We start from the raw sequence: 72,089 nt of genomic DNA, 5'->3' as shown, positions 1-72,089 counted from the left end.
TAACCCTTGCCATGAAGTTAATTGGCAGCTCTGCAATAAGCGAGATCTCCGATGAAGCACTGTCCCATTCAGGTGTCATTCTTATCTGCTCTGCCTTGTGTGTGGAGTCTGTATGTTCACCCATTGTCCTGGTGCCCTCCCACAGCCAGCTTCATACCCAGCTCAGGATCTAGTCTGAGTAAGTGAGTGTGAGTGGGTCCTGGGGTCAGAAAATAGATGGCTTTATCTCCTTTTTGACAAACAAGTGCAGATTTATTAGCACAGCCTTATGTGCACACACACACTAAATATACATTGACACAGTCGCTCATAAGTACACACAATATCATGAGCTCCTGCACATACTATACATTGTTAGGCTCACAACAAGTACAAGCCCAGTTTTCATCTGTAAGATGAGACTGTGTCTCTCCACACAACCAGAATATTGTAAAGGGAACTGCAAGTATCATCAGGGAAGAAGGTAACAGAACTCCAGTATGCTGTCCTAGCAGGCCTTACCTCCGTTTAACAGGGGGTGGCTCTTTCATTTACCCCATAGGAGCACCATTCTCACCTCTCCACCTCCCACCAATGAGATTTAGCCTCAAACTCTCCCACTGACTACAGACTTAGTGGAACCTCTGTCAGCGGAGAGTGATAAAGCCTCACCTGTGGTCACTTCTAAGGTTAGGTTAGTGCTTCTGGGGCTATAATAATACCAAGGGAGAGCACCACCGAGGAGTCTCCCATGTCCCTGTAATCTTGAAACCTTGGTTGTCCTTAAAGGGTCCAGTCAACAGACAGCTACTCCCAGTTAGGGTCTGCATGCTACTTCCTGACAGGCTGGAGAATAATAACTGGCATCTACCTTAAAAATATGCCATATGCTGACCCTACTGAGTAGGAGATGTTCAATTCTGTTGCCATTTCTCAATTCATTCTTTCCATGATGCCCATAGATTAATGGGTTCTGGGGCATTTCCTACGGTTTCAGTACTTTATTGATTGATTGATTCATTCATTTATTCAGTAATTTATTTTCCAAACCCTTAGGTTGGGAGCATGCACTGATACAGTGCCTAGGTCTTGCCCTTTTTCCCAAACTGGCATACAGAATTTCACCTCTGATCTTCTCCAATGCACCTTTCCTGTCTCAATTAGGGACACATGTGGGTGCTATTTTTGATCTTTGCAGCCCCTTACTAGTGAGATATCCCTTCATAATGTATCCTCTATATAATCACATGTACTTGGTCATGAGAGCGGTGTAGTGTGCCAAGGATGCTGTAGCTAACACTGATTTGGAAAGCTACCACATTGACCCACTATAATAAAATTCAGTGTCAGTCAGTTGAATGCAATCAAGTGGAATGGGCCTCTGTTTCTATACCGAGGAATGAAGAAAGACAAAAATTCTAAAATACGATGATCATCCTCATAAATAATTTTCATAACAAAAAAGGGGGCAGGTGGGCTGTAGGAATGGCACCATCATATATACAGTTCCTCTTGACTAAACTCATTTGAGGACCACAGGCCCCTCCGTACCTAGGGAGCTCATCTGCTCTTATGGTGTCCTGATATTAACTTATTGAGCCATTATTGTGACACACTGGTCCACAGGGGTGTTTCCACCGACTCTCTAGCTGCCTCATTAGTATTTTGCCATGAAAGCAAGCAGGTGAGCTCAGAGTATAAAGGCAAGCTGGCAGCAACACTGGGAGAAGCAGCCATGTTAAAAGCATAACATCAATATTTAGGACCCACTGGGTGTAAAGTAAATTGGAATCTTGATGGAACTATTACATTTTTCAACGTGAAAAATCCATTTACTAGTGAAAACAGTAAATATGATTTTCTCAGCATTATTTCACAAAGTTAAAGTAAGAAATGTGCCTCTATAGAAAAAAGGAATAAAATGATCCTTCTATTACTAATCCAGGTCATCCAACTCAGGCTTAGCAGGCAGCGCCCACTGCAGGCCTTAGTCAAAGCCCCACTCAACACAGAGATCTTAAGGAGTATCAAGTGAAAAACCAGCAAACAACACAGGAAGAACATGCAGACTCCACACAGAGAATGACTAGGCAGGGATGTGAACCCTGGACTCTAGAGTTATGAGCCATGAGAGATGACTGTTGTGCCACATTGTTTTGCATACTGTAAGTGCTCTTTACATCTTTTACATATCTCTGTATTGTATAAAAAAATCTTTGGACGAGACAAGACAGAAGAGATAATTTCACGTCCCGTGAGACGAGACTTTGTGCCAAGAGATGAATTGAAAACCTAACAGGTCCAAGCGGGAACGGAAATAAAAGACAAACAGTACCTGTAGAAGAAGAAAAGACCAAAGAGTAGAAGACAAAGTAGAACATCATTAAGAGGTTCAAAAGTGTTGGCGTGATACACATGCAGAGCAGGTTAGAGATTATGAAAGTACAAAAATTCAAAAGTCTCAAAAAACTGATAGTAAAGATCGCATTAGCACAAACAAATGGAAATTATTACTCGGTGAAATAACGGAACAGCGAAAAGAGATCGAATATATAGGCATAGGTGATATGACAGAGCTACTACAAGTTTAATTTCAAAGAAACCACAATTCGGTCAGGTATATATTAATGATCACGGAAAAGCAATGCAACATAGAATTGAAAGAGTTAAACGATCAGACATATTAGAAATTCTACAGCCAATAATGGATACAAATCCATACGTCCAAAAGTATCGCACTTTACACAAAATGTATCTGAAAAACACGGACAGAGAAGTATTCTTGGATTTCTATAGGAATCCGAAAGATCAAGCTCAAATATATAATAAACCAACATGTGACGAATTGTCAGTGATAATAGTTTTAAAAGACGTAGATATCAGAGACAGAGTTGATATTCATGTTTATCCAAAAGCACAGCACGATTTGTTGCAAGCGGCAGATCAGGGAAATGGCTAGTGTGTAAGGTTGGCGAGCGAAGTGAGCAGGGGGCAGAGCCCCCTAGTAAATATTAATCTTATACAGGTGGATGCTTTTTGCATGCTGTTCTTTCAGCACTGATGGTGCCTAATAAAGGAGTGTAGTCAGCAGGATAATGCCTGTCAGAGTGTAAGACACTTAAATTCCAAACTTGAATGAAACATTAATATTACTTCAAAGGTGGCCTCATGCTTTGCACTCTTTGGCTGTACTGACCCAGAAAGAGACAGGGAGAATATTTGAATGAATCAGATCAGGAGATGAGGCGTATTCAAAAATTCAACCTGATGTCATCACCTAAACTAACTAACTAAACTGTTGCCAGTTTCAAAACATTAAGCAAAAATGAAAGACCTAAATACCCAAAGGAAATTTGTTTTTGTCACAAGAATAACACAATTACAGTATCTCACAAAAGTGAGTACACCCCTCATATTTTTGTAAATATTTTATTATATCTTTTCATGGGACAACACTGAAGATATGACACTTTGATACAATGTAAAGCAGTCAGTGTACAGCTTGTATAACAGTGTAAATTTGCTGTCCCCTCAAAATAACTCAACGCACAGCCATTAATGTCTAAACCGCTGGCAACAAAAGTGAGTACACCCCTAAGTGAAAAATGTCCAAATTCTGCCCAAAGTGTCGATATTTTGTGTGGCCTCCATTATTTTCCAGCACTGCCTTAAATCTCTTGGGCATGGAGTTCACTAGAGCTTCACAGGTTGCCAGTGGAATCCTCTTCCACTCCTCCATGACAACATCATGGAGCTGGTGGAGGTTAGAGACCTTGCGCTCCTCCACCTTACGTTTGAGGATGTCCCACAGACGCTCAATAGGGTTTAGGTCTCGAGACATGCTTGGCCAGTCCAGCACCTTCACCCTCCACTTCTTTAGCAAGGCAGTGGTCGTCTTGGAGGTGTGTTGGGGGTCGTTATCATGTTGGAATACTGCCCTGCGGCCCAGTTTCCGAAGGGAGGTGATCATGCTCTGCTTCAGTATTGTAACAATTCGTCTCGAGCGCTAACCTGAGACGATTGCTACCACTAATCTGTCCTAGGTGACGGCAGATGATAAAAGGATAGGCCAATATCACACCCCGATAAATTTCCTGTATACCCTTTATTCTACTCAAAACAGTTCCTTAATACCAATACATTTATAGCCCACAAAAACTATAGTCAATATCTATACTTACATTACATCAAATAAACAACAAAAAGAAATATAATCCCTTACACATGCATCCCGCCACCCTGAAATAACCCTTATATTGCAGCACCACACACATATACATATATATACACAACAACAATATTCATTCCCTCAGTTCCCCTTCCGGAGATGATAAATAGCTCCACAGATTGTCCACAGTTCTGCCCCGCAACTGCCGGCAGGCAGACGAGGAGTCCTGAAAATTGCGGACTATAAGCATACTCCCCTCTTCGTCATGAAAGACATACAGTCAATCTTGCGTCATGATAAAATATAGTAAGTCCTTTTGAAATAGCTCACCAGAGTCCATAGGAAATAGCAGAACGTTCGATTCCCCAATCCAAAGAAGACCTTCCACCTTCTGACAGGAGGGTAGGAGCTCCTAGGCTTTTTACATGGCCAGTGCAGTAGATGATCTGTATTTTAATTATCCGATGCTCTTCTTTCACCCTTTTCCTCCTCCTTCCTTCACAATTTAAAACGGCGCGCTTTATGCAAATGACTCCCCGAAAAAACAGTAAAACCGGAAGTTCCACCTCTGGGGCACCGCTGTCAGTCTCTAGCTGTAAGAATGTTCCCCACAACACCCGATTGACAGCAGAAAACATTATCTTTATGTGGCAGCGCTACAGTATGTCACAGTACATGTTGGCATTCATTGTTCCCTCAATGAACTGAAGCTCCCCAGTGCTGGCAGCACTCATGCAGCCCCAAACCTTGACACTCCCACCACCATGCTTGACTGTAGGCAAGACACACTTGTCTTTGTACTCCTCACCTGGTTGCCACCACACACGCTTGACACCATCTGAACCAAATTAGTTTATCTTGGTCTCATTGGACCACAGGACATGGTTCCAGTAATCCATGTCCTTAGTCTGCTTGTCTTCAGCAAACTGTTTGCAGGTTTTCTTGTGCATCATCTTTAGAAGACGCTTCCTTCTGGGACGACAGCCATGCAGACCAATTTGATGCAGTGTGTGGCGTATGGTCTGAGCACTGACAGGCTGACCCCCCACCCCTTCAACCTCTGCAGCAATGCTGGCAGCACTCGTACGTTGATTTTCAAAAGACAACGTCTGGATATGACGCTGAGCACGTGCACTCAACTTCTTTGGTCGACCATGGCGAGACCTGTTCTGAGTGGAACCTGTCCTGTTAAACCGCTGTATGGTCTTGGCCACCGTGCTGCAGCTCAGTTTCAGGGTGTTGGTAATCTTCTTACAGGCTAGGCCGTCTTTATGTAGAGCAACAATTCTTTTTTTCAGATCCTCAGAGAGTTCTTTGCCATGAGGTGCCATGTTGAACTTCCAGTGACCAGTATCAGAGAGTGTGAGAGCGATAACACCAAATTTAACACACCAGCTCCCTATTCACACCTGAGACCTTGTAACACTAATGAGTCACATGACACCGGGGAGGGAAAATGGCTAATTGGGCACAATTTGTACATTTTTCACTTAGGGGTGTACTCACTTTTGTTGCCAGCGGTTTAGACATTAATGGCTGTGTGTTGAGTTATTTTGAGGGGACAGCAAATTTACACTGTTATGCAAGCTGTACACTGACTGCTTTACACTGTGTCAAAGTGTCACATCTTCAGTGTTGTCCCATGAAGAGATATAATAAAATATTTACAAAAAATTGAGGGGTGTACTCACTTTTGTGAGATACTGTATTATCCCACAGAAATGTATGCAACAACCTTAATACCATTCCTCTGATGATGTCACACATAGCACATTCCTGGAGCATTCTGGGAAGATTGCTATACAAACCAATAATGCTAATATCCTAAAATGGCAGCACTTGTAGTTCAACAAAGTGACATTGCGGCATTATTGTACAATTACTCAACTTTTTCAGGAACCCTTCAAGATGAAAACTAATGCCAGGCGTGGATTCTTCATGTAATACAACCCCAAAATAGACACATAATTTGTTAAAAATCTCATTACAATTTAATGAAAAACACCAATCACAACGCTGACTCACTGGGACCCTGCGGTCTCCTACTGCAAAACGTTAATCCAGCGGTGGGAAGTTAAATGCCACACACAAACGTGATGTCAGAGGCCTCACTGGCATGCATACTTGAAGCCTGGTTTGTTAAAGCCTTCCACAGACTTTATCTTTACTATCTGACTCGAATAAGGTTCTAATAAAACATGAAATTTGCCAAAAAACAAAAGTATCGTGACACCTTAATGCCACTTCAATGAACATTTCTTTCTTACAAACCATTGAACAACCTAGCCACGTTCTCCCTATTTGTTTTCCTATTACTGATTCTTTTCTTGTCCTGCGAGGGTTGCCAGAGTGGGAGAGACCAGCCCAGGTCTGGATGCCATGCCACCACAGAACACAATCAGGCGAGCTCCTCCTGGAGGCACACATATCCCTGAGCATCAACGGAACCAGAGGATCAAACCAGGGTGCAACCTTGTGTGCTCATCATGCGGGTTCCTCCGTCTGATATTCTAACACCACAAGGCTAAAAATAGGACTAGCAGGAAGGTGTGCTTGTCAGGCTCTCAGGAGTGTTTACAGCACTCAGCCCTCTGTGAGCCGTCTTGTTCTTATCTCTTAGACACACACACTCTTGCCCACACCAGTCATTACTGCTGGCTCACTCCTGTGCAGCTCACCGAGTTTACTCTCATGGAGTTTATACTCCACGTGACACGTGTGTTTGTGTGAGTGTGCAGGGGTAGACAGTGCCCTGCCCATCTCTGTCTTCTACCCACAAACCCACACCAACCCCAATGGGGGGCAGAGTAAGAAAGGCTTTGGGGGCCAGGGTATTCTTGCAGGCTCTGCTGCTTTATGCGGATGCCACCCTTTGCAGTGCAGAGGTGGGCTTTGTTTATAGGAGGAGCAGGGAGCTCTTTTTGGCCTGGATGCTTCTTCTCCTGCCAAGTCATTCTTTGCTCATCTTGACTATCTAGAGGGCTGTGGCCACTCTCTACACGATGTTTGTTTTACTGTTCCTCTGTCAGTGATCCTGCCGCTCCTGTTGCTTGTTCAGATGTGAATGTTAATTCTTGGTCTGGTCCAGTCAACCCCTCAGAGATTGGGATTGCCGCTACCCCCCAGTGATGCTTTACTTCAAAATGCTGAGGTGCTGTGAGGCTGTGGGTGCCTGAATCGATGGGACTCAAGATTTCATTGCCTTGAAAAATCAGTTCATTACTGTCGATGTGCCTAAGTAATGGAGAGCTGTGTTTTGAAATTTGCCTTTAGAAAATGCTAAACTTGTCATGGCACATACCCAGCAAGTTACCAAAGTATATGATGGCCCATGTTGATCCCTGTGTGTCACGATAGTAGCTGCTGTGAGAATCTCTACTCCAGACCACTCATTCTGCCACAGATATAACAAATGAAACTGTGGTCTGATGGCAAGGGAGGCCTGCATGAAGCTAAATATGCTACCACCTTCCAAGAACCATTCTGGAATATTCCTACTCTTGTAACATAGTGAATTAAACTGCCTTTGACTAAACTGGTGCCAGGGTGCCAACTGACTGGTGGCAATCTTCTGATGTCCTGTAACATTCTTATGGTACGCTACTTCTATTGGGTGATCCCCGTATGTATTATTAAAATAACAGCTTGGCTTTTCTAGTTTACACACTGGTCCATCCTGCTTTGTAGTTTAGCTTTTAATTTTTGTACAAGCAAAAAATGTTCTTATACTACAGTATATATACATACTCACTGAGCAAATTCATGGGACCTCCACTTTGCTCTCAAATTAGGGTTAGGGTTAGGGTTAGCCCTATTTTGTTCATGGCATGGATTCCAAAAGATGTTGGAAATATTCAGTCCATGTTGACATAATTGCATCACAATGTTTGCAAGTTTGTCAGCTGCACATTCATGCTGCTTATCTCCCGTTCTCGCACAACCCAAAGGTGATCTACTGGATTCAGATCTGGTGACTGGGAAGGCCATTGAAGAACACTGAACTCATTGTCATGTTCATGAAACCAGTTTGAGAGGACTTTTGCTTTGTGACATGCTGGAATTAGCCAATTTAAAAAAAGATAGATAAATTGTAGCAATAAAGGGATGCACATGATCAGCAAATATAATTAAACCAGTAATGGCACACTGCATGAATACACTTGACCTGAGCGTCATAGTTTTCATCCTCTTTCTCTGTACATTTAGTATTCATTTGCTCAGAGGTTGATGCGCTTGCTTCTCCTTTTCTCCACCCACGGCCCGCTTCTTCTCTTCTTTCATCAGCATCTTTTCACGTTAAAACTGATTAAGTCAGTGAATGTTTTGCAATTACTTAGTACGTTTTCTTTAATTTTGCACTTAAGTCTTCAATCTGCCCTAAGAATGATTTAAGATATGAAGAGGTAGGGGACGTGAGGTGGTAAGTATGAGAATGGCGCCACACAGCCACCCTTCTGACCGCTGCCAAGAGTTGATTCTACAATAACATAAAATAAAAAAATAAAGAGGAATAACCCTGGAGGTCAATCATCACCCCGAAAGCAGACATTAGACGTCACGTAGTATATGTGTACCAAATTTCAGGTCAATAGGTTAAACGGTTTGTGAGCTACATTTGCTAGACAGACAAACGGACAGCCACGGTAGCATATTATATATAAAGATAGGCCATGGTATTAAAGCAATGACTGATTGGTATTAACAGGCCCAAAGTGTGTCAAACAGCCTGGACTGTTGGTACAAGGCAGGTTGGGTGCATGGATTCATTCCATTGGTGCCAAATTCTGAACCTACCATCTGTGTGCCTCAGCAGAAGCTGAACTTCATCAGACCAGGCTACATTTTTCCAGAGTTCATCTGTCCAGTTTTGATGAGCCTGTGTCCACTGCAGCCTCAGCTTTCTATTCTTTGCTGCAGAGGGGGCTGGGTGGTCTCGTGGCCTCAGAACCCCTGCAGATTTTCTTTTTTTTTCTCCGGCCGTCTGGAGTTTTTTTTTTTTGTTTGTTTTTTTCTGTCCTCCTTGGCCATCGGACCTTACTCTTATTCTATGTTAATTAGTGTTGTCTTATTTTAATTCTTACTTTGTCTTTTTTTCTCTTTTCTTCATCATGTAAAGCACTTTGAGCTACATTATTAGTATGAAAATGTGCCATATAAATAAATGTTGTTGTTGTTGTTGCTGACTGTAGAGGTTCAGACATGGTCTTCTGCTGTTGTAGCCTATCCACCTCAAGGTCTGACATATTCAACATTTGAGCTGCTTTTCTGCTCACCATAGTTATGCAGAGTGGTTATCTGAGTTACTGTAGCCTTTCTGTCAGCTTGAACCAGTCCAGCCTTTCTCCTCTGACCTCTCTCATCAACAAGGTGTTTTCATTCACAGAACTGGTCCTTTCTGGACGCTTTTTGTTTTTCACATCATTCTGTGTGAACTCTAGGGACAGCAGTTTGTGTTAAACCCCAGGAGATAAGCAGTTACAGTACCAATGATCATGCCATGGTGGAAATCATTACAATGACATTTTTCTCCATTCTGGTGTTTGATGTGAATGTTAACTGACCCTCCTGACTTGTATCTGCATGAATTTATAAATTGTGCTGATGACACATGATTGGATGATTAGATAATTGCATGGATAAGCAGGTGTAAGCAAGTGTTTCTAATAATTAACTCAGTGAGTATATATATATATATATATATATATATATATATATATATATATATATATATATATATATATATATATATTTTGCAGTTGGAGATCCACAAAGGGAGAAAAAACGAATCATGTATCATAAAATAGTTTTATTCCTGAGCTTTCAACCCCTGTCAGGGGTCTTCATCAGAGGATAATGCTTAGACTTACAAGAATCAAAGGCAATACATAGCAACACATTCAGTGGGGGGGGGGGGGGGGGGAGGTGACTAAGTCAGTATGATCAAGGGGGGGGGGTTGTATAGTTTAATTAATGTGTATATGTCCTTCTTAAGTTAAGGACATATACACATTAATTAAACTATACAACCCCCCCCCCTCCCCCCTTGATCTTACTGACCTAGTCATATATATCGTGGCAGATGGCGGGGGCCCTTGCCCAGCCGGGATGCCTCCACATTGGAAGACGAGGGAGGGAGTGGAGCAGGGCTTCATGGGAAATGGAGTTGGATACAGCCTTGTTGGGATCCTTGGGTGCTGCCAGGGGGTGCTGCAGCAGCTGCTGAGCCCTTCTGGGGAGCTCTTCTGCCACACCCGGAAGTGCTGCTGGAAATGTGTCAATGAGCACCTGGAGCCCTTCCGAGTGCCTTATAAAAGGAGCCAGCAGCCACTACTCTGGGAGCCAGAGTTGGGAGGAGGTAGATGAAGCTTGTCCAGTGGAGTGGAGGAGGAGAAAATGAAAGAGAAGAAGAAGAAATGTGTGTAGTGCTGTACTTGGGGACTGTGCTAGACTTGTGGGAAACAGGGGAAGGCGTTTCTCACGAGGGAAAAGAAAAATAAAAATAACTTGTGTACCTTGAATTTGTGTCCCATGCCTGTCTGTGTCAGGTTTGGGTGGCGGTGCACCCCCGGTGGTCCACAATATATATTGTAAAACAAAAGACAGAAAGCAGAGAATGAGTTGGGGATCCACCCTGTATATTGTGTACAGCAGCACAAGAAAATGAAATAGCTCCAGAGTAGTGTCTGGGTCAAAGTCCAAAATGGGACAGGGTGGTAAGGCAAGGTGCTTGGCTTTTAGGGGAGGAAGAGGCAGGTCCACGAGGGTTCAAGCTGGAAATGAGGTCGTGGTTAGGAAGGGAATGCAGGAACTGGTCAAGGATTAAGAGGGCTTCTGTTCTGGTGATCTGTAGAAGAGGGAGAGGAGAGGATAGTATAGTTTGTCAATCCTTGCCTTCGTGTTTTGCTCTCAGTTAAGCCCTTATCCTGCCTCCCAAGTGCACATGTGTGACAATATATATATATATATTTTAATATGTACTGCCCATAATTAAAACACTAATTAATTATAGATCTACAGTATGTCTGCTTAACAACATTTGGAAAGTAAGATTGGTTTTAAAATTTCCTGATCATCTGAAGTGAGTGGGAGTCTTGCAAGTAGTAGTAGTAGTGACGCTGCTGGATTTACTAGCTATGCAGGTATGTCACGTTCAAGAGAAATGTGAATGTAGGCCAGATAATAAGTGAAAATGTCTTGGCAAACAACACTTGGACATTTTATGAAAAAAAAGGAATTGAAAAGAAAGTTTCAGAGTCTAATGTTAGCACTAAAAATGTCAAGGATTCCCCAATGGCAAGTCCATCACTGACTGTACGAGTGAGGCTATCACTGAATGTGCTGAAAAATCCACTTGCATTCTGTAGCCAGACATCAAAGGATCAGACAAGATCACGGATTTGTCCGATACTAAAGAGCCACCAACTCAAGTGAAGAAAGCTTTCAAAATCTGTGATAAGCTGGCAAGACGCACAGCTTTGTGGCCCGCTGGTTCAACAGATAAGTGGCATGGCTGCAATACTCTACATTAAAAGACACGGATTCTTGCAAAATATGCAGACGTTTTGGGGATAAGTTAGTCAAGGAGAGATTCACACACAGACTGAACGCACACATGAAGGTCATTGAAAAGCAGGCAGTTTATTTTCATGAAGCCACTATTTTTAAATGGATTTAAATGACAGTGAACAAGATCTAAGTAACAAGAACAAGAAAACTTTCACTCCCTCATTTACGTTGATAAGACTAGATTGTTTTAAATTTCATGTAAAAGAATTGTATAGTTAATATTAACAACAATAACACCAGGACTGCTCACGACTCATCCTGATCTGATATCCTGACCCACCATTGTTGACTTCCAGCAGAATGGACCCACAGAGGGGCTTTGGCATATTCTTGGATTTGCCAGTCCAGCCATATGCTCCTAGTGGTCACTGACAGGAGTGGAACTCAATTGGGTCATTGACTGCCATATTCCTTCCTTGACAAGATATGCCACTTTGACTACCACTAACCTACTCCTATGGACTGAGTGATGTCTATCAGCTACACTGCAGAAATTGGGTCAGCCTGTATCGTCCTCTGATTCCATGTTGGATGGATGTTTTTATGTGGTGGTCAGGCCTTAATGCAGCCTTGCCTTTTCCCATCTCAACTGAATACACGTCATTTGTTAGCTTCTGCCCAGTTGTTTTAATTCATATGACACTGCCACCGACGATGAGAGAAAGACAAGGGTAACAGGTAAGTGACTGCAGTGACCACTCAGTATATAGGCAAGCTGCATGCTCTAGTTTAGCATCCACATCATGAATTCCTCGAACTTCTCCAGCTATCCAGATAACACAATCACAAAGTCCACTCTCTCACACACAGCATCCATATTCACTGTCACACATTGTTCCTCTATTTTTGTCTGTCTGAATGCACTAGTCACCCTGCATCCTGCCTTAATGGCCCTTCCTGTTGACTTTCAACTGTGTTGTCTCTCCGTTTTGGTCAGTGGCTACCTACAGCTACCCTGGTTTTGCCTCCAGGCTGCATTAACCCCACTGCTAGCACCATTTTAGCCCATTACATTTTCAAGACTGCAGATGGCTGAAAGAAAAGTCAGGTGTCGCTATTTTTATGCAGTAACTTTGAGCTCACAAAGATTGAGCCACATTGATCTACTCAAATGTTACACCAACTACCTACAGTATCTAACATCCACATATCACACTTGTATCACTTTAGGTATTGCACACACTCCTTTTACCCAGAGAAATGAACTATTCATACTAAGGCCGTCTAGTACAGTGAGGCAGTACACCTTGATTGTGAAATGCCTTAAAAATATAAGAAACTAAGGGGCTCTGCCCCCTGCTCGCTTCGCTCACCAACCCCCTACGCACTAGTCATTTCCCGGATCTGCCGCATGCGATGAATCGTGCTGTGCTTTTTGGATAAACACGAATATCAACTTTACCTTTGATATTCCGTCTTTCGAAACTGTTATCGCTGACAGTTCGCCACATGTTGGTTTATTATATATGTGAGCGTAATCTTTCAGATTCATTTAGAATTCCAAGAAAACTTCTTTGTCTGTGTTTTTCAGATAAATTTCGTGTAAAGTGCGATACTTTTGGACGTATGGATTTGTATCCATTATTGGATGTAGAATTTCTAATACGTCCGATCGTTTAATTCTTTCGATTCTATTTTGCATCGCTTCTCCGTGATAGTAAATATACACCTGACCGAATTGTGGTTTCTTTGAAATTAAACTTGTAGTAGCTTTAATTGTTGTGGGACCACAGATTCTGATAGTGTATGGTCCTGTATCGTGTAAATCTACGTTTTGAGCATTGAATGATGCGAACACGAACAGATTATTGTAGATTCGAATATTTTGCCTGTAGTGTTTGTGGATTTCACTTTCACCAAATACCAAATGTTTTATTTCTCGCGGATACGCCTCTTCATTGGGAAGAAACACTACTTTTCCCTGATGGCAACACAAATTAGACGATCTACAAGTCTCTGACTTAAATTTTAAGGCCGAACAATATCTTCATACTTCTGTCATATTACCTATGTCCACATATTCAATCTTTTTTCACTGTTCCGTTATTTCATTGAGTAATAATTTCTGTTTGTTAGCACTAATGTGACCTTTACTATTAGTTTTTTCAGACTTTTGAATTTTACTACTTTCATAATCTCTAACCTGCTCTGCATGTGTACCGCACCAATGTTTTTGAACCTCTTTACGACATTCTACTTTGTCTTCTACTCTTTGTCTTGTATTATTTTGGACCTGCTAGGATTTCAGTTCCACTTGGTCCAGGCTGATTATTACTTTCCTTATTTTCTAAATTTGTACTTAGATTATTATTGCTCTTTTTTGAATTCTTTTCTCTCCAACACTTTTGGGCCTTTTTTCGACACGTGCCCTTTCTTCTTCACTTAGTTGTTGATGTTTCATCTACAACTTATAAAATTATTGTCCAGAAAAGGACTACATCGAAGGAAACAAATAGATTGTATTCTTGTATTAAAATGAGGAAAACGTCAACATTTATAAGAGCTGAGAGCAAAGGAACTGTGTCTGACAATAACATTCACACGAATGAGAGGTGAGTGGACCGTAGGAGAGTTTAAATCTCTTCGTACAAAGTCTCGTCTTGCAGGACTTGAAATTATTTCTCTGAAAAAGTCTTGTCTCGTCCCAGGATTTTTTTTTTTATAATAGAGAGATAAAGTTTGATTTCATTAGTATCCCTTTGACCCTGCCCTGAATAAGCAGGCTTAAAGATGTATGTATGACTGGATGGATAGTACATGCAGCAGAACAGAATACAAACAAGATACTAGACATTAACATTCTCTAATCCACATAACCCAGTTCAGGATGAATTGCGGCTCATCCCAGGGCACACTTTTTATTTTATAAACAAAGTTGTGGCTTTTCCTGTGTTAAAAATAAAATGTGTTTATCTACTGACAAAACCAGTAGAGTGTTGCTTGCCTGACTAGTAAAAACGAAGCAGGATTAGCCTCTTGTTTACCTGTCACAGATTGACAGAAAAGCAGGAGCAGACACACACACTCAAAAAGCCAGACTCATCCTTATAACAGGTCTTAATGCACTGGATTGGCCTCACTCAAGGCGGCCTTACCCCAAACTCAAATTGCAGGAGGAGAAGGAGGAGGAAGTTTGGTGCATGTGCTAATAGTGTGTTGCTGCACCCACCACATGACAAACCACCTGAATTGGGTCCCCGAGTGCAGTGGGTGACACCTCAGCACCACACTGGAACAGTGTGAGGTTTTCACTGTGGCTGGAGTGCCAATCCTGCCACCGACCCTGAAGTTTTCCCTATAAGTTGGAGGAGCTGCTTGCAGCGCTCTATCAGATTAACCTCATATCCAGGACAAAGCAATTGCAGGCTAAGGCCCTTGCTCAACGGAGTAGAGTCACTTCTGGCATCTACAGACCGATCCAAAAATGGGGCTAAAGCTTTTAAATATTGAAAAGCCCATAATAAGAGAGGAAAAACAGTCAAATCCTCTGGCCTTTGAAAACAAAACAAAGTTCCTTAAGTATTTCAGAATATACTTTATTGGCCAGGCACACTATTGGAAAATTGTTTTGGTACTGTTGATGCAACATGCATGGACAACACAAAATGCAAAATGATAACATGTGATGTAGCATACAAGGGCAACACAAAATATAAAGTGATAAATTGAATAAAATATGATAAAATATAAAAAAGTGTGAGGTGTGCAGGTATACATAGATACTGAGTAGAAACTTAAACCTGGTTAGTCAAAACTACACACAGAAAAAAAAAAACTGTTTAGGTGACATGTCATTATAGTTTGGCGCATAAAAGCGTTTGCCGGAGGGAAGTCTTTGGAATAGGAGGTGTCCTGGGTGAGTTTGGTCAGCAATGATCTTTATGGCCTGCTTCCGTATGCTGGATCCATCCATCCATCCATTATCCAACCTGCTATATCCTAACTACAGGGTCACGGGGGTCTGCTGGAGCCAATCCCAGCCAACACAGGGCACAAGGCAGGAACCAATCCCGGGCAGGGTGCCAACCCGCCGCAGGACACACACAAACACACCAAGCACACACTAGGGCCAATTTAGAATCGCCATACCAACTAACCTGCATGTCTTTGGACTGTGGGAGGAAACCGGAGCGCCCGGAGGAAACCCACGCAGACACTGGGAGAACATGCAAACTCCACGCAGGGAGGACCCGGGAAGCGAACCCGGGTCTCCTAACTGCGAGGCAGCAGCGCTACCACTGCACCACTGTGTCGTACGCTGGATTCATGTGGGATTTGAATGGGTGGTAAGTTAAGCTTACGATGTTGTCACAGGTTCTGATGAGACGCTGCAGATTGACCTTAGCCTGAGCAGAGGCAACACCAAACCAGACAGCTACAGATGAGGACGAATGGACTCGATGATGATTATTGTTTGGGGGGGATTGAATTTGTTATTGAAGTATTTATTGAATGATTTAAAAAATATCAGAGAATCAAGGCAGGTAAAAAAAAAAGCAAATAGAAAGCAAACGAATAAGAAAACAATCACCAAATCAAGAACATCACCTAAAATGAATGCAGGGATCAGAAGCTCGGAAATCCAAAAAAAGGAAAAAAATCACAAAACAGATATCCAAAAACCGAACACAATGCTGAAGCTCCACTGTATCCAGCCCTCCTGCCATCCTTTCACTTCTTCCCTTACTCTTTGCATTTTTACATTGTCTCTGGCAGAACACTTAGTATCTAAGTATTAAGATAAAATCCAAAAACCTTCACACTCTGCGAGTGTGACATTTACTAAGTGACAAAACTTAGGGATTTTGTTTCTTGTTTGTCCCTTTTATAATTTGATGGTCAGCCTGCTCCTGATTAACTTTTTTTATTGTTTCCCTGTATTTTTTTACATTTTCCAGTCTGCAATTCATTAAGTAGCATTTTTAAGCAGGCTTTCGCCTCCTGTGCTCACAGTGCTTGAAGCCATTGGTGCGACTCCATAAGGCCTTGCCACATTATACAACTTTTCTTGGCGATTGTCAGTTGTAGTTTTCATCTTCATAATCTTAGAAAGTCTGCGGCAGTCGTCTAGTCTGACATAACCAGCGGCGCAGCTATTCAGATAACATCAAACAGAATTGATTTTGCCTTTACTGGTAGGGACAGACTATGTCTGCATGTGAACTGACAACCAGTGAATGCTCACCCGTAAGCACAATTCATAGAACGCAGGAAGAGGAATAAAGAACGTGAGTGTTTTGGACTGCAGAAACAAAGGAGAAGCTTGACTGTCTGTCTGATGTGTCATGCTTTATGTACCCCGACAAAATGGAAAAAAGTAAAAAAAGAAAAGAAATTGTGCCTGAACTTTCCGTACCTGTCAACCCTTCATACAGTGCCAGCTGCATCAGGTGGCAGGCTATTGGCAGTCACAAACAGTAGTAGGCACAACTGCACTAGACAGTTGGCACTCATGAGTAAGTGTGACATGGTTTTCAGTCATTTAAATTGACGTGGCATTAAGCAGTTACTCAGTAGAAGCCACCGCCATTTTGGGGTATCTACGAATGTAGTAGAGGACACCCCTCATGTCCACTGAAGATGGCAGCCTTTGCACATGTGACAGAGCTAGTGGCATTCCCGCATTAAGGACAGGTGTGCAAAAATTAAAGAAGAATTACTTAAACATTAAATGCCTCACATATCATTAACATCTTTCTAGTAATCCCAACTTAGTCATTATCATCACATTTCTCCAGTTTTCATGATAATTCTCAATGCAATTTTGTTATCTAGAAAAAGCATTTTTGGAGTAGATGAAATTTCCTTGGGCAGCACGGTGGCGCAGTGGGTGGCGCTGCTGCCTTGCAGTAAGGAGACCTGGGTTCGCTTCCCGGGTCCTCCCTGCATGGAGTTTGCATGTTCTCCCCGTGTCTGCGTGGGTTTCCTCCCACAGTCCAAAGACATGCAGGTTAGGTGCATTGGTGATCCTAAATTGTCCTTAGTGTGTGTGCTTGGTGTGTGTGTGTGTGCCCTGTGGTGGGCTGGCACCCTGCCCGGGGTTTGTTCCTACCTTGTGCCCTGTGTTGACTGGCATTGGCTCCAGCAGACCCTCGTGACACCTGTGTTAGGATATAGCAGGTTGGACAATGACTGAAATTTCCTTTGTGCCAGGTCCATCTGGCCTGATTCCGGGTGGCTTAGGCAGGCCCACTTGACCCTACTTTCTCTTCAAAGAACTTTTTCATGTGGACATGCGGCCTGAACTTTTGAGCTCCACTTTTGGACCTGAAGGATTGTAGGTGACCTGTTAGCTGATTTTTTGTGTCACAGTGCCACATCTTGCTATTTTGGAGTAGTCGACAACGTTATCATGAATCAGCTTATCAAACTTATGTACAGTATGCATGTACAATATGATAAAACACTTTACCCATTGAAGCAAAATTGGAAATTCATGAATAGTCATTTCAGTGTTGAGTACTTAAATTTTGAGATACGGTATCTTTAAATTCTGTCATTTGGCGGCTGTACTGTATGACAACATATATGTTCATAGATCTTCCTTTTGTGTTTTTCATAGCATTATTCATCTGACATTTTAACATCACATCCAAATACATTGTGAAACACGGTGTCTATCCCTCACTCCATCACATGAGGTTTCCTGGAGGCTGTCTCCTTCCTCGGTCACCACTCAATGCCACTGCTCTCATCCTCCATGGCTCCCTCCAAGTGGCTTTTTGTTCTTCCACATTTCATGTCATCAGCTCTGTCTCACATAACTCACTTGTGTTCAGAGGCTAAACGTTATCTGCCCCGACTCCATCAGCCTATCCAAGCCAGGATCCTTCACAAGATTGCTGATGACCATGTACTGAGGTCTTGTAATTGCTGCCCTTTAGCTGCTTGATCATCTCTCTTTCACACACACACGTCTGCAGAGCTCTAACTGTCCCTTTCATTATGAAATTCTGAAAGGTGGGCTCTCCTCCTTCACCTTGTCTTAGGTCACCGCAGTGAACGATTGCTGATGGAGGTGTGCTTATCATGCGGCTTTTCCAACAGCATCAGGAGCCTGATTAATCCTGCTTCCCATTTTATTTCATTATTCCAGAAGCCACTTGTGAATGTTCAAGTCTGCATGTGGAAATTGAGCCAACCTGGGAACAGCCTGTGAGATTTTTTTGAGACCATAACAACCCCCCCAACAGCACTAAGCGGCAAAACTCTGTCAACGCATACTGGGACTGGTCTTTCACTGGTGGTGCAACTGCAAATTCTCAGGTTCACCACGTAACACGTCTGTCGCTTGATGGGAACCTTTAAAACCGTCCACTGACCTGGCCTTGTGCTCACTTTCTGTCTCCTCGCTTGTGCATGAAGGCTTTCTGTTCTTTCGATTGGAGAAGAGAGCAAATGCTGGACGACGTTATCGTCACTGCTTGCATGCTGCGTTGTGTTCGAGTGACGGCTCCCATTTGAGTAAAAGCTTTTAAGGAGGTTCCTGTCTTCACAACAATAAAGCTGTGGGTTTTTGGGAGGCCTGGACTCACATCCTCTCGTGTGCCATTCTGTGACCCACACATCATAACCAAAATGAGGATTAGGGTTAGGGTTAGGGTTAGTGCTGTTAATGTCACAGACTGCTAACAGGTCTGTGCCATCATTCAGAGGACTGGACTTGGCCCTACACTTAATAATAATAATAATAATAATTCATTACATTTATATAGCGCTTTTCTCAGTACTCAACTTGACGATGGGACAGGCTAGCTGGGCTGAAGTTGGAACGTGAGCATTTGTGGAAGGGTCTGAAAAAAAGAAGCCTGCATTTTAAACTCAACTGCGTCCATTGTAATGTGAAAAAAAAAAAACACAAGTAAATATAAAGCCTCCTTCAGAGGACTTGCTTGTAATGGAAACCCCCTGGAGGCCTCATTCTGGTTCCTGCTGCAAGCCCACCTGTTTTGAATATAAAACCGCAAGGGGACCCCAGCTGTGCTGCAAAGCACTGGATGAGGAGGTCCCAGTCGACTTGTCTCTTTTAACACCCCACTATTTTCATTGTAAAACGAGCAGTTAGCCAAATGAGAAGCATTTCTCATTTATAAAAGCCATCCGAGGTGAATCAAGGACTTGAAGATAATTAATATCGCATAACCATAAAGAAATGGGCGGCTTTACTGAGTCAAGTTTCAATAGATGGAAGTCAGAAATGCTTTGGCAAGAGAGGCCATGCATACAAGAGGGTCGTGCGTGACGTTCAAGGATGAAAAAAGTCAAATGAGATAGAGGCTGACGCCCAGGCGGCCGTGACGAGAGGCAGGAGTGCGCTGGGAAGATAAGAGGGCTGCCAACTCTCTCGGATTCGTTTTTTAAATAGCCTTCCTTGGGTTTAAGAGACTCCATAATAATAACTGGCACCTCAAAGCTTCAAGGACTTGGAAGTTCAATCCCCAGCCCAGATTCCATGTCTGCATGTGCTTGTTCCCTCCATGTCTATCTGCCTGGGCTCCAGGCTCCTTAACGGTGGATTAGGTCTTGAATGCAAATTTTGAAGATTCTTCCCAGTTTGTGCCCAATGCCATATCTAATTTTTGAAAGTGCCTCACAGAGGTCCGCACTTGGATCCAGCAGAGTTGGGTCCAAGGCAGGAAACAAGCTTGCATGGGGCGTCTGAACGCACAAACTCTTCCTCAACGTGTAGATCTTTGGCATGCGGGAGGAAAAAGAGACACAATGAGGAGATGTAAACTACACACAGGTCAGGATTCAAACCCTAGACTTTGGACCGGTGAGGCAGCAGTGAAGGAGCGAGCGGCAGGAGTTCTTTATTGTCTCTTCTCTAATATGGCATTAGCACTTTCCTAAATAAGCTCAACTCAAGTGAGTCGGAGTGCAGTGTGTGAAGAATACGACAGGATTACACGCCTCCCCCGACAGAATTTGAAAGCCCCCTGGGTGCCACTTTATTAGGCATGACTCACCCGCGCTCTCACAAAGACTTTAATTTTTATTTCAAATTAAGAGACACACAGCCTCTCATCTGATGGCTCAGCCTGACTGCACCTCACAAGTTCTTCAGATAGTCCGACTCACACCATACTTACTGTAAATGTCTGCTGAGGAAGGTCACAGTGCTGGCGTCCAAATGTCCAAGAGGTAAAACACCCTCCATTAAATCCTAACTCACTCGCTCCAGTTTGGGATTACAGGGGAATGGAGCGTATATTAGCAGCACCAGGTTCAAGGCAGGAACCAACTGTTGATGGCTTACCAGTCCACCACAAAACACATTCATAGGGCCCATTTCCATCCATCCATCCATCCATTTACCAACCCGCTGAATCCAAACACAGGGTCACGGGAGTCTGCTGGAGCCAATCCCAGCCAACACAGGGCACAAGGCAGGAACCAATCCCGGGCAGGGTGCCAACCCACCGCAGAGGGCCCATTTCCTGTCTCAAAATGACCTTTTTGAATGGGAGGAAAATTGGAAGGCCAGGAGATAAAAGCACAAATGGCCGAAGGTACGATGAGATGCTTCTTATAACTGCACCTCACCTTGCGCTTGCTCTTCCTTGTTCTTCTCGTTTAATCAGTGGCACCTTTCAGCTCCAGCCCTTAAAACATTCCCTGGTCTGAAGTTGTCATTTACCCGTACCCTTTAGTGCCATCATTTCAGGTTGTTTCTCCCTCAAAAGAGAAGCTTCCGCTCTGCTTGTAACCTGGGAGTGACTTACAACACTTAAGCAGCATCTTTTATCGGACCAGGATACTCAATGGCCACCCGAACAGGTAATGATGAGGCTTTTTCCAGGAAATGACGGTTTTCGTTGCTTCGTTCCCACCTGCCAGGGCCAGAATACGACACTTTTCTAAAGCCCTTACCAAAGGCAGGATATTATTTCACTCAGTCAACCAATGATGTTACATAATGTCATCACAAGGAGCTTCGCAAAGGGAACTGGAATACAATGGAAGGGGAACACAACGCGGTGGGGCTGAGCACGAAATGACTCAGATGTGACAGGGACAGGAGCCTGCAGGCAGGAAACCATAAGCTCAGTCAGTAAAAGAAGAGCTTAATATTAATATGGCACGGCGGTTACAGCGCCTGCTTCACAGGGTTCAAATCTGTCCGTGTGGACTTTACATGTTCTCTTTCCCCCCGTTTCCCTGGCTATCCCCCCAAAGGCATGCACGTTAATTTGACTGAATATTTTATATTTCTCCCGGATGGCTGAATGGGTCCTTTTAATCTGGGGTTGTTAGATCCTGCTAGTGGCATGTGTGGCATGCTGTCCAGACAGTGGCCTCCCCTCCTGGATTGGTCACTGCTTTTCAGTAAATGCTTTAAATGGCAGTTGCACTCCTTCCAGTGTTGGCCCAGACTCCCAACATGTACCACTTAATGCCCTTCTAATGCTGGTTCCTCTCTTGCAGCATGTGCAATATGATGAGTTGGCATTTCTATCAGATTACAGCATGTGCCATTCCATGTATTGGCTTCCCTTCCTGGGAATGTGTATGCTGAATTATTGAGTTGCATCCCAGCCTGTATTGATTCAGCCTTGCAGCATGTGCCATGTGAAGGGTTGGCATCCCTCCTAAGTTTGGTTCCCGCCTTGCAAGATGTGCAATATGATGTATTGGCCTCCCATCCAAGTTTAGTTCCTACTTTTAAGCGCACACCATATAATAGACTGCCATTATCCAGTATCACTTGCTCTAGTCTTGCCATGTGTGCCATACCATGAGCTGGCACCTATTCCACACTTGGTGCCTGGCTTCTAGAATATGCTATATAATGGAATGGCCTCCCATCCAAGTCTTGTTCTGCTTTTCAACATGTGTTGTATTATGAAGTTGCATCCCATCCAGTGATGGTCTAGCCTGCAGCATTTGTCACCTGATGGGTTGGCATCCCATTAGTGTTGGTTGTTGGCTTGAAGCATGTGCCATTTAATGGACTGGCATCCCTTCCAAGTTTGGTTTCTGCTTTCCAGCAGGTGCTATATAATGGACTGGCATTATCTAGGATCATATCCAGCAATGCCCTATCCATGCAGTGTGCGCTATATGATGAGTTGGCATCCTTTCTATGGTTAGTTTCAGGCTTGAAGTAAGCATGCCTCATACAAAGTTCTAGCATCTCTTTCAAATTTGGTTCCTACCATTCAGCATATGCTTTATTATGGAGTTGCATCCCATCCAGTGTTGGTGTAGCTTTTCAGCCTGTGCCATATGATGTGTTGGCATCCCACCTGTGTTCATTCCTAGTTTGGTGCCCGTGCCGTATAATGGACTGGCATCCCTTCCAAGTATGGTTCTTGCTTTTCAGCATACACTATATAATGGCCTGGCATCTTATTTAGGGGTCGTCTGCAATGTGTGCTGGATAAAGAACTGGTTTAGTTCCGGACCTGAAGCCAATGTTTAAGAACCGAAAATGGATGGGTGGCTAAATGCAGGGATCAGCATTAATAAGGCAACAGTGAAAAGGTGAACTTTGAAGGCTGTGACTGATGGAGATAGAATAGGTGACATAAGAGACAAATGAGCGTTCGCAAAGGTTTACAATTTACAAAGAGCAGCTTGAAGACAGCAGGTGGGCCTGCATCAGATGATCTCTGGTGTCTGATGGGCTAAGTAACTTAGAAGCATGGGGTTGATGAAAGAGACGCTGAACGGGCCGAGTTACCGGACTGAGGCAAGCGGCGTGAAGATATTTATCAGGTACACAGTAAGAGAAAGTGGAAATGACTGCTCTTTGCTTTTCACATTGACACACAAGCCCAGCTCTGACTGGCAATGCCTCATTGGGAAGGGGTCCGCTGTTTTAAGACATGACATAAAGGCAGGTGTGGTTGAATTGTAACAGAAAAGAATGCCATACTGTAACATTCACCCATCTACTTACTGAACCGCCTCAGTCCACGACAGTCCAAACGCTGGATATGGCCGCTCCCACCACGCCAGTTTAAAGCAGATATACAGCAACAGCACTGGGCCCCCCCATACTTTGAAATGTGAAGCACACTGCCATCTGTGTGACCAGGTTTGGTGCCCCCTTCACCCATCTTATTAATGTGTGGGATGCCTTCCCCAGCCTCACAACACATTTCTTTGCAATGCCAGTAGTCTCACGCGCCAAGCTGTAATTTGTGAAGCCCCACCAACTGGGTGTGCGACACTGAGGGGGTCGACTTTTTGCCCAGGCCCTGTGTGGGTCAAGCCTGGACCTTCTCCCTGTGGCTCGTCAGCTGTGCGGATTCCCCGCTGCTATGAAAGGTGAGCAATGCAGACCTGTTCAACCGACTTGAGCGTATGGGTACAGGACCCCTAATGCCGTCATACATCACATCATGTACCTTAATTGTGTTCTATACTTTAGGTTTCCAATTCCCTTACTACTGCTGCTGTACTGGGTTGAATTTCCTGCCTGGTCAACCCTGGTTTTTCTTTGGGTATTCTGCCTAATCATCCCACAATCCAGCAGTGTGGAGGTCAGAACAATTAAACTACTACAGGTGTGATGGACCAGTTCACATCTGGATTTGTGCTTTCCTTAAAATGCTAACAGGACAGATTTCAGCTCTCAAAGAACATTTGTTGAACAAAGACTATAAAGAAAATGGATGAATGGGCGGTGTACTTCCAGGATGCACTTCGCTTGGCAGATACCCGACTAGGACAACAAGTCAGACATCAAACATCAACAAAACAGAAAACCCCAACAGCATCTCACCATCAACCACTCTAAATAAAATGCCAAGTCTTGTAAAGCAGCTCCTGCGTGTGTGTCAGGCACTGAACAGTTGGCTCTGTGGCAACAGCTGCACTTCCCAGGCAGCCAGGCAAATGCGAGATAACAGCCCTGCCAGCACTGATAAGAGAGGCATTTACAAGCAGGAGGCGAGGCGAGGTGTGGCATAGCCAGGGCAACCCCCAACGCTTGGCTTGAAGTGTGCTAGAGCTGAAAATTTGATACGACATTTGGGGCAAAGGCCTAGTCCTCCAGTGGACAGCCACCTCCAACTGCTCCAGAGTACTCGGTCTCAACTCCCAGTGCAGTCACACCTAGTGTGGTGGGGGGGTCACATGCCACGGTATACTTCACTTCACCCCGTGACGGACCGACTTGGACTGAACTGAAATGCACTAAGCAGATGCGTTAATCTGTGGTTTCAGTGGCTTCCTTTTCACCTCCACAGTTATCCATATTTCACATACTTTAAAAACAGCTCAGCTTCTGCAGCGAGTAGGCATTGTTAAGGAAGCAAAGCTAACACGCCTGAAGCTGTAGACATTCCAAAAAGTGCTCAAGCTTGGAAAGGGCATAGAGTTTTAACATTTTGAGTGAACAGTGCAAATGTTTGCCCACAGGGCACAACAACAGACCAAAATCTTCTTCCTCCAGAAAGGAGAGACCGTTGGCTGCAGGGAGCCATGGAACTGCCCCACGTCAAGAAGTTTAAGCAACTCAAGGCCTTGCTCCCAAATGGACGGAATAAGATGAGTAGTCAATCAGCTCCACTGGACTTGAGAGTAACTTCTGGATGTACTGGTCAATCTACTCTCCTCACTTTCTCAGTGGTCGGAGCTCATCACACAGACGTGACTGGCTGAAATGAGCTGTGTGTGTCGGCCACAAGACGTCAGGAGGTCAACTGTAGCATTGACATATTGAGGGGCACCAGCCGAGGCAGTCAACACAAACACAAATGATATTTAAGTGAACATTTTATTTACTTTGAACAATGTGTCCATTACGCTGGTTCAGAGATATCATAAATAACAAAAAATGAATCCAGTACTGGACACTTTTATAAACTTTTGTTTCTTGTCCTGGGATTTTAAAGTTCCATTTTTCAAGTTTTTGATCTTGGTTCTTTACCCCAAGACATAGCAAACTAAGGGAAAAAATATATAAATAAAAAGCAGAAATACAAAAGGGGAAAAAAAAAAAAAAAAAAAAAAAAAATACCCACAACCCTGGGCAACAGCCTGCATCATTAACTTTTAAATAGTCCTACATAAATACTGCAGATTTTGTTTTGCAAAGTCACAGTAATATACAAAAAGATACATATGGTGTTCCTCAAAGTTTACATTTCATTTTTTTTTTTAATTTTTAAAAATTTTTTTTAAAAAGAATTCTTTAATATTTATATCCATTCTTACAGTGTACTTCTTAAAGTCACTTTCCTCTCGTTTCTTTCGCTCCAGAACTTATACACCAAGACACTTTTGAAAACCTACTTTGATCTAATAATAATTTACCTGAAGAGAGACATGAAAGGAAAACAAAAAAAGTGAACAAGTTTTTTTTCTACAAATACATTTTGAAAAATTGTCCTGTGATACTCACACAGTCTCCGTGAATAATGCCTGCAATAAATACACAAGTCACAAGATACTGTTTTGTAAGGCCTCTTCAAAAATAAAGAATTAAAAAAATCCCTGATGGTTAGTTTGGCTTTCGCGGTCCCCCTGCATTCCGTAATCACCTCACAGACATGCAGCAATGGGCTTTATTTGCCAGATCCACCAACCTTCTGCAAGTCTTTTTGCCTCCTTGAAGTGAAGGCAGCAGCTTTTGAATCAGACTAATCTTTACCATGCATCTTATTCACGAGAATCCCCCCCCCCCCCACAACCCCACGCCTTCAAGCCCAGGCTCAGATGAAGCTGCTTACCTGTCCAATGCCCCTTTACCCTGCCTAGACCAACGCTTGCAACCATTCAACGTGTCAGCCTTTTCATCTAGCGAGTCTCCTGAGTTTAGAAAACCTGGCTCAAACTGGAGGATTGCAATTCATTTATTTATACATATGAATAAATATGCACAAACACACACATATATATAAATAAATAAGCAGCCAACGTTCAACGCAATCCCTCTGTCACCACCTCTCTTCAGCAAAAAATGTCCTTTATTATTTTTACTAGTGCAATCAAGCAAATTATCCTCCTAAATAAAGCCCACCCCCTCCCCTCAGGGTCTTGCTCCATGACCTGCAGTTGTTCTACTGCATGCGATCAGATGGCACCTGCTGGGCCGGGTACTGGACAAAAGCTTGGGTGGAGGTTGCTGCAGTCGAGAGTGGCTGTTGCAAAGCCGAGGTAGGGTAACTGTAGCCCACAAAGCCTGGCGAGGCTGCATAAGGGTACTGCTCATAAGCACTAGAGGCATACTGGGAATAAGCAGTACTGTAGTCCATGTAGGGAGAAGTGACCGAGGATAGCTGGGTGGGAATGAGGACACTGGGCTGAACAATGGCTTGAGGATAGATGAACGGCTGAGTAAGCCTGAAAAAGAAAAAGAAAAATGTTACTTGCAATTAAAGGGCACAATGAGTCCCATGTTGCCCTGAAAGAGACAGCAAAATAGGATCAGCTGGTGCACCTAAAAGGCTCATGCTGGTTAACACCAGATTACGCATCAATGCTCCACTGGAGGAGTCCGTAGTTGTCTGCGTTTGTTAAAGATTTCAATAGGACAGTCCTTCATTAATGCCATCCTCAGCTGGCACGATAAGTGTAGTCATAGAAAGACCTCTGGCCTCAAACCCCTCACACACTATTTCTGATTCAAACATCTTTGGTGAGGAAGAGGGATTAGAATACATCTATTGGACAGGAAATACACATTTGCAATCATACTTCACAAACAATACAACTATACTGGCAAAGGTATGTGCTACATGTCAGTTTACGCTGACAAAACAAATACTGAGGCAGATTGTTATACTCTGGCTGACCGAAAAGACTCCGGCTTCTTCAGTATTAAAACAATACTAAATGGCTGTGTTAACCATCTCTTTCCCAAAAGCAAGCCACATTCCATTGTGCCACGACAGCAAATGACAATGACATTTCCTGAAACCGCAGAGCTGATAACCAACAGATCAGTTATAGCAAGCAGCACACAAACTCACTGGTGGAACATTACAGAGCAGGTAAATATCTAAAGACATCTGTTTGGCCGAGACGTTTAAAAGAAAAGTTAAACTAATGAAAAAGTAGAGAGAGATGCATTTAAGCACTTGATTCCCAGGATGTGAACACATGGACAACTCAAAAATTACCATTTGGGTTTATTTAGCAAGGTTGAATTAGGCTAGAAATAGAGCTAGAGAACAAAAAAAAAGTTTATATAAGGCCTTACTAAGAAAATACAAACTGAACTTTCAGTTGATTAGGCAGGGGGGAAAAAAAATAATAAATCAACCCCACCAAACAAGTCTTAATATCTACCTGCTGTTGAAAGCATCTTACTGAGATGTATTGGTGCAGTTAAACAGTAGAATAGAGACTGGAACATTAGGGCACTGGCACAGGAGTGATGCCCAAAAACTACCACAGAAAAAGAAGCCAGAGAGGTGGCAACATGTCGTGGGTGTAAGAAGGCAACACTCCTGGGACCATGAAATCCATAAAGCAGCCTTGGAAACTTGGCCATTTAAGAGCAGCTCTTGGAGAGTTCTAGTCTAATGTCAATGGAGCAAACATGGGGTCAACAGTGACTCTGGATATCACTGTGGGGTTAGTCTGGAGATTAAACCTGCTCTGCAAGCTGCCTCTCAAAAAGTGGTCTAAACAGTTTTAACCCAGGAGGAGAGCTGTGCACAGGCATTTAACTGGCAGAGGAAGAGCTGCCAGGAGTGAGTATAAAGAGAGAGTGAGAGGGAGCAGGGCACACACTAATTTAAAAAGAAAACTTTCAAGTTGCATGGAAGAAAAGTCAAGTGGGCAAGATATGTGCTAGATATGGAAATACAAACCCTTGCAGACTTCTATTTGTTACTACAGGTTGAGAGAAAAGTTCTAACATCCAAAACCTCTGAATGCTGACATGACACCAGAAGTGGAAAAACCTCTGAATGCTGACATGACACCAGAAGTGGAAAATTCAAGTGTGAAAATGTGTCAAAATGGCTTTATTCGTTTGGAGTACAAAGGGCATGGGCAAACCACAGGCAGTTCAGAAGCTAAGCATGTTCGGGCCTGGCCAGTACGTGGATGGGAGACTTGCTGCTGCAAGTGGTGATGGTGAGGACAATGAGGTATAGCACTTACCCTGTGGTGTGAACGTGGATCCCAATGTCCCAGTTCAATGACAAGGACACTGTGCTGTTAAAATGGCGCAGTACTTCAGATGAGATATAAAACGGAGATCCCGACTCTCTGTGCTCATAAAACATCCCTTGGCATCTTTCATAAAGATTAGGATGTATCCTGATATCCTGGATAAATGTCCCACCATGCACTAGTCATTCAGGCCCCCTAATCATCCCCGGTTTGTAATTGGCTCTTTTTCTGACTACTTCACCATCCAAAAGCTAATGTGTGGTGAGCGTACTTGTGCAAAATGGCTGCCATCACATCATCTGGGTGGATGCTGCACATTAGTGGTTGCTGAAGTGGCTCCCCATACTTTGTGTAAAGTGCTTTGGCAACACATGATCAATGCTCCACAGGGGAATGGGAACAATGTCCCACAAAGCTTTGAGTACTGCAAGGAAATGACACAGGATTGACGACTGGGACAGGAGTATTTTGTGAAGTGCTCAGTTTACCGTAGAAAAACCAGACACTGCTGCAAATCACCTTTTTATGTTGGCAAAGACAGGTTGTTTCATATATGTGCATCCCCACCATTTGAAAACTGCAACTGGGTTGGTCAATTAAGAACTTCCTGCACAGCAGGTATTATGGGAATGAACGTTGGCAAAGATATTCCTGAGAACAGCGGGGAGCCTACTGTATATAAACTGATAAAGACAAGACATTCTTCAGTGCAAACATGCAGCATTCTCACTCTTAAAAGGCAACGAACATACAGGCTATACATCATATTAATCACTTTATGAGGTTTAATATAAGTCATGTCAAATGAATTATTCTGCATTTGAGGCATCAACTTGCTAGTCTGGCTACAGGTCCCTACTTCATCAAGGGTATCTTCAAGATTTTTTATTATGTACATGCAAAAATTCCAAAATCCAAAAATATGAAAAGTCTAAAATTCTTCCAGTCCCAGGCATTTTGGATTAGGGATACTTAACCTGTGTTCCGTTTTTCACTTTCTTTATTCCTTCCTTAAATTTACTTACAAGACTCCACCCATTACTTTGATAGCATTATCTTTACTTGACTGCTTATCATAAACCTATTTAAAAAAAAAAAAACCAGGCCCTTTACAAGAAACAATACCAATAGTGCAGACAGATGGTCGATGTATAAGTAGGCTCCACATTGCGATTGGCACTTGCATAACCAAGGGCAAGGAATTATACCACCTCACATTGCTGGGGCAGGGGCAGCCAGGCTTGTCACCTTCCAGTACTTGCATGCCCAACCAAACCTCCTGTTGCTTTTCAATTATTTTTCTTTGTAATATTATATTATTTAATAAAATGCTTTAGTGAAAAGTAGATCACAATAATATAATAATGTCTTCGATCAAATTAGATTAAATAGTTCTTATTTTCTGAAGGGAAGGGTTTATAGCCACAATCTATATATCCTATAGAACTGTTGCACACACAAAACTCCACATGAGCATTAGGACTGTTACCCAATTAAGGGTAAAAATCAGGTCAGAGTCTCCAAGGCTCACTAGTAAGTCATGAAAACTTGCTCAGTTAGATCATATGTATCCATACCTGTTAGTGAAATGCACCATTACCATGATCTACAATGAAAGTTCAGGAAGCATGATGCCCATTAGTTCAAAATGAGTATTAAATAAAATATTTTGACATTTAAAGTAATCCATGTACAAACCGATTGTTAGACATCCACTATGATGTTTATTTCTATGAAGAATATCTGGACCACATCTCCTAAACACTCCTAATGAGACAGATACTCATATTTGTACTTCAACACAAGACCAGCAAAGAATGAAACTAATAATGCTGCTTGTATTTGTAAAAAATATATCACATGAAGAATGATCTCTGCACAAGCAAGTTTACAAACAAATGCTATATATTCTTTGCCTACCTCAAAATTACACTCCCATGACTGAAAATGGCTTGAAAGTTATATAGGGTTCGGGGTTTAGGGTGCTACCTTTTTGTGCCTAAACATGAATGACAAACACACATGCATAGACTTTGGAATTTGACACTGTACATATACACTAAAGCAGAGCATCAGTCATATAGCAAAATATACCAAATATTCCAGCATGGATTAAAAGAGTAACATTTTCGTTTTTTTGAATATTCAAGTCAAAAGGCAAATCCTAACTCAACACAAATGTTATTGCAAACCATAAAGGATACTACACATGCAAAACACCAGACAAATAGTCAGCTTCGTAAGTATTTGGACAGTGACACAATTGTCATCATTTTGGTTCTGTACACCACCATAATGATTTGAAACAAAATCAATCAAGATGTGATTGAAGTATAGACATTCAGCTTTAATTCAAAGGGTTTAACAAAAATATTGTATGAGCTGTTTAGAAAAAAAGATATTTTTTAAACATGGTCCCCCTATTTTCAGGGGCTCAAAAGTATTTGAGCAAACTAACATGATTATAAATACAAGGATAATTTTTAAATACTTGTTTGAAAACCCTTTACACTCAATGTCTGCCTGAAGTTTGGAACCCATGGCCATCTCCAAGTGCTGGGTTTCCATCCTACTGCTGCTTTGACAGTCCTTTACTGTAGCCATCTTCAAGTGCTGCTTGTTTGTTGGACTTTCAGCCATCAGTTTGGTCTTCAGCAAGTGAAATGCGTATCCAATTGGGTTGAGGTCAGTTGATTAACTTGGTCATTGAAGAATATTTGGTTTGCTCTTACAGTATGTTTTGGCTCATTGTCCATCTGTATTGTGACGCGTCGTCCTATCAGTTTTGCAGCATTTGTCTCAATCTGAGCAGATTGTATAACCCTGTACACTTCGGAATTCATCCTGCTACTTCTGTCAGCAGTCACACCATTAATAAACACCACTGACAATCACGGATGCCCATGTTGTAACACGGCCTCCACCATTTCACAGATGAAGTGATATTCATCAGATCATGAGCCAGTTCTTCTCTTCTGCATATTCAGCTCATTCCAACATTCTGGTATCAGAATGAAACTGTTCTAGAACTTGACAGGCTTTAAAAAAAATAAATTCTGGCAAAAGCTAATCTGCCCTTCCTATGCTTGATGTTCACCAGTGGTTTGCACCTTGTGCTAAACCTTCTGTGTTTACTTTCAGCAGTACTTTGGCGATGACAGGCCCATCTCAGAGAGTGTTCTTGGTTTGGCCAAATGTTCTGAATGGGATTATCTTCCCAAAGGACAGAATACTGTGATCATCCACCACAGCTGATCTTGTGTTGCTGAGCTCACCAGTACATTCCTTCTTTTCAAGGATGTACCAAATGGTTGATCTGACCACTTCTGGTGTTTCTACTCTCTCTCTCTCTCTAATGGGTTTATGTTTTCTCTGCTAATGGACTGTTATTATTTGCATGAACAGCTATTTGGACTTCATATTGACAGATCACAGCGACAGCTTCCAAATGCAAATTCCACACTTGGAATCAATTCCAGACCTTTTACCTGCTTAATGACATAATGAGGGAACTGCTTCCACCTGGCTATGGAACAGCTTGTCCGTCAAATGTCCATATACTTTTGAGCCTCTGGAAATGGTGTGTCTGTACAGAAAAAATGTCTGTCACTCCTAAATGGCTCATACAATAATTTTGGTTAACCCCTTAAATTAAAGCTGAAATTCTACACTTCAAATCACAATGATTGTTTAATTGATTGTGGTGGGGTAGAGAGCTAAAATGATGAAAATGTCACTGTACAAATACTTTTGGACCCGATTGTATGTAGTACTTGTACAAATTTTTTTTTTTTTTTTTTTTTCCCCACAGCAGGTTAATTTATAAAAACACACCGACTTGATCGCCTTTCAAAAAAAATGAGTTGTGTATGAGGCCATGCTTACTGGAGTAGGCAATGTGATCTAATATTAAATTAGTGGGTCTAAAACTCAGGACAGCCTCCACCTGAAGATCCAACCCTACTCTACTTTGGGACATTGGGTAGATCAGTTACCCTACGGTGTTCCTCTATTACTAAAATATAAATAATAAATAAATAAAGAAAAAAAAAGAAAAATCACCTCAACCTAATGCTGTATTTGAATAGAGCACTGGGTTGGTAACTATTGTAGAAAGACTACTGTACAATAAATAAATAAATGCATTCTTGACTATTTGGTTTCTTTTACTACTGTATGCATTAGTCTGTATTCAATACACAGACAAGCTCTTTGCAGAATAAAACAATGACTAATAACTGGAAAAAATAAATAAAATACATTTCAAACAGTATTATTTTAGCTCACCCATTTTAATATTTATGACTTTTGGAGAAGAAAAATCAACTGCCTACTCAAGACAACAAATGTGAATATTTCAAAACATAATCAAAGCTGTATACCAAGGTATAACTAGATTTCCTTGAACTGATGCAGGTCTCATTTGACTGGGTCCCTCAAAATGCCAATGGACATACAGAGTTACGTCTACTTTTAATTAATTGCAGCAGCAAGTGCTCAAAGCCTACTACAGCGTATAATTTACATAATGAATAGTAATAGGAAAAAAAAAAGTTTATTGGGGGTTATTGAAATTAAGTGCTAATATCAATTTAAGCATAATTTTCATTTGATTAGAAACATCTTCTGCACTTTCTTAAAACATGAACTTTCCTTTAAACAATAGATTTTACCCTCCCGTATTGTCTAAGGTTATATGATGCTCGACTCACATCATAGCATTTTTAGGAGTACAGTTCAATGGTTGGCATGAAGAACCATTAAAGAATACATTGTACAGTTTTTTTTATTTAATTTTTTTAGGATACTTGCTGCTGCCTGGGAACTACAGTATACCATAAGTTCATATTTTTATGTGTCTTTGAAATAACAGTCAAGTAGAAAGCTAGTATATTTCTGTTTCACCTAGAAAACAATTTATGCTGCTTTAAATAACTGTTAAATTGACCAAAATTCACACACCCCACCCAACCATCAAGTAAAAGCAGTACACAAATCCCAAACTGGTCCCCAAGAAAGGATTAAAAAAAAAAAAAAAAAAAAAAAAAAAAAAAAGGACGAGAATCCACCCCACACCACACACGTGATTTAAATTGCACTTCAAGCTCAAATCATTTGTCACCACAAGCAGAAGCCATGCCACACTAGAACGAGGGTGGGAATGAGTTACATGAGAAAAAAAAGACAGTTGAACAGCACCATAGCACAGCACTCCACAGCACGCACACTGCAAAGCCGGTGACTGGACCTAGCCTGGAGGAATGGCATCGTTGCATCTTAGGGAAAGCCTCCGCCCTTTGAGACACTGGGTTTATCCTAACCGCCATCAGTTGTTCTCAACCTGTCCATGTGACCAAGAGTGCCAAAGAGAAAGATGTTAGAAACATAGACACCAGTGCAGATTTTCCTCAGTGGCCAAGTCATAGAAGATCATTTCCTTGCTGATGTATTTTTTTCAATTATTTGCTTTAGAGTCAATTCTCAGGCCTTTGCGCAAAAAAAAAAAAAAAAAATGGGCACAACATGTTGGGCTACACAGTTGCCCCATAAGCCAGTCAGGTCAGCAATGGAGTTCAGACACAGCAGTATTTGTAAAGTTTCAGTTGTTAAAAGTGCAGAAAACCATATGCCCTTGACTATATGCCCACATACTCACAGGAAATACCTTGCCTGGGGGAAAAGCACACAACATAAGATCCTTGTAAGAATCAGCCATTATTTTCCTTGCTGAACCAAAGTGTCCTAGAAACTGGAAAATTCTAGTAGTGAATAATCCCACCAAATGCAGTATTTATTTATTTTTTAAATAAATGACTGGTCAGACCAGGCCCCACCCAGTCCAACAGCAGCTGTCAGAGCATATACAACCAACAATAACCCAAGAGACACCTGAAAAACAGAAGACATGAAATGTGCCAGACTCCAAGAAATCATTTCCTCTTCCGTGTCTGTATACTGAGGTGGCCTGCTCAGCATTCTATCAAGCCATGTTGCTGCCACCACCAACACATTTTGTGACAGCGAATTTAAATTTCCTATGCTACAAATAAATAAATACACACACACATATTCAAGGTACATGCATCTCTGGTCTACACATTTGACTACTCCCTTATCCCCCAGTCTTTCCAAAACACTTAACCTAGTTATTAACACTTCCTCCAGTCACCCAAAATACAGAACATGAAAAACTTGAACTGTTTTACAATTCCTCACTAGCTACCAACAGTACTACTTCCTAAGGGTGCAGAGCTGGAAAAGCCTGTATAAGCCAAAGCCACAAGCTTTCACACAAATAGCAGCATTATATCTGGATTCATGGAAAAGTATCTTACAGTAACAAAAACACACCCTTCACAGGATCACTTGTGCACCTTGACCAAAGTACTTCATTAACAAAAATGATACAGCTACACTTCCACAGATCTAGCAAATTGTAGCCATTTTTGCCATTTGTAAGCAGATTTCTAATTCAACAGTTATGAACTAGAAATTTCAGCTAAGGCTGTTACTCCGGAGTACCCAGATGACATACCCCAGTTGTTACCTTCATCCTTGCAACCTGTGCCTGCCTTTATATCCCTACTTAAGAGGTAACAACTGCTGACTAAAAGGAAAGGCTAGGAAATGCAAATGTACGGCAGATTATGCCACCCTAAGACATACTACCTTGCTTTACAAAAATCATTGTGTAATATCCTGCAGTTTATCAAGTATTACAATTATTTTTAAAATCAAACACTTTCCAAATTATTAAAATAACCACGTTTAATACTATGAAAAGTCATCTCTTAAATTTAAAGTTCTGCTTTTGTAAATGGAGATTTGTAACATACTAATCAAATTCTACTCACCAAATATGCATTTACTCTCCCCTAATCTTAAGGTATCAACATTTCAACATTTTAGTAGTCTGTACCACATTTAGGCACGCTGGAATTTGAATTTATCTACCATAGTTCCCCCATGATTCAAGTGGGGTACTGATATTTTTAAATCAAAAAACTTCAATGCAATGATTTGGTAAAGAACAGCACAGAAATGCCTCGTATTCCTACACTTGTAAAGAGACTTCTCATTTATTATTTAGTTCCACAGGACAAACTGTGCTGAAATGTTTTAAAATCCAGCCCTACATGAAGAATCAGCGTTGCACTCATCAACCCCTTTAGACTCTGCTTAGGGTCGCCCAGGGAAATGCAAGGTGGCATCAGGTGGTTTGAGGCAGCTAGGAAAGCAAGGTCTGAAATACTACTCAGTCAACCCCAAATGCATTTCCAAGAGGGATAACAGCAATTCACAAAAATAATATTACTTCTGAAAACCAAACTAAACATAATCTGAAGGTTAATCTGCCCTACAACAGTGACATCACACACACATACCTACCTTCTCTGGGGAAAAAACATTTACCCTTAAGAGTAGAAAAGCCAATGGGAGTATAAGGAGCTCCTCTGAGGAAATGCAAGTGTAGGATGGTTTAACACCACAATATTCCCACATTAGCTCATTACTTAAGTAGGGGAGAAAAAGAATAAGAGGTGGGTGTCTTAGATCACAAGTTTGAATCTTACCAACAACAGTTTGTAGAAATGCAGCACACAAGTGTTACTATAAAACTTTGCCTATATTTACCAGTGATAAAAGAGTAAAATTCATCGGAGAACTTTTCACAATGACAGCTCAAAACAGGAAACCAGAAATGGGAACCCTTAGCATCTTAAGCAAATTAAACTAGCACTGTAGCTCACAATTTCACAAGATTAACAACCAGAGAAAAAAAATACTGTGTGAGAATTCATAGGAAGTAATCTATATAGTTGATGAAAACCCAATTATACTTCTTTCAAGCATATTCTTAAATTAAACTCTTAAGACTCCATTTTAGATGGTATACAGTACCTCGTAAAAGTGAGTATACCCCTCACATTTTTGTAAACTAGGGGGCATTGCCCCCTGCTCGCTTTGCTCACCAACCCCCGTGTTTGGTTTTCCGGATACACACTTAAGATATTTTTTTTTTTCTTTGAATTGATATTTTATTAGTTTCACTTTTATTTCAGAAAAGATATTTTTTTTTTTCTTTGAATTGATATTTTATTAGTTTCACTTTTATTTCAGAACTTATGTAAAAACAATATTTGGAATCTATGGAGTCCCAATATGCTGAACCTTTTAAATGAGGTCAGTGAGACATGTGTTTAATGACTTTGTACCATAATTCAGGATAGGTTTCTCTGTTTGGAATTTTAGCACAGAAAAAAGCGATCTACATCATCAGCAGTTAATAATTTTTTTTGCAAAGTAAAGAATAAATGCATGTGAGGTAAAACACGTTTCTGAAATTCTCTAACTTAAACTTCAAAGACTTACAATATTTGTGTCCATATATTTGATCTCTATTCGCCTTTTCGTTATTTCTCCAAGTAATAATTTCTTTTTCTGCGCTAATGCGATGTTTTTTTTTTTTTTTGTCGTATCTTGCTCTACATGTGTTTCGTGCCTACGTTTGTTTCGAGTCTTTTGAATTCCAGTTTTCATTATCTCTAACCTGCTCTGTATGAGTTTGGCCCCTTTGTTTTGTAACCTCTTTATGAAGTTTTACTTTGTTTTCAACTCGGTCTTATTTCTGACCTTGCTTTGTCCTGCTTCAATTCCCCCCCCACCCCCGATTACACCTGGACCGTGGTGATGTATTTTCTTTTTCAAGTAATAATTTCCATTTGTTTGCGCTACTGCGATCTTTACTTTCTTTTTTTTTTTTTTTTTTATACTTCCTAATTTTTCTACTTTCATATTCTTTAACTTTCTCCACATTTGTATCGTGCAAATGTATTTAACCTTTCGAATTCCACTGCTTTGATAATCTGCTCTGCATGTGTATAGCGCCAAAGTTTGTGAACGCGTTTATGAAGTTCTACTTTGTCTTTTACATTGTCTTTTAATTCTCAGCCCGATTGGACGTGCTTTGTTTCAATTCCACTTGTTATGGGCCGATAATTACGTTCCTTATTTTCTGAATTTGCACCTAGATTATTTTTTCTTTTTTGCTCTTTTTTCTCTCCAACACGTTTGAGTCTCTTCTCTCCGCGCTGCTTTCTTCTTTGCTTAGTCGTTGACGTTTCATTTATAACTTATTGTCCTTATACGTTTTACATGCGCCAAGACCCTGGATCTGTGCGTGCTCAAATCCTTCACAAGACTGAATATTTTGCCGCCCCGTTGTCTTATTTGATATTGATTGTAAGTAGGGCGTGTCTTGCAAGAATCTCATGTTCTATGTCATTGCGAGACGGTCCTGGGTCAACCTCTTGGCACAATGTCTCATGTTTAAGGTCCTCGCGGATCTTTTAACTGTCTTCCGTGATCTTAACGTGAAGATCATGTCTCGACGCCCTACTGTTTCTCTCCAGGATTTTTTTATAATAGAGAGATATTTTATTATATCTTTTCAGGGGACAACACTGAAAATACGACACTTTGATACAATGTAAAGTAGTCAGTGTACAGTTTGCATAACTAACTAAATTTGCTGTCCCCTCAAAATAACTCCACACACATATCTAAATATCTAAACCGTTGGCAACAAAAGCGAGTACACCCCTCAGTGAAAAATGTCCAAATTGTGCCCAATTAGCCATTCCATTTCCCTCCCCAGTGTCATGTGACTTGTTAGTGTTGCAAGGTCTCAGGTGTGAATGGGGAGCATCATGGCACCTCATGGCAAAGAACACGGAGGATCTGAAAAAAAGAATTGTTGCTCTACATAAAGACGGCCTAGGCTATAAGAAGATTTCCAACACCCTGAAACTGAGCTGCAGCACGGTGGCCAAGACCATACAGCGATTAAACAGGACAGGCTCCACTCAGAACAGGTCTCGTCATGGTCAACCAAAGAAGTTGAGTGCATGTGCCCAGCGTCATATCCAGACGTTGTCTTTTGAAAATAGATGTACGAGTGCTGCTAGCATTGCTGCAGAGGTTGAAGGGGTGGGGTCAGCCTGTCAGTGCTCAGACCATACGCCGCACACGATTGTCTCAGAAGGAACCCTCTTCTAAAGATGATGCACAAGAAAGCCCGCAAACAGTTTGCTGAAGACAAGCAGACTAAAGACATGGAATACTGGAACCATGTCCTGTGGTCTGATGAGACCAAGATAAACTTATTTGGTTCAGATGGTGCCAAGCGTGTGTCAAAGACAAGTGTGTCTTGCCTACAGTCAAGCATGGTGGTGGGAGTGTCATGGTTTGGGGCTGCATGAGTGCTGCCAGCACTGGGGAGCTACAGTTCATTGAGGGAACCATCACTGCCAACATGTACTGTGACATAATGAAGCAGAGCAGGATCACCTCCCTTAGGAAACTGGGCCGCAGGGCAGTATTCCAACATAACGACCCCAAACACACCTCCAAGACGACAACTGCCTTGCTAAAGAAGCTGAGGGTAAAGGTGCTGGACTGACCAAGCATGTCTCCAGACCTAAACCCTATTGAGCATCTGTGGGGCATCCTCAAACGGATGCCGTGATGTCGTCATGGAGGAGTGGAAGAGGATTCCAGTGGCAGCCTGTGAAGCTCTAGTGAACTCCATGCCCAAGAGAGTTAAGGCAGTGCTGGAAAATAATGGTGGCCACACAAAATAGACGCTTTGGGAGCAATTTGTACATTTTTCACTTAGGGGTGTACTCACTTTTGTTGCCAGCGGTTTAGACATGAATGGCTGTGTGTCTAGTTATTCTGAGGGGACAGCAAATTTACAGTTATACAAACTGTACACCAGTGGTTTCCAAACTTTATTTTATCACGGCTCCCTTAAAAATATTTGATCATATGGCGCCTCTCTTCCATTTTATAAAATACTACAAACACAAAAATTTTTAGTACTAAATAATTTATTAAGATAAACTCTTATATACAAGAAAAAAACGAATAACAATATTTTATTATTGTCGCTTAATGAGATGGATGTGCTTGCCTATTAGCGCAATGTTTATCAAATCTCGGTGTCATTGATGAGATAGCTACACGAAGCTCCTTTTCTGCAACCAAACGAGCACGATATTTCGATTTTATTGCAGCTAATGCAGAAAATCCTGTTTCGCATAAATAAGATGTTGCGAACGGCAGCAATACTTTTAAAGCTTTATTTGACAAAATATTATATTCACTCTTAATATCTAGCCAAAATTGAATCAGAGATACATTCTGAAATTTTTGTTTTAAAGAAGTATCACAAGATAGTTCAATCAAGTTTTCTTTCTCAATACTTGTTAATTCAAATTCGTCATCTTCTTCGTCGATAAATGGATTCTGTATCCACGCATATTTTGTAAAATCAAGATCATCAAAATAATTCGAAAAATGAATTAACAAACCATCCAAGTGTTCAACAAATAGATTTTTGTTTGCTTCTATATTAACTTGGGCGCATAAATTTAAAAGTGGAAACATGTCGAACCTATTTTTTTCCAAATTTGTCTTCCATATCTCCATTTTTTTAATGAATGCTTTCACTTTATCTTTTTGAATCAATAAATGCATTTGTGGCCCTTGCATCAATTTATTCAAAACACTCAATTTTCCAAAAATTTCCACCAAATAGGTAAGTTTTTAATAATAAAATTATCATCCCTAAACATATTTGCATCCTCATTATAATTTTCTTCGAGAAAAATTGCAATTTCTTCTTTGAGTTCAAGTACCCTCTGAATCACTTTTGCACGAGATAGCCAGCGCACTTCACAATAATACAAAAGTGAGGTGTAAGCAGCTTCCATATCTTCACACAGCTTTGCAAATAACCTAACTTTTAATGGACTGTTTTTTATGTAGTTTACAACTTTCGTTACTTTTGTAAAAACGTAGTTAAGTTCCTCACTCATATTTTTTGATACGAGAGCTGCTCTGTGGAGCATGCAGTGCGTCCAGAGAACATCGGGTGTTTTCCTTTTAATTAGTACTTGAAGGCCAGTTTTGTGTCCTGACATTGACTGTGCACCGTCTGTACAAAACCCAATGCAATTATTCCACAATATGCCGTTCTCATCAAAACAATTGTCGATTTATATTAAAAATTTCACTGGATGTGGCTTTGCCAGGAATGGGTTTGCAAAATAATATATCTTCAATTATATTATTCTCTTCAACATATCGAACATATGCAATTAAATGTGCGTCTTTAGCTACATCGGTTGCTTCATCTACTTGTAAGGCGAATTTTGAAGTGCGCATCTGAGAAACTAATTGATCACAAAGATCGTCAGATATATCATCGATTCTTCTGCCAACAGTGTTATCAGCAAGCGGTATTTGTCACAACTGTTTTGCATATGATTCGCCAAACATTGTTTTGACCATATCAATAGCTGCTGGCAAAACTAATGTTTCTCCTATTGTGTGTGGTTTTTTACACTTCGCGATTCTGTAAGATACTAAGTACGATGCTAGTAACGCATTTGATGGAATATGAACTATTTTTTTGAACGTTTGCTTTTGTTTAGTGAACTCATCCAATTTTCTTTGAAAAAATTCTTGGGACTTGCCAACGTATTGAGAATGCATAGTTTCAATGTGGTGTTTTAATTTTCCGGGTCTCATACTATCAGCAGCCAAAACTTTCGAACAAAACAAACACATTGGTTTTTCCACATTATCAGTAATAACACTTGTAAATCCGAACGATAAATAAGACGAATCGTATTTTCTTGTCTTGGGAGTTCTTCCTTCCTGATTCCTACTACTTGTGCCAACATCAGATTCTTCATTATTAGAGGATTTTCTCTTATAACCAGTCAAGAACTTATCCATTTCTCTAAAAATATTAGGATAATTAATTTATTGTTCTTAAAAAAATTAAACTTAATTAAATTACTTACTATTGTGATCAGTGAGTAATTAGGTACGTCAAAATAAAATAAGAAACACAATCTAACACTGCTGAGCTAAACTGAAGTCGATATTGTCTCGATTTTTGGAGAGTTACTGGTCGGCCAAGTTACGTGTCATACCGCTGGTGGTTTATCCTTGCAATGAGTGGATATCGTAGGTAAGAAAGTGAGAAGTCCGACAACGCGTCTGAATATTTACGCAGTAATACGCAGCCGCCAAATCTTTTCGCGTATGCGCATAGACAATACAAGCTCTACGGCCTACGTTGCTGATATATTTCTGAACCGTACTGTTTGCTACGGGGTAAGGGTAGCATCAGCAGCATAGTAGTTAATATGTACCTATATGTTACGTATCGTATTAGCTGCACGTGCACTTTTTTTTTGTCAATCCTGGCTAATATTCGCGCCTCCCCTTAGACTAGTCCACGCCTCTCTAGGGAGGCGCGCCTCCCAGTTTGGAAAACGCTGCTGTACACTGACTACTTTACATTGTATCAAAGTGTCGTATCTTCAGTGTTGTCCCATGAAAAGATATAATAAAATATTTCCAAAAATGAGGGGTGTACAGTAATCCCTCCTCCATCGCGGGGGTTGCGTTCCAGAGCCACCCGCGAAATAAGAAAATCCGCGAAGTAGAAACCATATGTTTATATGGTTATTTTTATATTGTCATGCTTGGGTCACAGATTTGCGCAGAAACACAGGAGGTTGTAGAGAGACAGGAACGTTATTCAAACACTGCAAACAAACATTTGTCTCTTTTTCAAAAGTTTAAACTGTGCTCCATGACAAGACAGAGGTGACAGTTCTGTCTCACAATTAAAAGAATGCAAACATATCTTCCTCTTCAAAGGAAACAGAGGAAAGCAAACAAATCAATAGGGCTGTTTGGCTTAAGTATGCAAAGCACCGCCGGTACAAAGCTGTTGAAGGCGGCAGCTCACACCCCCTCCGTCAGGAGCAGAGAGAGAGAGAGAAACAAAGTCAAAAATCAATACGTGCCCTTTGAGCTTTTAAGTATGCGAAGCACCGTGCAGCATACTTAAAAGCTGCACACAGAAGGTAGCAACGTGAAGATAATCTTTCAGCATTTTTAGACGAGCGTCCATGTCGTCTAGGTGTGCGAACAGCCCCCCTGCTCACACCCCCTACGTCAGGATCACAGATAGTCAGCACAAGAGAGAGAGAGAGAAAGAAAAGTAAGTTGGGTAGCTTCTCAGCCATCTGCCAATAGCGTCCCTTGTATGAAATCAACTGGGCAAACCAACTGAGGAAGCATGTACCAGAAATTAAAAGACCCATTGTCCTCAGAAATCCGCGAACTAGCAAAAAATCCGCGATATATATTTAAATATGCTTACATATAAAATCCGCGATAGAGTGAAGCCGCGAAAGGCGAAGCGCGATATAGCGAGGGATCACTGTACTCACTTTGTGAGATACTGTACCTGAAGTTTAATCAATTGTGTAGTAGTACTATATCCGTCACATACCTCAATTTGGACAAGAGCATCAAGTAAAAGACAGAAAGAACCAAAAATGAACAAGACTGGCACTTGACAAAAGCCAAGGAAATTGAGAATCCATATTACTAACCGAGAATGGTAAACCGGATATGGAAGCAGGTACATGCCCGTGGACGCAGGAGACATAGTGCGCAGGCGCCATACAAAGCCCCCCCCGCCCCAGAGTGAAACAGGAGAGAAGTAATATGGAAGCAGGTACATGCCCATGGACGCAGGAGACATAGTAAAACAAGAGGAGTCAACGCTCTGCCCCAGAGTAAAACGGGACACACTACGGAGTCCACAAAGGTTCACACATCAAACCCGAGATTAGTATGGACACGCGTCTGAAACCGCGGAAGCAAAACTGTCTTGGCTCCAAAACCAAACAGCTCAACAACTAACACAGCTACAACAACGAGCCCGCATGGACAGATATAATGAACGTAGACGCCTACAACACGCGTCTCAAACTGCGGAGGCAAAGCAGGCACGGGTTCAAAACGAAAGAGCTCGAGTGACCGAGATACAAAAACGAGCCCGCCTGGATATAATTAATGAACGCAGGCGCCTACAACGCGCGTCTGAAATGCCGCAAACCAGGCAGGCACGGCTCCAAAAAGAAAGAGCTTGACTGACCGAGATACAAAGTGAAACGGGAAACACTACGGAGTCCGCAGTGGTCCACAATGCACCGCATAATAGTACGGAAGGAGCTCCGTATTAACAGTGGGGGGCCCCAGAGTGACACGGGCGAACACTCCGTATTAAACGTACGTCATCCTCACACGTCCAAACTATACAGCTTAGGTGAATCACATTACAGTGATGCATTATTGACAGTACAGTAAAGATCACAAGATCGCAAACAAATGGAAATTATTACTCGAAAAAAGGGAAAATATAATCACCACGGACCAGGTGTCATTGAAACAAAAGCAGGATAAAGCGAGGTCAGAAATAAATGACTGAGTAGAAAACACAGTAAAACGTCATACAGAGGTTAAAAAAGGGGGCTAAACACATAGAGTAGGTTAGAGATAATGAAAACTGGAATTCAAAAGCTTCAAAAAAAACGTAGGCACGAAACACATGCAGAGCAAGATACAGAATATGAAAGCAGAAAACAACGACAGTGTCAAAACAAAGAAAATAAACATTGCATTAGCACAAAGAAAGAAATTATTACTCGGAGAAATAACGAAATGTCGAATAGAGATCGAATATATGGACACAGGTGATATGTTAGAAGTATGTAAATATTGTACGGTTTTGAAGTTTAAGTCAAGAGAATTTCAAAAACGGAGTTTACCTCACATGCATTTATTGGTTACTTTGCAAAAAACATTATTAACTGCTGATGATGTGGATTGTTTTGTCTGTGCTGAAATTCTAAACAGAGAAACCTATCCTGAATGATTGGTACAAAGTCATTAAACACATCTCACAGACCTCACTTAATAGATTCAGCACATTGGGACTCGAAAGATTCCACATATTGTTTTAACAGAGGTTCAGAAATAAAAGTGAAACTAATGAAATAGCAACAATTCAAAGAAACAAAACTCTTAAACGTGTGTATCTGGAAAAACAAAAACGGGGGTTGGCGAGCAAAGCCCCCTAGTACTTAACAGAAAATATAAACTAACAAGTACCTACTCAAGTGCGTAGGTATGTGGGGATGGGATTATTTAGATCAGCGTTTTCCAAACTGGGAGGCGCGCCTCCCTAGGGAGGCGTGGACTAGTCTAAGGGGAGGCGCGAATATTAGCCAGGATTGACAAAAAAAAAAGTGCACGTGCAGCTAATACGATACGTAACATATAGGTACATATTAACTACTATGCTGCTGATGCTACCCTTACCCCGTAGCAAACAGTACGGTTCAGAAATATATCAGCACCGTAGGCCGTAGAGCTTGTATTGTCTATGCGCATACGCGAAAAGATTTGGCGGCTGCGTATTACTGCGTAAATATTCAGACGCGTTGTCGGACTTCTCACTTTCTTACCTACGATATCCACTCATTGCAAGGATAAACCACCAGCGGTATGACACGTAACTTGGCCGACCAGTAACTCTCCAAAAATCGAGACAATATCGACTTCAGTTTAGCTCAGCAGTGTTAGATTGTGTTTCTTATTTTATTTTGACGTACCTAATTACTCACTGATCACAATAGTAAGTAATTTAATTAAGTTTAATTTTTTTAAGAACAATAAATTAATTATCCTAATATTTTTAGAGAAATGGATAAGTTCTTGACTGGTTATAAGAGAAAATCCTCTAATAATGAAGAATCTGATGTTGGCACAAGTAGTAGGAATCAGGAAGGAAGAACTCCCAAGACAAGAAAATACGATTCGTCTTATTTATCGTTCGGATTTACAAGTGTTATTACTGATAATGTGGAAAAACCAATGTGTTTGTTTTGTTCGAAAGTTTTGGCTGCTGATAGTATGAGACCCGGAAAATTAAAACACCACATTGAAACTATGCATTCTCAATACGTTGGCAAGTCCCAAGAATTTTTTCAAAGAAAATTGGATGAGTTCACTAAACAAAAGCAAACGTTCAAAAAAATAGTTCATATTCCATCAAATGCGTTACTAGCATCGTACTTAGTATCTTACAGAATCGCGAAGTGTAAAAAACCACACACAATAGGAGAAACATTAGTTTTGCCAGCAGCTATTGATATGGTCAAAACAATGTTTGGCGAATCATATGCAAAACAGTTGTGACAAATACCGCTTGCTGATAACACTGTTGGCAGAAGAATCGATGATATATCTGACGATCTTTGCGATCAATTAGTTTCTCAGATGCGCACTTCAAAATTCGCCTTACAAGTAGATGAAGCAACCGATGTAGCTAAAGACGCACATTTAATTGCATATGTTCGATATGTTGAAGAGAATAATATAATTGAAGATATATTATTTTGCAAACCCATTCCTGGCAAAGCCACATCCAGTGAAATTTTTAATATAAATCGACAATTTTTTTGATGAGAACGGCATATTGTGGAATAATTGCATTGGGTTTTGTACAGACGGTGCACAGTCAATGTCAGGACACAAAACTGGCCTTCAAGTACTAATTAAAAGGAAAACACCCGATGTTCTCTGGACGCACTGCATGCTCCACAGAGCAGCTCTCGTATCAAAAAATATGAGTGAGGAACTTAACTACGTTTTTACAAAAGTAACGAAAGTTGTAAACTACATAAAAAACAGTCCATTAAAAGTTAGGTTATTTGCAAAGCTGTGTGAAGATATGGAAGCTGCTTACACCTCACTTTTGTATTATTGTGAAGTGCGCTGGCTATCTCGTGCAAAAGTGATTCAGAGGGTACTTGAACTCAAAGAAGAAATTGCAATTTTTCTCGAAGAAAATCATAATGAGGATGCAAATATGTTTAGGGATGATAATTTTATTATTAAAAACTTACCTATTTGGTGGAAATTTTTGGAAAATTGAGTGTTTTGAATAAATTGATGCAAGGGCCACAAATGCATTTATTGATTCAAAAAGATAAAGTGAAAGCATTCATTAAAAAAATGGAGATATGGAAGACAAATTTGGAAAAAAATAGGTTCGACATGTTTCCACTTTTAAATTTATGCGCCCAAGTTAATATAGAAGCAAACAAAAATCTATTTGTTGAACACTTGGATGGTTTGTTAATTCATTTTTCGAATTATTTTGATGATCTTGATTTTACAAAATATGCGTGGATACAGAATCCATTTATCGACGAAGAAGATGACGAATTTGAATTAACAAGTATTGAGAAAGAAAACTTGATTGAACTATCTTGTGATACTTCTTTAAAACAAAAATTTCAGAATGTATCTCTGATTCAATTTTGGCAAGATATTAAGAGTGAATATAATATTTTGTCAAATAAAGCTTTAAAAGTATTGCTGCCGTTCGCAACATCTTATTTATGCGAAACAGGATTTTCTGCATTAGCTGCAATAAAATCGAAATATCGTGCTCGTTTGGTTGCAGAAAAGGAGCTTCGTGTAGCTATCTCATCAATGACACCGAGATTTGATAAACTTTGCGCTAATAGGCAAGCACATCCATCTCATTAAGCGACAATAATAAAATATTGTTATTCGTTTTTTTCTTGTGTATAAGAGTTTATCTTAATAAATTTTTTAGTACTAAAAATTTTTGTGTTTGTAGTATTTTATAAAATGGAAGAGAGGCGCCATATGATCAAATATTTTTAAGGGAGCCGTGATAAAATAAAGTTTGGAAACCACTGATTTAGATAGTAACTTCATAATCCCTATCTAGGCACTTTTAACTTTGAGACCAGTTTTATTTAAATTGTTTTATATAAAGCACTGTACTATTACTTTTGTGTGACAAGCCAATTTAAAAAAAGTCAACCACACACACACCCCCCCTGTTCCAAAGGTCTGCATTTGAATGCCAGCCAACATACAGTAAGCATATTCTCCTCATGTCTGCATGGGTTTCACACTAGGTGCCCTACAGTTAATCCCATAATATCAAAGACAAGAGAAGACAGACATGTGAGGTTAAGTGGCGACTACACTAACCCTGCATGGCGTGAGCGTGTGCCTTGTCCAATGTTAGGCTCTTGAAGTTTGGTACAGAGTAGGATTATAACAGTTTTGTGTGGCCCTACCACTGCTCACCCAATTTATGAATATTTGCATTCCTTAATTAAGGAAGGCTTAACTACCTATGCTTTATCATAATGTCACACTAAAATAATCAAAATCTCAGGAATATTAATGTCCACATTGTATGGATCAGTATTTGAACCCAGGTCCTTGAAGCCATAAGAGTGGCCAACCAACTACAGTGTACCAGTAACAGTAAAGCTGGTTGGAAAACATTCATGGTTTTTAAAACCACATTATAAAGTGAATTAAATTTCAATTATTTAACATCATATAAACAAATCATTAAGACCACTTAGACAGCTACTGTTTGAAAACAATCAAATAAGATCAACAGGGCACCTGCCTCAAAATTAAAGAATGTTTTTGAGCTGCTCACAAGAGTGCCATCTAGAAAACTGCATAACCAGAACATCTAATGGAACAATAAGTTGATACCTTAGAGAGAAACAAACTATGGATGATTCATAAATAAGCTTTGAAGTATGTCTTGACAATAGGAGTCAAATTTGGAGAACACTGAATGCCCTTTTTAAACTTGATTTGCAGTGAATATAAACTTAACAATAAACTTGTTTACTGTCATTTCACAACTTCAATTAACGGTTATAAAAAAAAAAAAAAAAAAAAAAAAATGAAAGTTGCTATGAAAAGACACCAACATTTTCAGCTATACCACTGTAGGTTTTCACACAGACATCCTTACAAGGCAACAACACACATGCTTCACACTTACCCATACTGTCGATGTATCAGCGCAGGATGAATCTGCTGAACGCCAAGAGCAAAACCTACATGTGATGGGAGGCACACAAAAAGGAGGGAAAAGAGTTAGGATATGAGATGGCATTTATCAAAAAAAAAAAAAAAAAAAATACAAAGCAAACAGTTCAAGACGACAACATCACAAATATCACAAAGGACATTGTAACTCCTCTCCTACTTCTTCTAGAAAGCATAACAATTGAGGATCATTATTTTAAATCTAGATTATAAAATGCATTGCTATCATTAACATAAAAAGGTACAGGTGTTCAATGATCGTTTTCAAAGAAAGACAAAGCAGCAACAACTGCAACGTGAATATCAAGCAGAGCCTCACCCGTCTGCAGGCTCCTAGGCTTTGCACCCAGATAAGCCAGGTTTACATTGGCCTTTCTTCCATCAATGATAGGATTGGGATCTTTGCAAGCCCGTTCTGCAGCACTTCGATCAGTCATGGTCACCTGTGGGTAGTATTCAAAATTCACACAATTACTCCATTACCACTGTTAATGCATGTTAGCGCCACATGACCAGATCGATATACTTGTGAGAAAATAATTACTGAATGAAATTAGCAAACAATGGTTGTGGCCAAATGATTACATTAGCATGGTGCGCAAAAAAAAAAAAAAAAAGGCTTTGGACAACAGGAGGAAATACAAAGCAACGGACAAACATACTCTAGGTAGTGGCAATGACCTGCTCAAACATGTGGCAAGAGAGTGGAAGGGTGTTTACCAGAACTGAGAATTCAGCATGATTTAAAAATAGTCTACACACAAAAGTACAACTAATGATAGCTGATCTGACTTTAAAGGACTTGTTTCTGCAGGAATACCCATTTTGTGTTTCCTGGGATTTCATGTAAAAAGCCATAAACAAAGCAGTGAGAAAATATTTATCCAAAAAACACCAGTTCCGAGTCAGTTGCGCAATGACACGAAGAATCGCCCACAGGAACTCTCATTTCTTTTACATCCTACAGGACCATAAAAACAGGCCCATCCAGTCTGACAGCTTGCAGGTTCTGCTATGTGTTGCTGTTTATTTTTGACACCAGAGGGGTTGGGTCCTGGGGGTTTTGGGAGTCATGGTGGTTACCCTACCCAGCTTTGTTTGCTGCCTACAGCAGGAAAGGGGTAGAGTAATGTTGAAGTTATAAAGTCTCACACAATAAAAGTGCAGCACTAAAGGTTTTTGTAATGCACTTGTTCATATACGTATCATTTTAAAAAGTTCTGACATACAACTGTTTTTGGCAATTGGCATTTCTACTGCAATGCTGCTTCAAAACATGTTATACTGCATATCAAATAATAATCTAATAACTGGATCCCTGCACAAGATGGAACAAGGATGAAAAGGTTAAAATGTTCCTGGTGCTCTATTATTCATTTAATCGTTCACTGAATTGGATACACTTCTTACAAATATCTAATTAAACTTAAAAATACATTCAAGAACAGGAAATTCTAACCTTTTACACAGGTAGTGAATCGTTAGCCTAAATCACTATATCAGATTTTCTAAAAGCTTGCCCTTCTTTAATTTGCATAGTTTTTGCTTTGCTATTCCTTGGACATTTTCAGCTCTGAAATCTTTCAAGATACAAACAGTACACACAACACTTCTGTTAATGGCTACAAAGGGCATGCATTTATTATGAACAATTGTCTACAAGTACAGGAGCAGACAGCCTGTAATTACCTCAACAGAGTTGCAGACTAGAAGACATGATCTAGAAAGTGAAGGGAGCAGCTATTGTTCCAAAGTGATCAAGTCCAATGAATTTCAGCTTTATTGACATAACCCTGCCTGGTCCCCAACACCTCAGCCTTGGTGAAAAAAGGACAGGTCAATAGCAGAATCTCTCTTAGTAACCAGGAGGATCTGGTGTGAAGAAACCAGTTTTAAAAAGGAGGCAAAAAATATATATAAAAAAAGTTTTTTGTTTTTTATTACCAACTAAAGGATGTGCAGCCAGATAATGGAAAAGGCAAAAGTAAAATGGGGAAATGCACCTCACAATTAAGAAAGTGAAGGACTGATAAAAACAGGATCCCGATGTGGCTGCCAAAAGCAATTACTCTGTTATAGTAACATTAGGTCAACACCACCTCCAACCCTACTCTCATTCTCCCACTGAAGAACATTGTTAATGTACAACAAGCAGTACTTCCTCAGGTGTTTAATATGTACTCCATACCTAAAGCCACTTCTCCATTTTAAAAACAAATGTAATAAAAATGTAGAATTATGCTGATAAACCACAAGTAGCACAATCTAAGACACTTTTACAATTCACTTATCAATTATTCTCTCATGATTGTTCTTCCTAGTTTTACTTTCAGTACCTATAATACTTCCATGGTTTTGGCTTAGAAAGTGAGAAAGAACTTGCTACTCAAGGTCACACATTTTAAAAACACAAGTGTCAGTGCCAGATTTACCGAATGTGGATTATGGTATACTTGGGGACGAACCTGCACGCTTCGCTCGCCAACCCCCCTTCCTGAACTACGCGCCAGCAACTTTGCATCTCTGTCGCTCTCGTATGTGGATTTCACTTTCACCAAACAACAAATCTTAATTCTCGCAGATACGTCTCTTCGTTTGGAAGAAACACTACTTTTCCTTGATGGCAATATGGATTAGACGATCTACAAGTCTGACTTAAAAATTTAAATCCGAACAATATCTTCACTCTTTTTGCAGTTCTGTTCTTTCACCGAGTAATAATTTCCATTTCTTTGCGCTAATCCGATCTTTACTATCCATTCTTTGAGACTTTCGAATTTTCATACTTCCATTATCTCTAACCTGCGTTTTTTAATTCTTTACAACGTTCTACTTTGTCATCTACTCTGTCTTTTATTTCCGGCCCCGGGCGTGGTTAAATCTCTTGGCACAAAGTCTCGTCTTGTGGGACATGAAAGTGTCTCTCTGAGAAAGTCTCGTCTCTTTTCCCCCAAGATTTCTTTTATTATAATAGAGAGATAAAGACAAGATAGCATTATAAAAGATAGACACCATCCTAAACACCACTATGATACTTCAAGACATTCCGAGCCCAGAGTCACTGTCTCAGTCCTTCAGGGCTACAGACATTTTTTTGAAAGAAATCTCAAAATCCCCAGTAGTTTGTTCACCACCAACCCCCCCAGACTTCTACCATATCACCTGCTACAGCATTTAACCCTCAGGAAAACCTCACAGAGCCAGCAGCCCATGTTTGAATCCCACGCTCAGTCACTGTTTGTCTATAAAGGATTTTCCTCCCACATCCTCAAAGACACTTCTCAGACTGACTCGAGATTCCCAATTCTAACCCAGCCTTGCAGTGTGCAGGCCAGGAAAAGGACAGCTGCTGTGTACAGAATTGCTTCCTGCCTTTTACTGTGTGCTGTTGCAATAGGCTCTAGCCCGACAAACATGAAATGGATTAATCAAGTTTCAAAAGGTTTTACTAGTGATACTTTTAGGGTGAGGACACCAGGTGACATTTCTTTACCAAGATTTAGTGACAGATGTGGTCATCCAGTTGGATCCAAACTTCTGACATCTTATTAAGTGGAAAACACTAGCTTAACACTACGTTAAATCGACAAAAACAAACACACAACATACATACTGAAAAACTTAAGACTTTAAAACAAAATCATACACGCAAAGGGAACAAGGTCACTCTTATAAAGGCCATATGCATTTTGCACCTTTAAATATGGTTTGTAATATGAAAGCTACAATACAACTAATAAATCCAAAAAAATAATTTTTTAACTTTTCACAAAAATATGTAATAATGAATATGCAACACATATTCAACATTTCCTAAAACAAATGCACACCGATATACACGGGTAAACTATTTTTACTAAAGTCTGTACATTAAAGGTTTAACAAGTGATAGTAAGTAAATGGTAATGAACATTTAGCGAACGCTAAGCTATGCTAGCTGTCTAGGAAGGAGATTCAAATTCCAGATAAATTTTATAGCAGATAATACTTTAGGCAAAGAAGATTAAATAAAAAAAAAGCCTTAAGGCAATTGAAATTGTCTTAGAAGAATGCCATTTAAACTATGCTAGCACATAAACAGTTGGCTGGCCAAAGATTTATTTGGTTTCTCAATTTAAAACAAAAACAAAAAAGACTACCATCACCAGCCATAAAGCCCGCTCTTTTTTTGAAAGGTCACGGATGGAAGTCTTTCCAGTGCTATAGCCCAACAGTCAAGTGTAAAGAAAACTGGAGAATTAAGGCACAGTTACCAGTCCCTACAAATGTTTAGATAAATGACTCCAAACTGAAGCAAATCGGATATTCTAATCAGCAACTTCCTCTTTTGCATACAGCAGCCAAAATAAAAACTTCTCTTTTTGCTTTTAGCACAAAAAACTGTTAACCCTCCGCTTCGAGCACAGACACAGGGTGAAGCTATATCAAATCACCTCAAGCCTTCATACTGAAAGCAGGCCATAGTGTGCAGCTAAAAAGCTTTGTTAAGAAGAGGCTGTAGTACTCAGCAGTATTTCAGGAAAATTAATATGGTGACAAAGTAGCCTGCATTAGTCAGCATTACATTTTTATACACAACCGCAGCAGCATAGTTTAAGAGTGGACAACAACTACACAGAGATGCACATTTATGGGTATTTACACTATATAAATATAACCTCGGCGGCGCAGTGGGTAGCGCTGCTGCCTCGCAGTTGGGAGACCTGGGGACCTGGGTTCGCTTCCCGGGTCCTCCCTGCGTGGAGTTTGCATGTTCTTCCCGTGTCTGCGTGGGTTTCCTCCGGGCGCTCCGGTTTCCTCCCACAGTCCAAAGACATGCGGGTTAGGTAGATTGGCGATTCTAAATTGGCCCTAGAGTGTGCTTGGTGTGTGGGTGTGTTTGTGTGTGTCCTGCGGTGGGTTGGCACCCTGCCCAGTGCCCTGTGTTGGCTGGGATTGGCTCCAGCAGACCCCTGTGACCCTGTGTTCGGATTCAGCGGGTTGGAAAATGGATGGATGGAAATATAACCTCAGTTAATAAGATACTGGTCTCCATGTTCACTATATCACTTTTAACAGCAATCGTCTTCATTGCCATTGCAGAATATGGAAATGCAAGCTGGGGCACTAATCACTCTTACTTCTACACACACAACACAGGGTCATAACCATTTAAGTAAAACTTAATATCTTAATGGTCGACAGTGTTTCAACTTTGTTCCAAGATTTTTGACCTAAAAGTTTCAAGGCAAGTTTGTTATATACTCACTACTCATGGCGCTAGATAGTGACAATGTGTTGCAAGTTTATTAGCACATGCAGGTACAAATTTCACTGTACTCCATACATGGGCCAATAATGAAACTATAAAATGGCCCTGTATGTGCAATTGGAGTTACAAGTATTATAGGGCTAGAAATGTCCAGTGTCCAGTAAAATTCTTAGATTAGAACATTAATCTAGACAAGAACAGGCCATTCAGCCCAACAAAGCTCACTGTTCCTATCCATTTAATTATTCTAAAATAACATCAAGTCTTGTTTTAAAAATACCTAAAGCCCTACTGTCTACCACACTACTTGTCATCTGTGTTACAATCAGAGTATAACAACCTTATCTCAAAACTCCTATTTTTCTTGCCTGAAAAAAAAAAATCACATTTTTCACAATCTAATGAGTATTCTGGACTCTGAGCTTTATCCGATAGCTGTCTCTCCTGTGGACTAGCACAAGGACTAGAGACTGCCTTAAAGTCTGTTCCTGTATCAGCTTTAGGAGCAAAATAATAGGACTGTTAAAACTTGCACATTAAAAACAAGCTGGTGTCACTATGTAGTGGGGACAATTAATTAGGCAATACCCAACAGGTCAGAATGCATGAACATTTCAGAATCCTTAAATTGTCCAAATTCTTATGATTTTCAAAAGCGAATGTCAATATGAGGAACACATTATTGTTCATCATCCATTCAAATTGCATATGGCAAAAAAAAAAAAAAAAGTCTACCAGTAGAAGGCAATTGATATAAATAGTTTGATCTTTTCATAAGTTATCAGATACACCTCATGATGTGTGGAATGCAAGTCAAGAAAAGTCATACTTAAATTATATTATGCACTAGTAAGGCCAAACCTTACTAAAAAAAACAAAAAAAAAACCAAAAGAGTAGCAACTAGGCCGATTCAAAGAGTGAGAGGTAGGAATTAGGAGAGACTGAAGGAGTTGAAACATTTCAGTTTAAAGCAAACTGCTATTAAGAAGTGACATGATCAAAAGTACATATAGTGGATCCCACCTGTTACTTTAAAAAAAAAAAATTCAACAGGAATACGGTTGAAGACCAAGGAGCAGGTTTTGTACAAACCAAGTTTTACTTGATGCAAAGATCCATAGAAACGTGCAATAAATAAGTAGTGTGGTAGAGTGTAAGGCTTTAGTAACCTTCAGATCTCAACTTGGTTATATTGAAACAAATGTAGGTGGATAGAATGGATAAGCTTGTTTGGCTAAATGGCCTGTAACAATCACAACTGATTTTACATATAATTACACACACATGCATATATACGACAGAATTACCTATACTGTATCTACACATATAGCATTCGCACAGCAGTCATCATTTTCTACCACTGTGAACTACAAAGGCAGCTTATGGTCAAGTCTCAGACAAAGGTCGCGTTTTTTCACCCAACATCTTACCATTGCCAACACTTTAATACACTTGAGTTCCATCTGGCTGTAGACTCATTACACAAGTCCTATACTTTAAATCACTACTATGGCTGCTAGTTTATCCAGCAAGATTAACAACTGTACCGTCAAGTGCAAGCAGTGGCGCAATGGTGAAGGTTTTAGACTTGTTACCCTGAAGACATAGGTTCTAATGGCACTATGGACACTGTGTGACAATTAGCAAGTCATTTCACCTCCCTGTGCCGCAAAAAAAAAAAAAAAATGTAAGTAATTGTATCTCAAAATGTTCTTAATTGCCTTGGATAAAGGTGTCCTTGAAATAAAAGTAAATGAACGACTGGTGTATTGTGGCGACAGAGACTGACAGTGTGTGTTGCATACTGGACAGGCATGCAAGTAAAAACTGTACTGTACTCTTAACATGATGCAACATTACTGTCACAAGGATGAAGTTTCTTCCAAGGTAAAGGTGTTCTCTACTATAGACTACTGCGAAGTTAATGCAGTTTATTGAATTATGCTTATTCTGAAAGACCAAAGAAATTGCAGGCACAGAGACAAGGGTGAACTATTCATTCACAGGTAGACAAAACCCAAACTAACAGTTCACACCCAAAACATCTGACACAAAGATCTGTTAGGTTGCCTGACAATTCTGAACTGGGCCAGTGCGAGTGTGGATGGAATCCAGTCAGAAACTGGTTCTTGAATTGCACACAATGCTGCCAGGATAGAGCCCACCTCGATCCTGAAATGAATTGAGCAGGTCAGAGAATGTTAACAGCTATTACAATTATATAAGTATTGCAAACCAAAGCCGTATTACAGCACAAGAATCCAGGTCTTCCATTTCACCAAGATATCAAGGTTATTTTATTCATCATTTGATTCCAATATCACCTTAAACAAAGAGCCATTTTGTACTGATTAGATTTTACTAGATTCCAAATGAAAGACTGCACTAACTTTAACAGTCCAACATGCACAACAGAAAGCAGAGTCTAACTTTAGTATGTGCTGTCCTTCATCAATGAGTTTTCCACTAACAATACCATCCTCAACACAAACACCTGCTCATTTTCATAAAGGTGTGGTTTATTCATGAACTATAGCTTTAAAAAAAAAAAAAAAAAAAAAAAAAAAAAAAATCTAGGGAGGATTAAAGGAGGAGCCAACCAATAACAGACCCAGAGCCTAGCTGTCTAATTCTAACATGTCCTCGTTTACTCTTATGAAATCTGTTTTTGACCTTTTTCATTTCCCTTTTACATAAAACTCTACTGTACTATATGAATCATATGTTGAAGTACTGAATACATTTAAAATATACAAATAAAGAAAAAAAAAATTTCCCAAAAATACAATAAACTCCTAAAAAGCTGTGCCTTTAAAAAAAATCCTAGTGATCCTAGAGATGGCACTAAACTTTTTCCCATTTTCAGTGTGAACTGTAGATTAGGATTTTAGATTATTTAAGAGCTTTGATCACAATAAAGCTATCTATCAATAACAGATTCTCCATGAAAGTGCGAACATGATGGCAAGTGCATGGTTAGCATAAACAATAATTGCCTTTGTAATTTCTCCAGTTCTGCCTAAATAAAGGCAGACCTCTTGGAATTCGCATATGAGCCATCACAACCCCCCTACTTGTTCTATTAGGCCTGCCATATAAAGCACCTGTGAAATGAAGCAAATTCAACAAGTGGGCCAGTTCTCACCGTTTAGAATTCACCCTCGGCTGAAAAGCAGCAGCTGTACAGGACACTGTTTGGAGGGCCATTTGGTTCATTTCAAAACCATCTGGCATAACAATTCTACTTTTTCGCGTTAATAAAGAGGCAACGTTATTATTCTTGTCCTCTCATTTGCCTTACATTAATATCAAAGGAATCGAGTGGATTTGGAAGACGACACCAAACCTCTACAGCGGGAAACTTTTGGATCTGGAAAGAACAGCACGAACTCTAATGGAGTTTATTTAAATTCTTGGGACAGCAGAAATAATTGCTGCTTCGATAAACGCTTGTCTTGAAACAATACAACTGTAAAGGCATTTCCCAAAGCTATTGAACAAATAACGCTAACAGAAATCATGGACAACAACGGAAAACAAAATAAACAGAGGTGGCATTACACAGTAAGTGTATTTAAAAAGTAGACTATGATTTAGCATAGATCCTTTTTAACACCGTATTAACAAGTACTGCATTGTGACACTATCTTGAGAAAAATATTTCAGTTGTTGCGTTGTCGAGAAACCTCTACCACTTTCAAGGAAGAAAGGGGGCGCACTTGTTGTAGTCACCAAAACGGGGTGGACTGCAGCGTTACTTCTTATCTGTTTGGGGAAAACCTAGAAATTGCACTTCCTGACTCGGAAGTCCTTCAATTGTGACCATTTCAAACAACAAAAAACGTTTCAGAGGGGAAAAAAATGCACTTCAATACAAAGAGTACAGAAAGTGTCGGGTGGGCGGGGGTGCCCGATGCAAAGCAGAAGTACAAGAGGCCAAATGGTTCATTATCATTCAAGTCTGATGAAAGCGCCTTTCTCTTCTTAGATGCAAGGAAAAAAAAAATCTAGAATCCTTACAAAGTAACGTGCGACACACGCCGTCAGTTGTATTAAAAGTTATCGATCTGTTATATAAGGACGCGAAAAGAAAAACGTTTAAGAGGAAAACTGAATGTAAAATTTGCATGAATAACACAACTAAACACGTTAAAAGAATGATCTAATAAGAGAAATATAGCTACACAAGTCAAAATGGATGCACTTAAAGGACGCGCAAGCTGATGGCAAATAAGCCGGCTGCCCATTCTCCAAGATTGCGACACACCGCGACCCCTTTACAATGCTCGGCCAAAATTTCAGCACAAGCTCGCACACTAGCATCGCTTCCAAATACTCACAAAGCCATATCCCCGCGACTTTCCGGTCTGTCTGTCCGTGATGACCACAGCCTCCTCAATGTCCCCAAACACTTCGAAGTATTTCCTCAGTGAGGAATCGGTAGTGTGGTAGGGCAAGCCGCCCACGAAAATCTTCGTAAAAGTAGTGTCTTTTTGAAGTGTATGCATAGTTTCTGGAGACAAAACCAAAGACTGCCTCAACAACATGAGCAGAACAATAAGTTGCCGAACTGTTACTGTAACTGCGTTGGACAATTGTTTAAAACTGAGTAAACTTAAAATAATACAAAGTCCAGAGGTAGATGTTCTCTGCGCTTTTCCCCACTTTTCTTATTTACTTCCTAGCCGCAACCAATTTCTCCCATAGAGATGTAACTTGTTCTTCGGTCTTCAAACAGGGGAAATGCTAAGCAGACCAATGTGTTGTTTGCAGGTAGTTCTGCTACCGTTGGCAGCAGCCCGGAAAGGCTTTTATCTTGAACAATTTTGTCCCCGCCCATTTCTGCTATCTATCCAATAGTTTGCCGTAAATGGAAAAGAGCACGCCCACTGTTGTCGCCGGAATAACAATTGATCGGACTGTCTTCAGCTCACCAGAGACTCCGCCCTCTACATGACGCCTGGCATTTGCACCTGCTTTTGTCCTTTTCTTTTCTTTTGAAAGTGTACACACAGTCTCGCGCGTTAGGAATAATCATCTCTACATACATTTATTACTCACGACAGTACAGACATACCAACGCATACAGTTCGTTTTGTGCTGACACTAAACGCTTTAAAAAAATTTCTCTTAGGTCCCACACCCAAACTCCATTTCATACTGTACGCGTACACAAGACACGGAAAGGGGGGTGGGTGTTGGGGGGCTTTTACACAAGCGGGGGGTGCCTGTAAGTGTTTCCAGCTAAGTTCCAAACTTTGTGTTTCATTACGTACCCCGGATATGTTGTTCTTACTTTGCTGTATCTGTCTACATTTAAGATACTTTAAACGGGTGATTTAATTATTCATTAGAACTTATTTTTACAAAGTAGGTGCAGAGTAATCGTGTTATGAATGTTTCAGCCTAAATCTCAATACGGGATTAAACTCAAAAACTCGGATAATATCTTCACCTTTGGGTTACAATTTTTTATTGTAATGATAGAGTGCTGTATGTTTGTTACAGGTATAATTTTAAATAAAACAAAACAACTTATAGTTAAAAATCTATCTATCTATCTATCTATCTATCTATCTATCTATCTATCTATCTATCTATCTATCTATCTATCTATCTATCTATCTATCTATCTATCTATCTATCTATCATGTAGTGTCTTTCATGCCTAATCTAATGCATTTCATATCTATCTACTTTCCTTCCTGCCTGCCTTCATTTGTGACTGATTTGTTTGATCCTTTTTGTGAATGACGTTTTGCGCAGGCAGTGTTCAGTGTCCTCACCCTCATGAATAACCTGCATCTTATGATGAGTTATTTTAAGTAATTTTATAAAAAAACAAACAAACAAAAAAAACATTCTTTTAGAATTTAAACATTGGAAAGCAATACAATTTGTAAATTGCTTTGTTATGAAACTGCACCATTTTGTTCTATAACTACATATGTATATAACTGCTTACTGATTGCTTTTAAACATATTAAAATTCTGTACTTTGTATTGTAGTATTTTATTAAACCTTAAAGCCACCCTATCCATTATGTCTAATTTTACTTTACTGCAACCCTTAACTGCTAAGCAGGCTAGAAAATGGATAGATGAATGGATTGATTACTACTGATACAGAAAAAGCCATCTAAGTTCCAACCCCTAGCCCAACCATTCATTTGAAAAAATTTTTACAAAAACAGAACATACTTTGCATTCTGTCCATTCTTTAGTTGTTTCAGTTCCAATAGCTTCTGATACTATATATATATATATATATATATATATATATATATATATATATATATATATATATATATATATATAATTTTATAGTTTGCTCTTTTATTAATTCCTCAATCTATTTTCAAAATCAATTTTCTTGTGTTTGTTGAGGAATTGTAGTTCACTGTGCATTTCACACAACTACTTGTCAGAAAGGTGCCAAGCAATGGTGTTTTTGGCATGTAAAGTCTGGTTTGACTGCACCAGAAGTTTCTTTTATGTATACAGACTTTTCTAATGTTAACATTAATTTACCTAACTAATAATATCTTCCCCTGTTTTCCTAATGACTACGAAGATGTTGAAGTTCACGCACCATTTCTGTCACAAAAAGTCAATGAAACATTGGGGTGCCTGGTCTGTCTTGACTGGCATCAGATCATTGTTGAAACAGCAGCACCTCTAGTTAGGATTGAAACTCGTTTAACATGAAAACAAAAAGCCACAATAAAACAGAAAGACCATTCAGACTACACACACTGCATGACTTAAACACACTGTTGAGTAGAAGTGTTTACCACATGTGTTTGCTGGACAGCACGAAGCCATCAAACTTTTACTAAAGCAATCTTTTAAATACCTGTTCTTTCTGCACCAGAACTCTCCACTTTCTTGAAACATGTGCATCATACTGCTGGCTTATTTTCAGTGGACTGAAAGGAGTATGCACAGCTAGGAAGGAAATACAAAAATAGTAATCTTCATTTTAATGTTGAAATTAATGGACTTTATTTAGCCTTCAAGCCTCACTGCTAAACTAAAAGTTAAGTTTGCACATGGGCACACTCACACACACACACTCACGCTCAAAGGTAAACTAAGAACACTGCAGGGCCAATAGAGCTAGCAACATGAGAAGGAAATAGACTTGCAGCACCCAGCATGAAGACGATTTTAGATACTAGAAAAATACATGTTTTTCTGGATAAGAAATTATTTTGAGCATACATAAGAAAATTGGAAAAACCTCCTAAAGAAGACAAATTTGAGGGTTTTCACAGACATATTAATAATAGATCAAAAGACTGAGGGATGCTTATACTTTCTTTGCATAGCATCTTTACAAATCTAGATGAGAACAGGCTATTCAGCCCAACAAAGCTCACCAGTCCTATCCACTTAATTCTTCTAAAAAACATCAAGTCGAGTTTTGAAAGTCCCTAAAGACTTACTGTCTACCACACTACTTGGTAAATTATTCTATGTGTCTATGGTTCTCTGGGTAAAGAAAAACTTCCCAATGTTTGTGCAAAACGTACTCTAAACAAGTTTCCAACTGTTTCCACATGTTCTTGATGAGCTCACTCGATCCACTGCACTAATTCCCTTCATAATTTTAAACACTTCAGTCATGTCACCTCTTAATCTTCTTTTGCTTAAACTACATAGGCTCAGCTCTTTTAATCTTTCCTCATAACTCATCCCCTGTTACCCTAGAATCAGCCTAATTGCTCTTCTCTGGACCTTTTCTAGCACTGCTATGTCCTTTTGTAGCCTGGAGACCAAAACTGCACACAGTACTCCAGATGAGGCCTCACCAGTGCATTATAAGGTGGAGCATAACCTCCTTGGACTTGTACTCCACACACCATGCTATATAACTTAATATTCTGTTTGCCTTCTTAATGGCTTCTGAACACTTTCGGGAAGTTGATAGCTTAGAGTCCACTTTGACTCCTAAATCCTTCTCATAAGGTGTACTCTCGATTTTCCAACCGCCCATTGTGTATTCAAACCTAACATTTTTATTTCCTATGTGTAATACTTCACATTTACTGACATTAAATTTCATCTGCCACAAATCTGCCCAAGCCCGTATATTGTACAAGTCCTTCTGTAATAATATAACAGATTACAAATGATCTGCTAATCCACCTATTTTAGAGTCATCTGCAAATTTAACCAGCTTATTACTTATATTCCTATCTAAATCATTTATATATAATAAAAATAGCAGCGACCCTAGCACTGACCCCTGTGGAACACCACTCTTAACATCGGCCAATTCTGATGAGGTTCCTCACACCATAGGCGGAGTGGTGGCTCTGAGGCTAGGGATCTGCACTTGCAATCGGAAGGTTGCCGGTTCGAATCCCGTACAATGGCAAAAGGGACTCTGCTCTGTTGGGCCCTTGAGCAAGGCCCTTAACCTGCAATTGCTGAGCGCTTTGAGTAGTGAGAAAAGCGCTATATAAATGCAAAGAATTATTATTACCATCACCCTCTGCTTCCTGTGTCTGAGCCAATTCTGCACCCATCTAAAAACATCACTCTGAACTCCCACTTCTTTTAATTTGATGCCCAACCTCTCATGTGGCACCTTATCAAATGCTTTCTGAAAGTCAAAATAAATAATATCATATACAGTACTCCACTTTGATCGTATCCTTATGTTGCATCCTCATAGAATTCCAGCATGTCAGTAAAACATGACCTCCCTCTTCTGAACCCATGCTGACTATTCCGAAAATCTCCTGTCCTTGCCAGGTGTTGCTCAATCTTATCCTTAATAATTCCTTCCATTAATTTTCCTGTGATGCATGTTAAGCTTACTGGCCTATAGTTGCTTGGATCTGCCCTGTCACCCTTTTTATATAATGGGATGATATTTGCCATTTTCCAGTCCTTCAGAATCTCTCCAGTGTGCAGTGACTTCCTAAGAATATGTGTCAATGGTTTATATATGTACTCAATAGCGTCCTTAAGGACTCGAGGGTAAATATTATCTGGTCCTGGTGATTTGTTTGATTTCAGCCTATTTAATCTGAGCAGCACTTCTCCCTCTATACCAAATCCCTCAGTACCTCCTTAGTAGTCCCGTTTACGTCTGGGAGGTTATCCGCTTGCTCACTTGTAAACACCTCAGAAAAATGTAAGTTTAGGGCATCCGCTATTTCACTGTCTGTATCTTTTAATTCCACTTTACTATTTCTGATGCACTTCACCTCCTCCTTGACTGTTCTTTTACTACTAAAATACTGGTAGAATCCCTTTGGGTCGTCTTTCGGCTTATCTGCTATTTTCCTCTCCAACTGTCTTTTAGCCTCCCTGATATCCTTCTTAATGATCGCCCTCATGCCTTATACATCTGTTTTTTCCTTTGCAGCTTCTTTTTAAATCTTATTAACCCACTGCAGCGTTTTTTTTAGTTTCCTATTAATTCCAAATTTAGGTATGTATCTGTCCTGCATTACATGTAAAACATTTTTAAACCTGTACCACTGCTCCTCAACTGTGTCCACACTTAAAGCTTATCCCAGTGTATCCTCCTTAGACTTTGTTGCAGCTGCTCAAAGTTTTAGTCTTTGCATCTGCACTCTTAGAGTGCACTTAGAGTACTACAATTAAATTAAACATGTATTTGCATAGATTGTTTATGATGGTGTCTTCTCTACAACTGATGCTTGCTGTTTTTCTAGGTTCAAGCTTTCTTGTGTGACTGACCTGTTTACTTGAAGACTTGGTTAAACACGAGGGTTTGGCATATCTCCTTTCTAAAGATATACAGTAAATATAACACACCCACTTACCCCTTTTTCTCCTTTCATAGCCAATGGAAAAGTCTTGAAGTGTTGAAGTCCAGGGATCCCACCCTTGACCACATCTCTTGTGATGCAACAGTGTAGATCCTCCTTGTCACTGGAAGTAGATGTCATTTTGTGACCAGATGTATCAAGGAACACCAACAAACTGTGTTTCTTTTCCTTATTTTTCTATGCAGCATATTTTTGTATCTTCTTAACTGGGTTACCTTTGGTACCCTAACACTTTCACATTCTTGGTGTTTTATTGTTACAACCAATGCTCCATTACAAATTAAAGTTCATATTTTGATGTTGTATAAAACTCCCCAGTAGGCAGAGGCAGCCAGTCACGTCAAACACTGTTCGCAGTGTATAAACTTGTGTGCAAATTTAATAAAAATAATGTTAACATACACCGGATTTTCTCATTACAGTATTCAGCTCAATTTTTGCAAGATAACATGCAGACTTTATCAAAATAATACAATATTCTTCTTCTTCTTTCGGCTGCTCCCACTAGGGGTTGCCATAGCGGATCATCTTCTTCCATATCCTTCTGTCCTCTGCATCTTGTTCTGTTACACCCATCACCTGCATGTCCTCTCTCACCACATCCATAAACCTTTGCTTAGGCCTTCCTCTTCCCTGGTAGCTCCATCCTTAGTATCCTTCTCCCAATATACCCAGCATCTCTCCTCTGCACATGTCCAAACGAACACAATCTCGCCTCTCTGACTTTGTCTCCCAACCGTCCAACCTGAGCTGACCCTCTAATGTACTCATTTCTAATCCTGTCCATCCTCATCACCCCCAGTGCAAATCTTAACATCTTTAACTCTGTTACCTCCAGCTCTGTCTCCTGCTTTCTGGTCAGTGCCACCGTTATTTATCAAAATAAAATGATATAATCTATTAAAAAGTGCAATTCATAATTCATGGCAATACCATGACAGTGCAGTGTGAAATGCAGTGCGGTGTCATGCAGAAATTAGCAGGGTCTCTTCTAGAAAGGCAAGTCTACTCTGAGTCTTGATGTGTGATAAGGGTTCCTCTTAGAAGCATCTTATATATATATATATATATATATATATATATATATATATATATATATATATATATATATATATATATATATATATATATATATATACACTGGAGAATATAACTTGACAAGTCCGATCAAACGGGAAACATGGACCACGCAGAGCCTCCTTAGGCACGGGGTCTGGGGCAGTCTCCCCACTTGCCACCCCCAAATGCCGCTCTTGCCTGTAGGGCTTGGTTTTAAGAGCCTTATGAAACTGAGGGAAAATAGCTATTTTGTTCACTTTGGATAACTTGCTATTTGAAGCTTTTTCAGGTTCTGCATGATTCACTACAACTTTCATTGTGTTTTTTAGCTGTTTCCCAGTTCTACATTAAAATTGGATTTGGAGCTGTATCATCACACCAAACTGAAAACATTGCGTCAAGCTAGAATTTATTGAAATTAAGGTCCAATCCATCCATCCATTATCCAACCCACTATATCCCAACTACAGGGTCACGGGGGTCTGCTGGAGCCAATCCCAGCCAACACAGGGCGCAAGGCAGGAAGCAAACACCGGGCAGGGTGCCAGCCCACCGCAGAATTAAGGTATAATGTTTTTTTTATTTCAGTGCTTTATTGAATATTTTCTGGAACACACTAGGTACACATAAACAAAACATCAGTGAAACTAAAGGAAACAAAGAACATGATTATGTGTATAACAGCAAGCAGCAGCTTTGCAGGAGTGAACTAATTTTTTTGACCTCAGGGTACAGAGTGTTTTTTTTTTTTCTTCTTCAGTAAACTCTTCCTTCCCTACAGACTGGACTGACAGCTCTCTCATCTTCCAAGGTGTTTACAATCCAAACAGAAATACGCTGCAGAGAACGTCCTAACATTTCAAACGAATGCATTACAAACAAAGTTAAAAAGGTCATCTTTGAAAACGACAAAGAAAGGCAACCTCTTTATTTCAAGAACGTGAATGGTGTAAAGGCACACCAACTCTATGCCACATCTAAAAAAATGAAGCTTATATCCGGGTTTTTAAATTTATTACATAGGAAAATTGTTTCCCTCTTTTCAGAGAAGCAGTGGATTGAAATATCTGTCTATTCATTCCCTGAAGTCACTTAATTGACTAATGCTAAAGATAAAGATGGCAGCTAGTGGCTGAAGAAAGTGATAATAATAATTCTTTGCATTTATATAGCGCTTTTCTCACTACTCAAAGCGCTCAGCAATTGCAAGTTAAAGGCCTTGCTCAAGGGCCCAACAGAGCAGAGTCCCTATTGGCATTTATGGTATTTGAACTGGCAACCTTCTGATTACCAGTGCAGATCCCTAGCCTCAGCAACCACTCAGTACAAAAGTAGGTAAGAAAATGGATCAATTGCTTTTTATAAAGACATTTTACATAACAAATAATAAAAAATAAAGGTAACTGGTAAAGAATGACAGACAGGCTTCCATATACAGGTAAGGCCAACTCCATTTCATAACTATTGCACCCATTATGTGCTGCCACTCATACTGACAGTTAAGTTTTTTTGGCAAAGTTTAGATCTTGATTTAAAGATTAGCAATGACTAACGTGGTCCTCGTTCAGTATTAATTCTAGCCATATGGCCAGTGCTGCAGGGATAGATTCCATCTCCACACACCTGAAAAGAGTTAAGTGTTTTTGAGCAAATTATGTTAAAATGTCAACTGCAACGAGGTATGGCCAATTTAGTATCACCAATTCACCTAGCCTGCATGTTACTGGACTCTGGGATGAAGGTGGAACACCTGGGGGAAATCCACACAGACACAGAGGGAACATGCACACTTCAAGTAGGGAGGACCTGGTGTCCTTACTGCAAGGCAGCAGTGCTACCACTGTGCTATCCCTAGTTCATGAAAATAAACATAGTAACATAGTAAATGTTACATGAAAGCAAAGACTTTAGATAAGATATTGTTAAAATCTTATATATAAACGTCTACATGTGGAAGTGTGTGTGTCTGTCCGGCCCAGAAGTGAGAGGTGGAGTCGACCTAAGGGCTCCACCTCCGAGGAAACAGAAAACTCGCTTAGTCGCTAATAACACAAGCGAGGCCAGCACGTCAGCAAAACAAAACCTCAGAAGAAAGACAAAGTCGCTTAGCCGCTAACATCGGCAATACAGTGTCCCTTTTACTTTTCTTCCCACCGCTAATGCATAAGCGAGGTGAGCACGTCAGCAAAACAAAACTTCCTAGGAGGGAGATGCCCAGAGTAGTTCCTTTCAATTACCTGACATCTCTACATTTCATTTTTTTTTCTGATGATTTCAATAGTTTCTAGGACTCCGGGCTTACACATCAAGGATATAATAAGTAGCCATCAGTATTCTCACCAGACATTAGGTAGGTAGGTAGGTAGGTAGGTAGGTAGGTAGGTAGTTAGATAGATAGATAGATAGATAGATAGATAGATAGATAGATAGATAGATAGATAGATAGATAGATAGATAGATAGATAGATAGAGGACAAAGAATTAAAAATCAAAAATAACATTATAGTCATAATCACCGACCTTAAAACAGTCTAAACAATACCCCACATGCTTGTTTGAAATTTGTCATGTGTAACATTCTGGGAATGGCTCTTACATGGCTAGGAACACCAGTAAAGAATTAAATATCAAAATTATTATCTTATGTGTGATCAGGAACCTAAAAATAGCATAAAACGACACTCCATATGCCTGTATTGCCAGTTTTGTAAAAAGGAGTAACTTTGACCCCTTGTTTTCCATTAGAGGGGCTGGCTGATGTGGCATGCACAACTTCAAGTCCTCCTGATCCTTTTTACCAAAGACACCTCTTGGTTTACCGTTTATCCTAAGGGTGTACTTTCCTGAACAAAATAATTGTCCAAAAATACCTGAAAAATGAGGGCTTTCGGGTCTAGAGGGCCAAAAATTGGGGGGTCCTCCCAAAAGATATTGCTTCCCTAGATGTGGGGGTTCTCTTTTATTGGTGAGTCAGGAGGTACCACACAAAAAAACAGAAGTGATTTCTATCATTCATAAGTAATTCTTGTGAAGATAAATTATAAATAACATAAAAAAATGTTGTATGGCATCTATGGGGATTGTGTATATCGATAGTGAGAAATGTAGAGATGATGAAAGAGATGGAAACAGACAGATCTGCTGTAAGAGAAAATATACATTCATTATTATAGCAGACTTGGTCAGACAGATTGGTCACCATATACAATCTGCTTCAAATCCTTTTTCAGCATCAGAATAGGATTCAAATCTGGCCATTTGCTTTGTCAATCCAAAATGCTCCATTTCTCCTCATGATGCAGTTCTGCTGTTAATTTGCTTATGTATTTGTTCATTGTCTTTTGAAAATATCCCTTTTTGTTTCAGCATCAGCTTTTTCACAGGTATTGTGTGCTATGGTCTGTCCATTATATTCTATAGTTGATCTTCCAGCTCAAAGGCAACAAACAGAGCATCTGCCACAGCAGCATATCTCTATTCATGGTGACCACTACAAACTTTATTGCTCCTGGGCATTTTGTGCTTTTACTCACCTGTATAGTGAAGGCCAGAGTGAAGTGTTTGATTACAGGGTGCAAACTTTCAGTGCTGTTTGTTAGATTAGGTTGCATTAATCTATTGATATCACTGGAATTGAGACGAGACCTCATATGTTAGTAGAGATATTTGTGTCAAGAGGTGTACTTTACTTTCCCACTGTAACACTGTAGAGAGAACATGATGATCATGAGTCAAAGAAAATAAAAAAACAATGAAAGATTGTTGTGAGAAAGTATTTGCCCACATCTGATTTTCTTATACATTGCATTTTTTTCATAGTAATTTTTTTGTTAACCTACTGTCTGTGTTTCACAGAATGTCACCTAATTTCACAGTAAATTTCATTTTACACTTGTCTGAGCAAGTTAGATACAGTTGCCCAAGAGAGAAACAGTTTTCTTGGCAATGTCCAGCTAAATGGATAATTTGACAGGACAGGAGTCATCTATGTTATAAATACAGATTCTCATTTACCATATCCTGTTAAGATTGTGGTCACTCATTGCGCCACCAAACCTCCCCAGGCTTACTGTTTTTCACTGTCAACCAGTCAGCTTTAAAGTTTGCCTCTGACATTATAAAGGAGGTCTTAATGGTGGTCAAAAGAAACCCAACAATATCAGATTTCAACTATCCTCCAATTTTCATTAAATTATGTGTGGCCATTTTTGAGTGAAGCTGGAACAGCCAGACAATAATCCATAAATACGTACAGATTGCAAATCAGCCACATTTCTCTGTAAGTAGCATTGTTTCACATTGTTATTCATGTATTGTTTCAAAACTTTCTTGATAAGTTTACTTTGTACTCTTTGCAGCCAGTGCTGCTCAATAGAGAAGCAGTTTGATGTTTGTCTGCAAAATACAAATGCAACCATTTGAAATGGAATGGTTAAGTTGACAGGATAAGAGGAATCTGTGGTAGAAATACAGGTCAGGGCCACTTGTTCTGCCTCTGCCTGTCATTACTAGCAGGCACAACTCCATCATCGAGTGGAGTCAAATACGACATAGAAAGAATGCCCAGGAATTGTGTATCCGTGAGTTATTACGTTTCCTAACCAAAATTACAATAAATGTGGTAACTCCAGGGACTAGAAAAGTGCTATATAAATGTAAAGAATTATTATTATTATTATTATTATTATTATTATTATATGGCTCTACTCAGGGCAAAGACAAAAACAGTAAAGATATATTCTTGATTTAAAACATAAATAATGTAATAGATGGGAACTGAATCTGAATTTACCAGCTGTATTCTGTTTGAAAACCAATGAGGCAAAACATTACAGTACCGTTGCAACCAGTGTGGTGCTCTTCCTCTTTGGACAGATCAGAACATAACATTTCATGGCACTTACTCCATCCCTGAGCCGTTCATACTGCTCTTCGCCCTGGTTGTGGTTTAGGGGATGTGAAACCTAAGGGCGCGTCCAGCCACCTTAACCCGGCACACACAAGCAGGACACACGTTTTATCACACACAACACACAGTTTATTTACGGTTCAGTGCACAAATCACCAAGACAGAAGGCTCACCGATCCCAACACAGTACCTTCTTTGCTGCCAGGCCATCCGCCTCCACCCCTCCTCAGGCTTTGTCCTATTCCTCCCAACTTTGGCCTATGAGTGGTGGTGACTAGCTCCCTTTATGGGGCACCCAGAAGAACTCCGGGTGCCCAACGAGCTTCTTCCGACAGCACCTCTGGGTGTGACGCAAATGTTCAAGCACCTCCTTGTGGGGGCCATGGGCCCCAGTAGGGTTGAGCTTCCATGCTCATAACCCGTGGCCCTGCTGGGAGCTAAGGGGACTGCTCTCTGTCGGGCCAGGGGAGAAACGGTCTTGAAAATACACTCTCCCCCTGTCCTTCCATGGTCTGGGTGTCCCAGCCAGGTAAGGGCCCCGGTGGTCCACCACAGGGGCAAGACTGAAATTATATGTCAAAAAACTGCAATATGGAGAGAAGTATCTGTACCAAATTGTAAATCTGTGCCTTGAAAAACAAAGATGTGTATAATGGAGAAATAAACAGCAATTGGGCTTTAAAGATACAGGCATTTGGGTGTTATTAGTCATATTAGACCAGAACCAGACAGAGAAAAATAAATCACTCCAACGTTTGGATGTTTTCTCATTTTTTGATGTTTAAACAAGTCATATACAGGATGTAGTCTTCAGTTGTGAAAAGTTGATGTCCTCTAGGAATACAACCCAATGAAAGTGATAATATGGTGAGCTATTTGAAAACAGGCCAGGCAGCACAGTAGACAGCACAGCAAGACGCTGAGTCCTGGGCTCAAATGCTGGCCCAGTCACTCTCTGGGAAGTATTCTCAAAGTATTTTAGTTTTCCTCTTGCATCCCAAAGATTCGCGCTAGGTGTCATTTTGACCCAGTGTGAGAGTGAGTGTGTCGTGCCGCGCTGTGCCGTGAACTAGCACCAGCCCTGGTTCCTGTCTTGCACTTGATACTATAGACTGTTAAATGAGATTAAAGCAATGGATGGACCTTTGAGTGAGGCCTGATTTAGGCCTGCCATGTTCAATGTAAATCTGACTAACACTAGCATCTGAGTAAAGTCCTCAAGGCTCAGGCTTTAGAGACACATCATGATCAATAAATGTAATCACTTGCATTTGTCTTAGATTTAATTTTATACTTTTATTTGATTGCTAATAAAAATCTGACCATAAAAGAGACATTTCAGAGGCTTTAGCTATCCATCAAACCACAGTGACAGCCATGCAGACTTTACTGAGATGCTTTCAGACAAGTGCTTCCCATGGATTAATCATCTCCTCAATTTAAAATCTCCCCGATTGAAATATTCCATAGATTCACAAAGAATCCTAGTATAATACATATATACTGTCAGGCCTAGGATTCTTCCTCAGAGGAGGTCAGTATTCATTACTCGAACATGAGAAAAACTAAACCAATAAGAACAGATTTGCTTCATATGCACTAAAGTAACCTTGAATAATTGTCAAAAAGTCTTTATCCAGACAAGTAAAATAGAAAACATATTGGCTTACATGGTCCACATTGTCAATGGAGAAAAGTGAATAATGCATTATTCACATAGACCCTCATACTGGCAGTCAAGCCTACTGGCAGCAGCAGCAACTTGAATAACATGTCAGCCATTTATAAAAGAACCTTGAATTGTGCTCTAAAATGAATGATTCTTTAGGAGAATATGAGGCCATCTGTCTGTGAGTTAAACCTGGGGAACAGCATGACAAAGAGCCAAAATACACAAGCATGAAAACTGAAGAGATAATACATTTACATCTTGAGAATGACTTACATGAGGTCCAGATGTAATTTTGTGGCAGAACCGGATATGGGTTGCCCTGTAAGAGGTGGTAGTACAGATGTTTTCCACTAAACAATAAGAAAAGAGTCCATAACAACAACAGAGCAGTTATTCCTACTAAAAGTGGCATAACCAGTTACCTAAGCCAAGTCAAGTCACTTTTCACTACAGGGCACTGGCTGCTGCACACATTTCTTTAATAATGATTACAATTCACTTCATTTCACTTCATTTCAATACAATTCATACTTATTTTAATGCACTTGCACTTATATGAGAAGTGCACTCCTTAATAATTATAAATATAATACATAAAAATACACATAGGCATAAAGGAAATGATAGAGAAAAAACATCATGAAATGTGCATTTTGCACACATGCACACAAACAGATATACAGTGCATCCGGAAAGTATTCACAGCGCATCACTTTTTCCACATTAAATTAATTTTTTTCCTCAGAAT

General features: G+C 40.2%; 1 protein-coding gene across 1 annotated transcript; it reads right to left on the bottom strand.

Annotated features, from left to right (window-relative positions):
* Nucleotides 1–25,839: 25,839 nt before the first annotated feature.
* rbm38 (RNA binding motif protein 38) lies at nt 25,840–58,680 on the bottom strand. Its single transcript, XM_028811820.2, has 4 exons — nt 58,230–58,680; nt 48,957–49,080; nt 48,591–48,645; nt 25,840–27,010 (listed from the first exon to the last, which is right to left on the bottom strand). The coding sequence occupies exons 1-4, from the start codon at nt 58,434–58,436 to the stop codon at nt 26,728–26,730; spliced, it is 669 nt and encodes a 222-aa protein (XP_028667653.1). The 5' UTR covers nt 58,437–58,680; the 3' UTR covers nt 25,840–26,727.
* Between the last annotated feature and the right edge of the window lie 13,409 nt (nt 58,681–72,089).

The sequence above is a fragment of the Erpetoichthys calabaricus genome, chromosome 10, assembly GCF_900747795.2.
Source record: "Erpetoichthys calabaricus chromosome 10, fErpCal1.3, whole genome shotgun sequence".
Lineage (NCBI taxonomy): Eukaryota > Metazoa > Chordata > Cladistia > Polypteriformes > Polypteridae > Erpetoichthys > Erpetoichthys calabaricus.
Note: the sequence above shows the minus strand (reverse complement) of the source record. Positions and strands in the feature narration are given on the sequence as shown.

Coding starts and splice junctions, on each gene's coding strand:
- rbm38 (XM_028811820.2), bottom strand. CDS start 58,436: ATGTTGTTGAGGCAGTCTTTGGTTTTGTCTCCAGAAACTATGCATACA. Junction 48,646..48,956: donor GCCTAGGAGCCTGCAGACGG/GTGAGGCTCTGC, acceptor CATCACATGTAG/GTTTTGCTCTTGGCGTTCAG. Junction 27,011..48,590: donor CTGATACATCGACAGTATGG/GTAAGTGTGAAG, acceptor TTTCTTTTTCAG/GCTTACTCAGCCGTTCATCT.